At 42.4% G+C, this 72,089-nt stretch overlaps 1 protein-coding gene across 1 annotated transcript; it reads right to left on the bottom strand.

The window, feature by feature from the left end:
- Window positions 1–23,549: 23,549 nt before the first annotated feature.
- Window positions 23,550–62,161, bottom strand: LOC126278793 (uncharacterized). Its single transcript, XM_049979100.1, has 7 exons — window positions 61,901–62,161; window positions 58,238–58,387; window positions 51,422–51,903; window positions 37,220–37,319; window positions 35,852–35,965; window positions 24,326–24,481; window positions 23,550–23,621 (listed from the first exon to the last, which is right to left on the bottom strand). The coding sequence occupies exons 1-7, from the start codon at window positions 62,153–62,155 to the stop codon at window positions 23,562–23,564; spliced, it is 1,317 nt and encodes a 438-aa protein (XP_049835057.1). The 5' UTR covers window positions 62,156–62,161; the 3' UTR covers window positions 23,550–23,561.
- Between the last annotated feature and the right edge of the window lie 9,928 nt (window positions 62,162–72,089).

Raw genomic sequence — 72,089 nt, 5'->3', positions numbered from 1 at the left:
GTTCGGTTCTGGGAGAGTTACAGCTTAATGCTGTCTCCATACATCCGAAATCTAACTTCCGTCACCCTCACTTTTTAAGTACCATAGATGCCTACAATATTAATAATAACAGCAATAATAAATATGAACTATTGTAATATATTAGGTTGGTGCATGAGTTCATAGAGCTTTTGTTTTGATATTGATATTCCGGGTGCTATGGGATTATTTACAAATTGTTATTTTTTGATTGTAGTTCACAGTTTTTATCTGAATTTTTATATTGTCATTTCGTCGGAGATAGTGAGTGGAGCTGTGGACACTAGAAAATGGACTGTTACATCGAGACATCAGAACATTTCTGACATAATCTGACATTAAATCGAGACGTGGCAGCAGCGAAGGTAGCCAGAAATATTTGCGCCATGTATGGATACAATGCCATTTGACAGAGCATGGCCACAAAATGTTTTTCTCGTTTCAAGGAGGATCGTTTTGACGTTAATGACTTTCCACGTTCAGGATGACCTTCGGGGTTTGATGAAGATCATTTAAACGTGTAAATCCACAATAATCCACGTCAGTGTAGTTGATAACTGGTAAATGTGATGAACTGTGATCGTTCCACCATCGCGAGACGTTTGAGTGCAGTGGGGAAGGTTCAAAAGGTCGGGTGTGTGTGTGTATCGCCTCTTCTAACCCAAATTCATAATAATAAGCGGGTGGCCATATGTGCATCTCTGTTTGCTCGTCAACTTGCTCGTGAACAACAAAGGTGGTGTTTTTATACTAACATAGTTCCCTCCCCCCTACCCAAAAAAACAGCAATTCCCCGTAAAAAGATCTGCGCGCAACGATGAAAGATAATGTTGTGCATCTGCTGGAACAGCGGTGGTATGGTGTACTAAGAACTGCTTTCTCGCAATGTAACCTTCACTCTTGACATTTATTGTCAACAGCTGACACGTCTTACAGACATAATCCAAGAACAACGACTAGGAACACTTCTGAAGTGACGCTGTTCCACAATAACGCTAGCCCGCATTATGCTGGATTGACAAAAAGACTATACACTGGTGGTTTTTGGAAGTCTTCCCGCACCCGCTTGATTCACCTGATCTTGCGCCCTAATAGTTTGACCTTTATTGCTGTCTTTCGAAGAACCTTCAAGGAACTTCCTTTCCGGATAAAAATACGCTCCGAACATTGCTAAACGATTTTTCCGCCTCAAAACCACGTGATTTCTAGAGTCACGGTATCGAAAAATTACACCAGCGTTAGCAGAGTGTTGTAAATAGTGGAGGATAATATATTATTGATGATTAAAGTGTCTGTTACATGTATCTGTTGTTTTTATAAACTTATGGAAAAACGCCACGAACTTATGCACCAACCTAATAATAATAATAACAATTTGCAAACATTCTCTCAAAAAAAATCTGTTTATGTATGTCACGCAAATGATTTAAGGATTACAATAGCAGAAAACTCTGTCGACATTCACAGTGTCAAAATTTTCATAATATAAAATTACAAGTATTTAACCAAGCATATTGATTATAAGCACAGGTCTGAAGTCCATGGCTATGCGAATGTGTAATGTAGGGGGATACTGCTTTTAAGTCGTTTCCAATTATGCCAAGGAAATCTGTATGTATGTTGCCTATTTTTCCTCAGTGAGCGGTATATTCCTTTTGACTTCCCTTACGTAGCCTGTTGTAGTTTACCGGTTCTATCTGTGGACTCTCGAAACGTGTTGTACTTTTTGTTGACAGCAGGTACAGTCAGCCAATGAATGGGCGCTTTTACCAGGATGGAATTGTACCGCTCAGGATACAGCCCTTGACAACCCTCTGGCAAGCAATCGAAAATTATCCAGTACTAAACGGCGTTGTAGCTTCTGTAGCTCTTTGCTGTTTTCTAGATTCAGATTATACATCACTTTGTCCTCCCAAAGTCAGATATGACACCTGTAAATTTTTGTATGTCGCAATATAAACATTTCTGTTTAAAAAAATTGGGACGAGAATCATGTTACCCCCTCCCCTCTGCTTGGATCTTCGCTTGGCACTTTTAAGTCTTTCACAGGCAGCGTGAGAGACAAAACCTCTCCAGCGCTGCCAACGGCTAAACATTCGCAATACCAACCGTTGACATTAAAGAGGGCAGCGTAAGGACTCGGCGCCTTCGATCATCTCCATAGGATTTGAAGCTCAGTGTCCAGATATAAACATCATAAAGAGTATCACTCATTTCTCAAACTTAACTCGAAAAAATCGCTTTTAAAGATTAGAAAAGTGCCAAGACCTGTTAAGCACAAAAAAATAATTACTTGTTTACTTACATAGTCCATGCTCGTACGTGAATGTCAGGTAATCGTGAAGTTCCAGGTATTAATATAACTTTCCTTACTTTTATTTGGTTGGTTGGCTGATTCGGGGGAGGAGACCAAACAGCGAGGTCATCATTCCGATCGGGTTAGGAAAAGAAGTCGGCCGTGGCCTTTCAAAGGAAACATCCCGGCATTTGCCTGAAGCGATTTACTGAAGTAACGGAAAACCTAAATCACGATGGCCGCAGGCGGGTTTGAACCGTCGTTCTCCCGAATGCTAGATCAGTGTGTACTTTTATTTCCATTCCAGTATAATAATTGTTGTGGTTGGCAGGAGAGACAACACCGTGTTACTAAAGGAGGCCGAAATGCACGCGTTTTAGGTCACGCAGGCTGGCGTGAGGTCTGGAATATGACAAGGGAATTAGAATTGAGATAAACGGACGTAGCTGGTGGAATACTTAACTTTAATCGATTAATGATGAACGTCGCTCGTGACATTACATGATTCACAATATCAATGGTAACTGATAATGGCGCCTTGCTAGGTCGTAGCAATAACGTAGCTGAAGGCTATGCTAACTATCGTCTCGGCAAATGAGAGCGTAGAAGTCAGTGCACCATCGCTGGCAAAATCGGCTGTGTAACTAGGGGCGAGTGCTAGGAAGTCTCTCTAGACCAGCCGTGTGGCGGCACTCGGTCTGCAATCACTGATAGTGGCGACACGCGGGTCCGACGTATACTAAGGGACCGCGGCCTATTTAAAGGCTACCACCTAGCAAGTGTGGTGTCTGGCGGTGACACCACAATAACATTACTTAACAAATAATGACTCATAATTTTTAATAAAAATAACGTGTTTTATTTACTACTTGTACATAATCACGATGAAACAATTTTTTTTTTCCTTCCCTTGTTTTCCTGGAAACATTATTGCAAAGCAATGTTGTGCATAATACTAACTCTTTCTGAGTTCAACAAATCATTCTTTACAGAAGTACGCTCTCTCAGCTCTTTAAGTTAACAAATGTGAAGTTCCGGTACGCATAATGGAAACCAAACATCTTTGCTAGGGCATGACATCAGCTGATATTGGAGCGTAACATTACGAATCAATGTGTATAGCATGTGGAGTGAATGGGATTGAGAAATAAACGAACAGTGTACCACTAGATTTTTACATTATTAAGAAACTTACTTGAAAAACGTTGCTCTAAACTCGGTTGAGGTAGCACTTAATGTAAACAGAATGGTCTTGTATTCGGGAGGGTTGGGGCTCCAGTCTCCATCCGACCATTCTGATTTAGGTTTTTCATGGTTGTCCTAACTTACTTCACGCAAATGCCGGGATGGCTAAGCCGAGTGTGTGTACCATTCTTGTCAAGCTAAACTTCTAAGTATGTAAATGCTTATGTATGTGAATTAGGTTCTTCTTATTGCTGTTAAATTGTAATACCATGACATGTCCAATATCCATGAAAAAGTAATCAACGGACGAAAAAGTTACTACTACTACTACTACTACTACTGTTGTTGCTGTGGTCTTCAGTCCAGAGACTGGTTTGATGCAGCTCTCCATGCGCTGCCCTATCCTGTGCAATCTTCTTCATCTCCCAGTACCTACTGCAACTTACATCCTTCTGAATCTGCGTAGTGTATTCATCTCTTGGTCTCCCTCTACGATTTTTACCCTCCACGCTGCCGTCAAATCCTAAATTGGTGATCCCTTGATGCCTCAGATCATGTCCTACCAACCGATCCCTTCTTCCGGTCAAGTTGTGCCACAAACTTCTCTTCTCCCCAATCCTATTCAACGCTTCCTCATTAGCTATGTGATCTACCCATCTAACCTTTCTAAACATTCATGGTGGTGTCTGATTGTACTATATCGTGTCTCCCTACCACTTTTGCGCAACGACGCTCTGAGCGTGTTTTTTAGGGAACTAGTTAGTTTGAACCTGGGACCTGTTGCTGGTAAGGAGACGCCAGACCACACATGACACGTAGAATTCAGAAGAGTTCAGTGAGACTAGCGATGATATAACCAAATACTAAATGATCTCAGCGTCAGCTCCACTGCACTCCCTGTAAAAGAATCTTAATTCTAACTAAATATAGTGGAAAGGGTTCAAGGCTTTCCTATTTTTAGTTAGCTGGTAAAATAACGTCGAAAAATCAGTTAAGTTTACCATTGGAAATGTATTCTAATCACAAAACATCGTTCATAAATTGCACTATTGATAAAAGGAAATGTTTTAATACAGGATGGTAAAAACCAACTGCGTTCAAAAAAATGTGAACGAATATTCCCTAAATGGGTTTCCAAGTTCTACAATTGATCGAAGGATGACCTATGCCATATCACATCTATAATGTAGGTTTAATTTAAGTTTCACAAAAGAGAAAACTATAAAAATGGTCTACAGTGACCCTCAATTATCTTTAATTACTTATTTAACTTGTCGTAAATTACAGTGGCTGATGTGGCTTCTCAATAACTATATAAAGGAAAAATCATCGCGTTTCAGATCTTTTCTTCAAGTGGCAAATGTGAACACCATGAGTTTTAATTAACAATCGACACTAGTATTACGCCAAAAGGGGCTGTAACAGATGAGACTTCTGCAGTTCTGAGTGAAGCCTTATGCGCTCAAAAATGCGGCATCCCGTGCGTTCATTACCTTGTCGGTGTTTAAGCAGCGTCAGGGCGGCAGCGGCCGGCGCAGCAGCCATCCAGCCCGCCGTCTCGGAACTAACTCTCCTAACTTCTCCTTACTACAATTTACCGAAGTTAGTTTAAAAAAAAACTGTCTAGCTATGTTTTCATCTGACCAATCAGGGTCTCAATGTTAACCTTAAGCTCCGCCTACAAAAATTCTGTCTATCCAATGAGAAACGTTATACTTTTCGTGGTGGGGCAATGTTTTTAAAGTTTGCAACGTAACAGAGACGCTAAAAAGTCTCACGCTAAAACCTGCAGCTAGTGTGGTCATTTTAGCGGTATCGTGAGATCTATACTGCTCTTCTGGAGGGCTCTATCTTTTAACATGGGCTGGGGAGTGATTCTAATGTAACAGACACGCGAAAAAGTCTCTCGCTAAAACTTGCGGGTGGTAGTGGCCCTTTTTGTGTCATCGTAAGATCTATACTGTTTTCTGGAGGGCTCTAGCTTTTAACATGGGCTGGGTGTTGTCCTTGACATACCTGAGACGCGAAAAAGCCTGACGCTAAACCGTGCGGGTTGTATAGCTGTACAGGTAGGCTCGTGGCGTGGGTGCCCAGCCCCTCCCCACGGTTCTGCTCTCGGCTTCTGTCCTCGTTTCTCCCCTCGGAACTGCGTCTGCCTCACGGTGGGAAGATACGACATGCATTTAGGCATTCTTGTGTTAGTCTGTGGTATTCCATTTGCTCACTCGTTACTCGTATTACTTTGCTTAATTTCATGTCACAATTTATTCGGAGCTATGTGACATACTACTGGATTTGCTTATCATGTCAGGGTTTTCATGTAAGGTGTTGGATTTGCCTGACACATTACACCTTCAGCATTCTTCTGTAGCACCACTTTTCGAAAGCTTCTATTATCTTCTTGTCCAATCTACACTCCTGGAAATGGAAAAAAGAACACATTGACACCGGTGTGTCAGACCCACCATACTTGCTCCGGACACTGCGAGAGGGCTGTACAAGCAATGATCACACGCACGGCACAGCGGACACACCAGGAACCGCGGTGTTGGCCGTCGAATGGCGCTAGCTGCGCAGCATTTGTGCACCGCAACCGTCAGTGTCAGCCAGTTAGCCGTGGCATACGGAGTTCCATCTCAGTCTTTAACACAGGTAGCATGCCGCGACAGCGTGGACGTGAACCGTATGTGCAGTTGACGGACTTTGATCGAGGGCATATAGTGGGCATGCGGGAGGCCGGGTGGACGTACCGCCGAATTGCTCAACACGTGGGGCGTGAGGTCTCCACAGTACATCGATGTTGTCGCCAGTGGTCGGCGAAGGTGCACGTGCCCGTCGACCTGGGACCGGACCGCAGCGACGCACGGATGCACGCTGTGACCGTAGGATCCTACGCAGTGCCGTAGGGGAGCGCACCGCCACTTCCCAGCAAATTAGGGACACTGTTGCTCCTGGGGTATCGGCGAGGACCATTCGCAACCGTCTCCATGAAGCTGGGCTACGGTCCCGCACATCGTTAGGCCGTCTTCCGCTCACGCCCCAACATCGTGCAACCCGCCTCCAGTGGTGTCGCGACAGGCGTGAATGGAGGGACGAATGGTGACGTGTCGTCTTCAGCGATGAGAGTCGCTTCTGCCTTGGTGCCAATGATGGTCGTATGCGTGTTTTGCGCCGTGCAGGTGAGCGCCACAATCAGGACTGCATACGACCAAGGCACACAGGGCCAACACCCGGCATCATGGTGTGGGGAGCGATCTCCTACACTGGCTGTACACCTCTGGTGATCGTCGAGGGGACACTGAATAGTGCACGGTACATCCAAACCGTCATCGAACCCATCGTTCTACCATTCCTAGATCGGCAACGGAACTTGCTGTTCCAACAGGACAATGCAAGTCTGCATGTATCCCGTGCCGCCCAACGTGCTCTAGAAGGTGTAAGTCAACTACCCTGGCCAGCAAGATCTCCGGATCTGTCCCCCATTGAGCATGTTTGGGACTTGATGAAGCGTCGTCTCACGTGGTCTGCACGTCCAGCACGAACGCTGGTCCAACTGAGGCGCCAGGTGGAAATTGCATGGCAAGCCGTTCCACAGGACTACATCCAGCATCTCTACGATCGTCTCCATGGGAGAATAGCAGCCTGCATTGCTGCGAAAGGTGGATATACACTGTACTAGTGCCGACATTGTGCATGCTCTGTTGCCTGTGTCTATGTGCCTGTGGTTTTGTCAGTGTGATCATGTGATGTATCTGACCCCAGGAATGTGTCAATAAAGTTTCCCCTTCCTGGGACAATGAATTCACGGTGTTCTTATTTCAGTTTCCAGGAGTGTATTTATCATCCATGTTTCACTTCCATACAAGGCTACACTCCATACAAATACTTTCAGATACGATTTCCTGACAAATCTATACTCGATGTTAACAAATTTCTCTTCTTCAGAAACGCTTTCCTTGCCATTGCCAGTCTACATTTATATCCTCTCTACTTGTACTATTGTAGTTGGCATGGGCTTTGTGTCTATCTTGGCCACAATAATGCGTTCACTATGCTGTTTGTAGTAGCTTACCAGCACTCCTATTTTTCTAATCATTATTAAACCTACTCTTGCATTACCCCTATTTGATTTTGTGTTTATATCCCTGTATTCACTTGACCAAAAGTCTTGTTCCTCCTACCACCGAACTTCACTAATTCCAACTAAATCTAACTTTAACTTATCAATTTCCTTTTTTAAATTTTCTAACCTACCTGCCCGATTAAGGGATCTAACATTCCACGCTCCGATCCAAAGAACGCCAGTTTTCTTTCTCCTGATAACGACGTCCTCTTGAGTAGTCCCCGCCCGAAGATCCGAATGCGGGAGTATTTTACCTTCGGATTATTTTACCCAAGAGGACGCCATCATCATTCAATCATACAGTAAAGCTGCATGCCCTCGGGAAAAATTACGGCTGTAGTTTCCCCTTGCATTCAGACGGGCGCAGTACCAGCACAGCAAGGCCGTTTTGGTTAATGTTACAAGGCCAAATCAGTCATTCATACAGACTGTTGCCCCTGCAACTATTGAAAAGGCTGCTGCCCCTCTTCAAGAACCACACGTTTTTCTGGCCTCTCAACAGATACCCCTCCGTTGTGGTTGCACCTATGGTTCGGCCATGTGTATCGCTGAGGCACGCAAGCCTCCCCACCAACGGCAAGGTCCATAGTTCATGGGGGCAGCAGAAATATTTGCTTAAACATAAATCCAGATGCAAGCCAATCCTTCAGGTTGCGTTACTGTATTTGACAACAAACGGCATCTGTGCAATGTTTTCCAAACACTGTATGAGTCAGTGGTGGCCACAACAATGTTCTGCGTAGTTGTGAGAGCAGTGTGTCGGAACTAAGTCAATTCGAACCTGGGCAAATTGTCGGTGCCCGTGTGGTGGGTGCTTTCGTACCAAAGTAGCTGCTGTGTATGTTATTTCAGGAGGCACCCTGTCGAAGATGTACAGGATGAATCACCTAAAACGTACGCCGCAAATATTGCGGAAATGGAAATTACTATTGAAGTGTGGTTTTCACAGCGCCTCGTATTGTTAGCCAATCAACAGACTTTAATAACGAAGTGTATTTTGTGCGAACACAGACGTTTTTAAATGGAACAGTGCCTATTATTATTAACAAACTAAAAGTAGGATAAATTAGAATGTCGGCTGTGTGTGTTACAGGATTATAGTGAAATTTTTTTACGAGATATGGTATTTAGAAAAGTTCCCACACTGTTGTTCACTACCTGTGGTAGCACACAACAGAAGACAACGGAAGTGCGTTTGATAGTTATGGGGATTCTGACCAATAATTAAAAGTTCACCATCACAGGTTGCGTTCAAAATGGCCAACAGCAGTGGCAATAAACTCTCCAGTCTAGTATGGAACGACTGCTGCACACGTGCACACGTGTTAGCATTCGAGCAGAGAGGTCTGAGCAGGCTACAGTAATACGTCTTTCCATATCATCGGATATTGTTGGCATTTCCTTGCAGACAGCGTCTTTCGGATTTCCCCATAGGGTCAAATCCAGGGAATGGGCCGGCTAAGGTATAGCTCCTCTGTTCCCGATCCAACGACTTGGAAACAATTCGATAAGAAATGCTGTAGACCTTCGTGCACAATGGGTTGTAGAACCATCATTTTAGTACTGCAGGTGCCTCGTGATGACTGGTTGTTGTGTGATATCCTTAGGTTATTTACGTTTAAGCAGTTCTCAGTTGTAGGGGACTGATGCCCATAGATGTAAAGTCCCATAGTGCTCAGAGCCATTTGAACCACAGTACCGCAGGTTCCTACTAGTCTGCAGAGGAACGTCCTTTAGCATCCGTGGAAGATGGTCTGCAAAGAGGCTGCGATACTTGTAAGTGTTCAGTGTTCCTTCTGTGACAAGTGGGCCTGTGAGCTGGCGATTCACTTTCCCACACAACACTTTACTCTCCATGGACGCTGATGTTCCGCCTGATGAGGTCAATGAGGATTGTCAACGTGCCAATAGTACATGTTTCGGCGATTTACCTAACCGTGAGTCCTAAATGTGGTATCCCTATAAAAGATATATGATGTATCTGGAGTATCCTCTCTTAATGCCCATGTAGAAAAGTCAACAAGATTCTCATAATCGATTTCATGCAGCTCTTGATGGAAGGAGATGCGATAGGGACGGTACCTTTGTCGATGGAGAATGCGTAGACACTTCCCTCAGTCGTTCTATTTCCTCGTGCCATTGAGCGGCAGCTAACGTGCGGATAAAGTGCAACAGCAGCAGAACATTACTTTCTCCCTGTTCTGTTGTTGTGTTACGCTGTCTAGGAGTTACACTACTACTTTCACGTAACTGGTTGAAGAGACTGATAAATAACTGCCTGAATGGTTGACGTCTATTGGGATGCCTTGTCACATAGACCGTACGTGGACGAATTGTGTTCTTCCTACACTCTCTATATACAATGAGGATGTCGACTTTTTCTGAATTGGTTAATACCATCATTCACTCATGACCTACTGCTTGGGCTGTCACACACTAACTGACCAGCAAGTCGCAATGTAGTCAAGGAACGCAGAAGCACACTGTAAGCAAAAATAACACCGTAGTACCTAGCTACTACGCAGGTTGAATAGCACAAACAAGTGTAGGTGTGCAAACGTTTCCAAATACAGTATCTCGTAATCGACTTGCACTAGAATCCTGCAATAAACATCACTGACATTCTAATTTCTCCTAATTTTAGTTTGCTAACGTCGGTAGGTATTTTTTCATTTAAAGAAGTGTATGTTTGCACAAAAAATAATTTCTAGGTATTATACACTCTGTCAATTTGCTAACAGCACGAGCCCAATTTGTATTAGGTTAACAACGCCAGCCTTTGATTACCTGCCCATTGTGTTAAAACCGCACATCAGTAGCACTTTCCATTTCAGCAATATTTGCGGTCCATGTTTTAGAGATTCGCCTTGTGTATCGCGTACAGGGAAAGAAGAATAACGATATCCCCTAAGTCACAACTCGGACGAAAGTGTGTGTTGAGTGATAGTAACAGACAACCATTGAAAGGTATTGTGACGAAAAATAGGACAACAGCTGCGAAAGTCGCTGAAGTACCGAATGTCCCACTCGCGAAACCTATCAGCAGCAAATAATCACGATTGGAGCTCATTCAGCAGGGAATGAAAGAACGTTGTTTGTTCTGATTCACACTGTTGTAAACTTTGGGCCGATTTTACGCCGAAACATGGCGGTAGTTCGGTGACGATTTGGGCAGCAATATCGTTGTATCCGAAGGACCCCATAGGTACTCCTTAAGGTCGCAAGTATTATGCGACCAATAGGGCTGACCAGGTCCATTCGATGGTACATTGTTATTTCCCAAAGGCTGATGTTGTATTCCAAGACGACAGGGCTCCTATTCACACATCTAGCATCGTCTAGGACTGGTCTTGTGCGCGGAAGGAGGATCCTGGCCGCCAAAGTTAACAGATCGCAGTACTGTGTGGTCCATTTCGTAGGGAAGCGCACTTGATTGCTATCCGCCATCCTCTATACATGATCTTGCAACATTTCCGGAGGAATTATCGTATAAGATTTCTTTGAAAATTCTACCGGATCTATATTTATCCGTTCCCAGACATGGTGGCTGTTTCGAATCCCAACTGCTTTCCTACACATTTTTAGGAACGGAAATGTGTTATGTTTTTAGTTTTTCCATATTTCAGCCACTCTTATGTGCTTGATTTGTCAATATTTGACAACATTTTGTAGGAAACTTACCATTTTAGGGCATCCAAAGAAGTCTTTGATGCATGCTGGTAGTCGTGACAATACAGCTTATATCAGTCTGACTGGTTTACTTAAGTCTTTCTAGGCATTCCAAAACAGCAGTGGCGTACACTGCTTGTAATTCGTCTTTGCCATTTATCTGACAGTGCTTTCAAATGAGACTTCGCCTTAGATTTAACGAATCCAGATCCTCCCGTACATTTTACTGGGTCGTTGGGGAGCAGATCAAAGAAGTCCGATTCCTGCTACAGCAGCTGCAGATGATCTTCTTTTGGCTATCATTTATGAAGTTACATTTTAAGCATGAAGAGGTTTGCTCAAATGAATGTGTGTTTGTGAAAATGGAGAAAACTGGTTTACACAGATTAAAACTTCATAGTATGTTATTCCTTTTATTGTGATAAACTCCATCAAATCAGCAACAATTTTTTGGTACACTTCTCCTGTAATGCATGTTTGCACTAACAGTGAAATAAACTAAGTAGAAAAGCTTCATAGCACTCCTCTAGAGACATAAATTCACTTTATTAGAAACATTTTAAGCCGTTTTCACACTCATCATAAATTTTAACATTTAAGAGCTGGAAAACTGACATACATTAAAACTTATTTAATATATCTTGTACCTACCACACCACTGGGCCCAGAACTTTCCATTACGTTTATGTATCTGTTAGCTACAGTGATGTACCTACGATATTTATTGCACGTAAAGTACACAGTAAGATCAAAAGTATACCGGCACACTTATGTAATGCGGAACTGACTTGATAGATGTCATGCCAGTTAAACTTGTCAGTGTATATGTGAGCGCGGGTATATTGTTTTGTGAATAGAGAAGCAGTAACTACAGGGTGAATCGATCATTAGAACTCAGTAACTTCAAAGATTGTCTAGTCATTGGACGTAATGTTCATCAGAGACGTTTCACCCCTTATAAAGCTGCCCATCGACCATTAGCGATGTGACTGTGAAGTGTAAGCGCCAATAAACAGCCACAGCTGAACCAAGACCAGCCAGAACTCATGTAATGACTGACATGGACCGCCGAGAACTGAGGAGGGTGGTTGTAAGTGTAAGTAGGCTGTTTAGGTTTTTTTTATTGGTAACGCCGCCGCCACGTAGCGCTCTGTATGAAAATCACTGGCTGTGCCGTGTACAGTCTGTGGCTGGTTTGCATTGTTGTCTGCCATTGTAGTATTGGGCAGCGGCAGCTGCATGCTAACAGCTCGTAGCGTTACGCTGTTGGAGGTGAGCCGCCAGCAGTGGTGGACGTGGGGAGAGAGATGGCGGAGTTTTGAAATTTGTAAGACTGGATGTCATGAACTGCTATATATATTTTTACTATTAAGGTAAATAAATAGTTTGTTCTGTGTTAAAATCTTTCATTTGCTAACTATGCCTATCAGTACTTAGTGCCTTCAGTAGATTGAATCTTTTATTTAGCTGGCAGTAGTGGCACTCGCTGTATTGCAGTAGCTTGAGTAACGAAGATATTTGTGAGGTAAGTGATTTGTGAAACGTACAGGTTAATCTTAGTCAGGGCCATTCTTTTGTAGGGATTGTTGAAAGTCAGACTGCGTTGCGCTGAAAATATTGTGTGTCAGTTTAAGCACAGTCCTGTATAATTTTTCTAAGGGGACGTTTCATATGTCGACCCTTAGCCAAGGATACCTCACTGGAATCTTCTGATTTTTTTCTTGTAGTTTGTGTAGTTAGTGTAGCCTTTGTTTATTGCTAGCGCGTAGTCATAAAGAGAATTTCCTTTGTAGTTGCAGTCTTTCATTGTTGTACAGTAAAACAATTGTGGCATGCATGTACATTTGCACCAAGTATTTCGCAGCTTCGCTTGCAATTTACTAGATATTATTATCAGTCCTATGTTAATGTGTTCTCTTATTTTTGCTCTTCAAATTGTGCTTTTATGTGTTATCGTGTGAAATATTGTGACAATAATGGCGTGTGAAAAACGTAACACTAGGCTCCAAAGTAAACTGAGAAATAATAGTGACAACGAGCGTCGCTTATCAGCACCACTGTGTAGTGAATTAACAGACATTCGAAGTAGTAATTTGTAGTAATTTGGTAATTGTGCATAGGGAAATGGAGCGGGTAGAGAATGAAACAAGTAGTGAACAGGGAACAATTATCGATCGATCAGTCGGCAACAGCTCGCCTCAGGAATCCGAAATACAGAACACAATATTGCAAATACTGTAGACTTAGGTTATGGGTCCTCACCGTTTTCTCAAATGAGTCAAGACACATTTTCTGCCTGTCAAAATGTAAATGTTGCCGGTGAAAATGCACTGCCAAAAAGCATAGGAAAACAGATTCCAGACACTAATACATTATTATTGCAATTAATGCAACAAATGGAACAAAATCAGAAACAAATGGGGCAAAATCTTCAAACGTTAGACACAATGGAACAAAATCAGAGACAAACACAGCAAAAGCTTCAAAAGTTAGACACAATGGAACAAAATCTTCTGAAGTTAGACACCACGCTTGAACAAACACGTGAACATTTAACTACTGAGTTACATAAGATTGAATCGAAATGTCAAAAAGTCTGTAATGACGTAAAAACACAAATATGTGAGCATTTCCAACCTATTTTTTCGCGGCATGAAAATACATTACAGAATCACGAAGCAGCCATAAAAGAACTGCAAACAATTGTTCATGAAAATCATGTGACCTCGCAAGCTACAATTGACTCAGTTGCATCTACCGATTTGGTTACGCAACTTGCAAAAACTCAAGAAAACTTAAAGGACACAGTAGATACTCTGAAAATTGGTTCAGAAAGACACATGGAGGACATTAGTTCATTATCAGAGAAAGTAGTTGAACTTTCGGATCAGCTAAATAATTTATCTACGAAGGTTGATGATAATCTTATGACACAAAACCGGTAGTCTTTAATGACACAGAAGAGTTCGAACAAATTAGAAAATTCAAACAGGATCAAAATCAAATCAACACACAGTAAAAAAGAGAAATGCGGGAAGTACAAGATCAGTTGGCTCAAGTAATACAAGAATTACGGGAAGAGGGAAGAGGGACATAGCAATACAGAACAACCACAAAATAATAACACAGGGCATTTCGGAAATCATGAAAGAAATTGGCAAGGTATACTGAATTTTGAGATGGAACCGCCGAAGCGATGTAACAATGACCGACATACGACTCGCCGACATGATGATTTTGACTATAAGCTGTTCATTACTACACGTAAATTCAAAACATTTAAGAATTCTGGCAACGACATTCATCCACAAGCGTGGCTTCATCAATTGTCTCATTGTTTTTCTCCCAACTGGTCATTAGAACACAGATTGGAATTTATGTGTGGCTACTTGGAGGATGAACCAGGTGTAAGAATGCGATCGGTCATTCACGATTGCCACAGTGAAGGGGACTTTTATCATGCCTTCCTCTCAGCATATTGGTCTCAAGCTACACATGACCGAGTGAAACATGGCATCATAATGATGAAACATTTCGAACAATCTGAATTTTTCGGTCTTGTGAAATATTTTCAAAACATGTTGCACAAGAATCAGTACCTGTCAAACCCATACAGCCCCTCAGAACTCATCCGCATTTGCTTAATCAAATTACCAGAACATTTACAGCATATTATTTTGGCAGGACGTTGCAAAGACGACATTGAAGCTTTTCAGGGGCTATTACAAGAATTAGAAATTGACACTGACAATCGCGGAACGCGAAAACAGGAACACATCAATTACAGGTCACATCCGTCGCAAATTCCGCGGTGAAAGAAACAATAACTGGACACGACAAGGCAATTCTCACAACACAAATCGTGACCAAAAGAGACACCACCCGTATGACAACCACTGGCAGAGTAATAGTTACAGAGAAAGATCGCATTTCCGTAGTAATGAACATGACAGAGACAATCATAGAAACAGGCAATATGGCAACCAGAACTATTATTATCACGGGAGACAGAATAACTTCAGACGCAAGGGTCCACTGCGCCGTGATAACTCAGGGAGAAATTCTCCACTACTTAACCGACAGGAAAGAAACTACAGGAACTACCGACATGACGACAGACAATATAATCATAACGGCAGACCGGAATTTCATCAGAACTGGCGGGATTCAAACAGAGCTGGGCCCTCTCGGCAAGGTGAATTTGTAGAAGTTAGGTCTCCTAATCCCAATAACGGCGCGCGCCAACAAAGAGACAGACAATGACACGCACCGCAGGCAGACGCGTGCTCAGGCTGGCGCAGAGAAAAATAACATACACGCTAACCTTGAGAAAAATTCCAGTATTCTTTACCGACGTATACCGCATGATAATTGCGTTCAAGTTAACTCTGAGCACTAGGAAGAGTAAAGGATTGTATTACATTTCACATGTAAAACCGTTTATTGAAAGATAATCTGCTTTTTAACTTTGCCTTTGCCATATAACTTTTCACTTTAGATTAATAGTATGCTTTGTCAGACTAAAAAATTGTTAACATGCAACAATGTTTGAAGTTAACTATCCAGTCTAGAACGTAGGGAACATTTTTAAACAGAAATTACGAATGCATTGTTATAGTGAACAGACGACACAGTGTTGTTATTTGTACATTCTTGCTTGCTAGTTGCACGATTACGTAACGACTATAAGGCTTACATACTTAGGACATATACTGTTAATGAGATTTTAATGCAACATTTTGGTTTAGTTGAAAAGACATTCTTTATTTGAAGTACTTTCTGTGAGATTAAAGATGACTTAGCATTTGGTTTCTTTGATAGCTACACGATTATATCACGACGCTACTAATGTGTGACACAATTTACATTGTGCTTTTGCGGTGTACCTTTTTTATATCTGCACAGTATTTCTGAAGTCTTCTGGAAAGGAAAACATGTTTTAGTAGTAACTTTGTTATATAGCTACAATGAGACAGTCTTTTCTGTAGCACAACAATACGTTACAGTACAGTAATTACTTCATCACAGCAATAAGCGTAGTAACTACGATATCTATACGCAAAGCATTTCACTTTTGCTTATCATGAGGTAAGTACATTGATTTCTGCAGAACTTAGCTTTCGGAGGACGATAACTACGACACTTGCACAGAGATTATCTTACAACAAGACGCACAGTTTAGCGCTACAATACACGTATTTGAGTGATTAATTTTGTACTTAAAACATATATTTTTAAAGATATTTCAAGTACAATGATACAAAGGTATTCCGTGATACATTTCATTCCATTGCTGTAATCTGTAACACCTGAGGATATAATTACATTAATCCTCGGGGGGGTACACGCTTACTTTGTGTACCATGTGTGTGGCAAGCACAAGGAGCCCTAGCTAATATGGTATTTGCTTATACACCTTTACACATCGGTACCATATTTCTCTAACACAGAATTACACAGCTATCTGATTATTTAACTAAGACACAAATGTTTTTTCTACATCAGTGACACATTGTTTACGCAATTACACAGTTGGATTACTTCACACTCACGAAATTGTATTTTGTCTGTACTTAGTGAACTGTTCATATTTTTTCAGAACCATTGTGATACTATGAGAGCTTTGAATGATGTATTTGGTATGGGATCATGATTTTTAAAGTACGTTTGAGGCAGATGACACTTTTGACATGAACAGAGAATTTTTTTAGGTTTTGAAATTATTGGAGGAAGCTACGACGATTTTGAGAATTTGACTGAGGTGTTATGATGTTATTATTACGATGACTATGTGTATTATGATGTTGCGGTATGTTTATGATCAATAAGCTGATGCTATATGAGTTATTTGATTATGCTACGTATCTGTTATGATGAAATATTGAATAAGTGTCGATGAATAAGGTAAGGAATAATGAGTAGTGGTTAGGGACTCTGGTTTGTGAAAAAGGTGGTTGGAAACCAAGAATCGTACTTTAAGAGTTATGAAATGTATGTAAATGCATGAATGGATTACAATGCTGGTGAAAATTTTTTGGACACTATTATATTTAAAGGATTTTGTTTCTACAGATTTGTAACGCAAATTATCAACCTGTGAAAATATTTTTATATGATACTGTCACTGTAGCGGAAACCGCTGTCGTAAATACACTCCTGGAAATTGAAATAAGAACACCGTGAATTCATTGTCCCAGGAAGGGGAAACTTTATTGAGACGTTCCTGGGGTCAGATACATCACATGATCACACTGACAGAACCACAGGCACATAGACACAGGCAACAGGGCATGCACAATGTCGGCACTAGTACAGTGTATATCCACCTTTCGCAGCAATGCAGGCTGCTATTCTCCCATGGAGACGATCGTAGAGATGCTGGATGTAGTCCTGTGGAATGGCTTGCCATGTTATTTCCACCTGGCGCCTCAGTTGGACCAGCGTTCGTGCTGGACGTGCAGACTGCTTGAGACGACGCTTCATCAAGTCCCAAACATGCTCAATGGGGGACAGATCCGAAGATCTTGATGGCCAGGGTAGTTGACTTACACCTTCTAGAGCACGTTGGGCGGCACGGGATACATGCGGACGTGCATTGTCCTGTTGGAACAGCAAGTTCCCTAGCCGGTCTAGGAATGGTAGAACGATGGGTTCGATGACGGATTGGATGTACCATGCACTATTCAGTGTCCCCTCGACGATCACCAGAGGTGTACGGCCAGTGTAGGAGATCGCTCCCCACACCATGATGCCGGGTGTTGGCCCTGTGTGCCTCGGTCGTATGCAGTCCTGATTGTGGCGCTCACCTGCACGGCGCCAAACATGCATACGACCATCATTGGCACCAAGGCAGAAGCGACTCTCATAGCTGAAGACGACACGTCTCCATTCGTCCCTCCATTCACGCCTGTCGCGACACCACTGGAGGCGGGTTGCACGATGTTGGGGCGTGAGCGGAAGACGGCCTAACGGTGTGCGGGACCGTAGCCCAGCTTCATGGAGACGGTTGCGAATGGTCCTCGCCGATACCCCAGGAGCAACAGTGTCCCTAATTTGCTGGGAAGTGGCGGTGCGGTCCCCTACGGCACTGTGTAGGATCCTACGGTCTTGCCGTGCATCCGTGCGTCGCTGCGGTCCGGTCCCAGGTCGACGGGCACGTGCACCTTCGCCGACCACTGGCGACAACATCGATGTACTGTGGAGATCTCACGCCCCACGTGTTGAGCAATTCGGCGGTACGTCCACCCGGCCTCCCACATGCCCACTATACGCCCTCGCTCAAAGTCCGTCAACTGCACATACGATTCACGTCCACGCTGTCGCGGCATGTTACCAGTGTTAAAGACTGCGATGGAGCTCCGTATGCCACAGCAAACTGGCTGACACTGACGGTGGCGGTGCACAAATGCTGCGTAGCTAGCACCATTCGACGGCCAACACCGTGGTTCCTGGTGTGTCCGCTGTGCCGTGTGTGTGATCATTGCTTGTACAGCCCTCTTGCAGTGTCCGGAGCAAGTATGGTGGGTCTGACACAACACCGGTGTCAATGTGTTCTTTTTTCCATTTCCACGAGTGTATTTCGGTAAGAAAGGTAAGTGACCGTGACGTAATTCGTTGTGAACGGCCACATGTGCCAGTCGCCTTTAGAAAAAGTCATTAGTGTGTGCCTTTCAGAGGCACAGGTGGAAAAAAAGGAAGGCATTAACCTCGCTATTGACATTCCTTTGTAGAAAGCATCGTAAATACGACACCCTCAAACTTGAAAACATGATTACACTGTAGAGTTCTTAATTTATGATATTTACTGAAATGAAATGATGAGAAACGTTTCATGTCTATTGTCTTGCTAGTTGAAAGACTGTTTACTGCACTATGAAATGCCATATGGCTAGCGAATGACGTTTCACGCCTTGCTTTGCCTATTTTGTTTAATATCTAGTTTCTAGCAGCACTGCAGCATTTGTTACTACAAAATTTAATGGATGTACTAATATAAATATTTTATGCCTACAGATTCAGTAAATAATAACTTTATGATGTACTTAAAAAAAGCGAAGGAGCTCAAAAAGACATTTCCCTTCTCAAGAATTGCATACGGAATTTTCTTTTCAAGTACATGGTAATATTTTTTTTACAATAAATTTTTGTGGTGCCCCACTTCAATTATATAGACTTTAAGATGTGAATATACATTTCCCTTATCTGGGTTGTTGTGTACTACTTTTTTTGCTTGCGGGTTTGTCATGTTTAGGTATAAGTTATTACATTTATTGCTGCTTGCTTTGCTTACTTGCCTTTTTTTGTCATTGCTGTTTGTATTAATTGTTTTGTGCTGCTGCATTGCCTCGTCCCTTAGTTTAGCATCTGAGCTCAGTAGCTTTAAGTTAGCTTAAGATGTGGTAGGTTATAAAAGAGAACGAGTTGTGATGAATTGGAAGAAATGCATTGAGAAGCTATAAGAAATAATTTGGCCAAAAAAAAGTTGTGTACAGTGGATAAAAACGATTTTTGAAAGAGGATGTGAACAAAATACAGAAAGCATGCTTGGATAGGATATTTTTGGTGGAAACAAATGTTGAGATATGACGAAAGATCTACAGAATGAAGTTTTGAGTTATACTGCAGTACCAAATGTTACACTGAAAACAAACCCTGTCCTTTACTTCTGTTATCCGACTATGTGTTTGTGTACCCTTGTGTATTTATGTTCTACTGGTCTTTATGTCTTTATCTGATAAGACTTACATTGCAGAATTTTTCTAATACTAAGCTACATTCACTATGATGAGGAATACTGTTATCCTCAAATATAATTTGCATTAATAATATGTTATTTACTTTGTAAAGATGTTTACACATTATTTATTCTGTTTTGTTCTAATGCTCATGTGTGAAGTTGATGTTTCAAAAGATATTCTGATCTCTTATGTATGTACTTATGTCGTAATTTTTGTAACACTGATGTATTTGCTATTTCGATTCTTTTGTAAAGCCTGTACTACTACAAATGTTATCTGTATTGTTATGTACTTTAATGATATATTTTGTACCTTTGTTATTGTATTCTTATGTTATAAAATTGTAATTGACTCCAGTTCATCAAATTAAGTAACTTGTAAATTACATTTCACTGCACACATTTCTGTTGGTCATAGTATATGCACAATATGTGACAAGTAGGGACTGATAGTGTTTGCAAGTGTGTTGATAATTCAGCAAGGGACTGGTTAACAGCATTGCTGGTTCTAAGGACAATTCCAAAAACTTTGTGAGTGGACAAGTGGTGGGTTATAGACTTGCTATATTATCCGCAAGGCTCTTCAATGGTGATTGTGCGCCTGCACAGTGAAACAGATGGCTGCTGGCTATCTCTACAAGGACTGAAGTGGGTCTACACCTTTGATGACTCCCCAATACCATTATTTCTACAAGGACTGCAGTGGGTGTGCAACTCTGATGGCCCACCAATACCGTAATCTCTACGAGGACTACAATGGGTCTACTCTGTGTTGACCTACCTACCAATATTCTTCAAAACTCCGACCGACTCTGCTGTTGGTTTGCTCTGTAGTGGCCCATTACCTGTCTGCATGTCAAGAGTCAGCACTGACTTTCTGTTGGAAGGACAACACTACTTCTTCAAGACTGCTTAGAAATCCATTACTTCCAAGTGCAATTCCTTTTATTGCTCAGACTTTGAGAAAAACACTGCAATTTTACTGCAATGAACGATCAGGACTGTCTTTATGGACTGTGAGAAAATTTTAGCTTTTGACAAACATTGTATCAATAAGTGTGTGCATTTGATATCTTTGTTATTGTAATTATGAAAAATTTTATGAAATCATTATTGGCCAGTGCCCAAAACAATTTGTAAAATTTTTTGTGGGGTGCATGGGGGCTATGTAAGTAGGCTGTTTAGGTTTTTTTATTGGTAACGCCGCCGCCACGTAGCGCTCTGTATGAAAATCACTGGCTGTGCCGTGTGCAGTCTGTGGCTGGTTTGCATTGTTGTCTGCCATTGTAGTGTTGGGCAGCGGCAGCTGCATGCTAACAGCGCGTAGCGTTGCGCAGTTGGAGGTGAGCCGCCAGCAGTGGTTGACGTGGGGAGAGAGATGGCGGAGTTTTGAAATTTGTAAGACTGGATGTCATGAACTGCTATATATATTTTTACTATTAAGGTAAATAAATAGTTTGTTCTGTGTTAAAATCTTTCATTTGCTAACTATGCCTATCAGTAGTTAGTGCCTTCATTAGTTTGAATCTTTTATTTTGCTGGTAGTAGTGGCGCTCGCTGTATTGCAGTAGCTTGAGTAACGAAGATATTTGTGAGGTAAGTGATTTGTGAAACGTATACGTTAATCTTAGTCAGGGCCATTCTTTTGTAGGGATTGTTGAAAGTCAGATTGCGTTGCGCTAAAGATATTGTGTGTCAGTTTAAGCACAGTCCTGTATAATTTTTCTAAGGGGACGTTTCATAAGAAACAGCATCAAGTCAGCGGAGGAATCACTCATCAGTTCCAAAGTGCTACCAGAAGTCCGGCTGACGCAGTGACTGAGCGTAGGGGGGTTAAAGAGAACGTGGTATTGTGGTTCAGCAGCTCCTCACAAGCCCCGCATCTCTGTAGTCAATGCTAAGCGACGCTTGAGAGCGACGCCGCCGGAGAGTGGATGGCTGGAAACGAGTGAACGACTGATGTAGAGGGATGAAAGACGCTGTTTCCTGTGGCACTACTGTAGAAGAGTCTTGGACTGGCGAACGCCTCGGGAACATTACCTGCTACCATATGTAGTGCCAAAAGTGAAGTACGGAGGGTAAGGGGTGCTCTTCTAACTAGCGTGTAGTCCCCTTACTTCACTCAAGAAAACGTTAAATTAAGAAGGATATGAACACATTTTACAAAATTGTGTACTGCGCACACTAGCGAGATTGTACCAGCAACACAACGTAACCTGTCACAAAGCAGCAACTGCCAGGCAATGATTTGTGGATAAGAATATTCCTGGACTGGACTTTTTATGTCCAGAATCCCGACTTAAACCCAATGGAACAGCTTTGGAATGAGTTAGAATGTCGAATTCAATCAAGACCCCAGCGTCCAACATCACTGCCTTCTTTAGTTTCGGCTTCTTTTAAGGAATGGACTGCCATAAACCTGCAGATAAGCAGACATCACCTTCTTCCACGAGTGACACCATGTCGTAGCTTCAGCGATTTAAGCTGAATTAATAAATAAGAAAACACAGTCTGAATCGCAGGGTCTTTTATTGACGGCTGCCAGTTTCAGTGGTCATTCGTACCATTGTTGACAAACTGCACATTGTGACTCCAGACCTGACGCTGATCCACAGGGCAGATCGAAACGGTAATCGCCAATAAAAGGCATTCTGATCGAGACAGGTGTGGACATCGACACATCGACACATCCACTAATAGATGTCAGAATACTTTCGATCACATTGTGTATAGCGTTCTTTTCTGCAGCATTGCGCGTGGCACACTCACGACCCAGAACATAGTGTACCGTAGAGCCGGACTGGCACTGATGTGCTCCGTTTCCTGGAGCTTTTTCCTTTCTAAGCTGCAGGAAAAACGTGTTTGATTGTTCACATTCACACCGAACTGCTGTACAATCATGGTTCCGTTAAATGTCAACGCTGTTTGTACCACCAATACTGTATTAGACTATATAGCGCACGTGAAAATAGTTTTTTTCATATTAAAGACGATCAAGTTTTCTACAGTACAAGAAAAAATTAAAACATCTGAGTTCTTCAAATCTTAAGTCAAGATGTTTAGACGTCATTCTGTGGAACTTAATGATCAAAACGGGCAGATGCATTGCATAGTTAGTGCAGTTTTTCACTTCGTCGGCTTTTATTGATATATAAGTGTTTATTTATAAATCATAGAAGCACATATACCGTAATGTTAACAATTTTCCAATGTTACCAGCACGAAAAATCTTTATTTTGAACAACTTATATACATATACATATACATTTTTCGTTCCAAAGACCCCATACTGAAGAGACAATCATTTTTTGCGGAACATATGAAAAATGCAGATGCCTATTTACTACTTGAATAGTTATACTTCGCTTTCATGTTTAGTCATCTTAAGTGGTCCTCCAGCAGACCCCGTAATAAGACGGTTGAGTGGTGTACTTGCAACAAAGGCTTAACAGTCAACATATAAATTTCGTCAACTTTATTAAAATGTGCATTATATTCAGAGTGTCATTCACGTCTGTCATTTAGATGCTGTTTCATTTGCTTCTTTGTAGATAGTAGAGCATATTCAGTAAGCCGTACGCTCCATTTAAAACCTGTGAAGAAAGAAGAAAAAATATTTTAGCAATCATTTCATCATACATGCAACAAGAGCTTGAAAGTAATAGACGTTTTCATCATTACAAAGAACTCTAGGACAGAAAAGGTACGTCAGCCGTTCACATCCATGAAACTATGGTAATTTTAAGATACTGCATGTAAGAAGTAGATGGCGACTGATAAGTGCACTTGAAATGCCTGAAGCGTTTTTGGGACGTTAGTCTGTGTAAATCGTTCCAATTTTCGTAAATTTTCTGGAATAAACCAAATCATCAAAAAATCATCTGCATGTTCTCGATCCTCTTTTGTGAGAGGTCATTCACAGGATGTTCCTAAATTCCTTTTACAAACTTACGGATCGCGTAGAGACTGGCCATTCGATATTTAATTGACTAGGAAACCATGCTGATACACGATTCGCTTTCGTATTATAGAACGAAGCACGTAAAACAATTTGTTCTGTGATACAGGGCTTGTTAAGTGGGTACTATCTTTACAGCCGATTACTTATTTAAAGTGGAGTCAATGTTCAGTGCTAATCAAATATCACATCACAGCGTTTCTTCTTCCACGCATGGTCCATATCGCATTCCACAGAAAGAAAGATTACCATCAAACAAAAGAGTAATTTGTATATGATCACCTGTAACGGGCAACTTTATTAGTATCTTTGATAATACTTTACATCGGTGTCACTCACCTGGAGCAACATCTGTTTCGACAGCTTGCACGTCTTGCCCACCGTGATCACGATCGGACGCACAGACGTCGTCATGAAGATGACGAGGCTGCGTGTGAAACGAGCGTCAGTGTTGACCCAGCCGCAGCTGAAGGCAGAGTTCGTCAGCTTCTCGCTCTGAAACGTGTTCATTACGTCTGTTACTCACATCAACGACCGTACAAAAACTATTACACAGTGATACGATGTACACAAACGCAGTTCGGTTAATCACTGCCATGCACAATAGTAACACAGGAATGGCAAAATAAAGGTGGTCTGGGAAAAATTCTCGATATTTTGTGACAATTCAATCTAAGCAGAAAACAGGCTAATATAAACTGCGACAGATGGATCTCAGTGTGCGAGCTCGATCCCTCATCTTATTGAGAGACGAAGTAGTCTGCGCTTCTGATATCCAAAGGAGAACGATCTGCAGGAAGTGGACAGAATGTAGGAAGAGTATTTAAGACCCTGCTGCTGGTAAGTCTGCACGAAATCAGAGATAAACATGCCAGGAGAGTTTTCTCATTACCTATTCGACAGTGTGTAGAGGTTTTAACAGTCCAGTGAACGATAGCAAATACGGTAATTATTTAAATAAACTAGCCCTCAAGAACTCCTAAGCAACGAGACACCCAGGGTGTGGCCATGCGCTGGTGAAAATTACTGACAATATCAAGACAACCAACCAAGAGGACTTCCCGTAATGAACAATAAGCACTTTAACATTAAAGAAATGGAGGGAAGTGGATTATGGAGAGATGACATACGTATTTGAGAGGGAGTGAAAACAGTGTGAGTAGTACGTGGCTTGCGACAGAACGAGAGACAACGCTTCTACAGCAGCGACCGGACGAGAGCTTGAGGAGCGATCAGCTGTGAGACTGACGAAACGATACGACGTTGTACCGTTTCATCTGAATCAAATAAGCGTGACTGGATGAAACGTGAGCTAGTTTGTCATTCGGATAGATGTGGTAATATCGAACTGAATAGCAGACGCTAATGGAAATAGCCTACTGAGCTTTCGATAACAGGCACGACAGGGGCATAGTGTTGTTTACATGTTTCCAGAGGTGAGGCATCGTTCGTAGCCATGGTATATTGTTGATTAACTCTACTTTACCAAGGGGACACGAGATCCAATTAACTAAAACTGAATATCATTTATTTTGTAGTTCTATTTCTATTCATGTTTTCTAAGCTAAGAAATACTTCGAAGTTGATAGTTTTGAAAGTATAGTGAGGCTGCGACCGTAATACAGTGTCTATAATGTGTGCAGAGAGACAAATAATAGTCCGATAAATTGCATTTCTATGAAAACGGGCCAGAGTGAGGCAAGAATCGAGGAGAAATTGGAGTTGAGGAAGACGAGGTACGTTATAGGAGCAGCATGTGCAGACGCGAGACACAACGAGAGTAGTGCATGCACAAACGTGTGACAATAAGAAGTTGTTTGTGTCGGGGTTGTATTATGGCTCCAAAATGGCTCTGAGCACTATGGGACTTAACATCTTAGGTCATCAGTCCCTAGAACTTAGAACTACTTAAACCTAACTAACCTAAGGCCGTCACACACATCCGTGCCCGAGGCAGGATTCGAACCTGCGACCGTAGCAGTCCCGCGGTTCCTGACTGCAGCGCCTAGAACCGCACGGCCACCGCGGCCGGCTATTATGACTATACCGTACAAAGCAGAGCATGTCTTATTGCACAAAGTAGAAGTGAGCTTTACATAGCGTTTCTGAATTTTGAATTTTGAGGTGTCCAGATACCAATTATTTGTTTTATCTATACATGATATCACAAAATTTACTTTCATTTCTTATCATTTCCATCGGCAAAACAAAAAATGTCATTTCACTGATTTGGCTACTAAAGGTCAATTCAGTTTCATGCTAATGGTCGGCTAACAGAGTATTACTGACGTGAACAGCTGAAATCTTTAGATATTTGTAGTGAGATTATAAGTTAGGAACCCTGCCTGTTGTTTTCTTAACTCATTTACGTCATTACCGAGATTTTAATGGACTAAACCTCTGTAGATACACCCTACACAAACAAGTGAGAATTAATTAAGAAATACGTAGTATAATATATAAGAAATAGAGAAGATTTTTAATGCCGGAAGTACGAAAAATTCGATGTAAGTAAGTATTTACATAAATTCTGACAGTACTTCGTTTTTCCAAACACGATTTCATTTGCCTCTTCTTGATGTGAGATACTTTATTTCTATCTACAAATGCTGGGAACCCTAGTCACGGTTCATACACAACCGAAAAGGCTAAAAAATTATATTTGTGAAATCACTCGTAGACGGAGATTGGATGGAAACATTCATATAACTGACGTAACTGTTTTTATCATTCGGTTGTCTCACATAAAATTTAATCACTGAAGGCAGGAAAGTGAGAGAAAACAGTCATATAGCTGTCATAGTTGCAGAGACTAATTTCATTCATTGTTTCATCCAGCTGATAAAACTGCTTCACTACTGACCAGTTCTTCGTTAAAAGTAGCCAGTTGTCTCATCACTAATAACAGTGGTACACAAAGTACCCCCCCCCCACCCCCACCCCACTACACACGATACGGTTGAGCCGTGTTGCAGATCGCGTTGGTGCCAGTGGTAAGTTGGCATCGTGTAATAGGAATAGCGGGGATAGTGGCGTCTCGTTTTCTTCTTGTATTTACTGGCGCCACTACATTTGATAGTATTGTCTATCCGTAAGTAGCAGCAGCAGCGATCATCGGTATCTAGTATGGTGGTACTATCTTTGGAGGGACATCAAGTGTTTTCTGGGTCGCAGTGTGTTGGGGAGTTCAGTTGGGGCGGAGGTCCGGCAGCGCCATGACATGCCGGGACCGCTGGTGGCACACAGGCAAGGCCACATCGACGGGCTGTAGTTGCGAGGACCAAAACCTCGTTGTCCACGAAACCCAGGACGTTTGAGTTGAGTGAACATAAACCTAGTAGTGAAACCTCCACTATTTTGAGATCACGCCGTTTGTTCGCACTTTTCTGCTCGCAGGGTCGTTGACATGAAGAGCAACAAGTGGAGTGTTTGGAGTTGGCGAAATTAATTAGCCATCCTCCACTTTTTATTATTAATCATTGAATTCCTTGTGTTATTATTGGTGAATTTCAACCAGCAGTATTTTGCTGCCTAGTGGCCACTAACGCCCCAGTTACCTGCCCTGGAGGTTAGCGTATTTTCGAGGCCGTGTACCTTTCCTCACCTTGCCGCTGCTGTCCGGTAAGGCGTGTAGTTCAACCGTCTCCTTGATTTGTTTCAGAATACTTTGGTATTAGTGATTCCTTCTGCTTCTGGATGTTCTAAACACCATATTCTCAAGATGCAGTGCTGTCCGCAGGTTCCGCCTTGCCTGGGTTATTCCATCGTTGTATTGGTTATCAGACGTTAGGTAGATTTTGCCAGAATGATAGTCTGGCTCAAAATGGATCTGAGCACTATGGGACTTAACATCTGTGGTCATCAGTCCCCTAGAACATAGAACTACTTAAACCTAACTAACCTAAGGACATCACACACATCCATGCCCGAGGCTGGATTCGAACCTGCGACCGTAGCAGTCCCGCGGTTCCGGACTGAGAGCCTGAACCGCAATGATAGTGTGCGTTTAAACTGTCACTAGTTTGTGATGCCATCTAGTTAAGTGAATACAACTCATGGCTGCCTGTCTCATCGTAAGCTAAGTTGAGCGACTTTTCCAAGGTCGATCCTTGGAGCACTGTCTGAGGCCCACTTCCCTCTTGATTTGGTCAGAGTGTGATGATCTTTTTAAAAATATTGTTTTTATTATGAATTATTGCTGTTGAGGCCTTCAGCAGACAAAGAGTTTGAATTTTGTTAATAAGGCCTTCAGTCGTGAGTGTAACTTCTTAACAAATTTTAATTAGACAAAATATGTTACCACTGAAATGTTGATGGTTGTTCTTTAAATGTCTTTCGAAGATTGATATCCAGGCCTTCAGCCGTCCAGCTGTTTCTTGAGTTATTACTATTGGGGCCTTCAACCGATAAGTAATTTGAATTTCTTGTCAATAAGGCCTTTAGCGTTGAACGCAGATGGTCTTCAGAATTTTTAATTAGATGTTGTCTCTTAATCGTAAAATTTTGATGATTGGCTTTCTTAAAAATATTTTACTATCTTTTGGAGATGTTTAACTGGTTCTTAAGAATTTTCTGTCAGGGCCTTCAGCCGTCAAATTGTTTCTTGAGTTATTACTATTGGGACCTTCAGTCGACAAGGAATTTGAATTTCTGGTCAATAAGGCATTCAGCCGTGATTGCAACATACTTAACAATTATTTTACTATACATTGTGTCTTAACAGTAAAATTTGATAATTGTTGCTTATTGTCAACTGATTTTCAATAGTTTCCAAATAACGTGTACGTATTTTTTTTTTAAAAAAAAGAAAAAGAACTGAGCAACCAACTGTAACTACGGCTCCATCCACACCGAATCATGTCTTTCCCTAAGTACCAGGTCTCAACGGTGGCTTGCAGACAGTAGATGTATATGCTGATATAAACGAGGCCGTAATACTCTCTAGATCAGCAAGGAAGTTTGTATGGGTGTCGCTTTTCTCTTTCAGATTTGATAACTTCCCTCTGTTGCATTTTCTAATTAACTAAACGTGACCAAATATTTTTCTTCCACATCTCCTCATGCAGATATTTCTTTTTAATGCTTTCTTCCATAACTGTAGTGTTACTTCTTTCATGTCCCAAGTAGTTACCTTCACACCATTTCCATTGAGCATTTTTCTCTAGCATACAACATTTCGTTGGTTGCGTATAGCCGTTCAAGAAACACTGTATCAATTTCTGTTTTTACAGGGTCATTTCTTACTGGGTTTTTCTCCTTCCTGACGCTTTACTGGCAAAAACACTTATCTTTTTGCCTGCTTGAAAGTATCTGTTTTCTTATATAATGACGCTACCTACAAAGCAGAACCGTTTTACTTGCTTAATTCAGAAGGTATCTAAAACTTTGTACTCACTGGGGTCATTAGTATTTTTTGAAATTATCATAAATTTATTCTGCTTAGATTCAGGTTTAGTTCTGGTTTTTGAGGACTTGGAAGGTTATCTTGAACGTTCTAGCTATATCGGTAGGGCAGTTTGTTAGAATTACGACGTCGCCTCCGAAATTTACGCACAGTACGTTTTAGCCAGCCTCGTTTATGTCTTTCTCTTCGTCTTCACTACATTTCCTTCCTGAGATAGGGTGAATAATTAAAGTGAACGTGGGCACTCTTCTCTTACACCTTTATTAATTTCCACGAATTTCCACTATTTTCTTATTACTACAGTAAAGCTGAAAAAATGAATGTTTAATGTGTCCTAAATCTGATACGGATACTGAAACGACTTTTGTCACACACCAGCCGAATGCGGCAAAACCCTGTGCTGCATCCGATAGCACCGACTATCGGTTCTCATATAAACATTTGTAAATGTAAATAGAATGACATCGTATTTTGCCGGCTGAAGTGGCCGTGCGGTTCTAGGCGCTGCAGTCTGGAACCGCTAGACCGCTACGGTCGCAGGTTCGAATCCTGCCTCGGGCATGGATGTGTGTGATGTCCTTAGGTTAGTTAGGTTTAGCTAGTTTTAAGTTATAGGGGCTAATGGCCTCAGCAGTTGAGTCCCATAGTGCTCAGAGCCATTTGAACCATTTTTTTGAACATCGTATTTTCTGCTATCATCTTACAACAGAAAAAGATAAGGAAGAGAAAGACTCAAAATGATGGATTTCAGTTCCTCAATGCTTTCTCTGGCTACTGCACATGTTCCATGAAACCTAGTCAGAAGATATTTTTTGTATTGTTCCTGCATCCACGGATAAATCTCTGTTACTGACAACTACAGATTCTCATACAAGCGTATGAATTTTAATACAGAATTAAGTTTCCTTAATCTAATTACAGATATACGAGGGGAAATGAAATAGTAAAGGAATTTCTGAGAAAAGGACTATTTACACCAGTAATCGAAAACTGAAACATACATTATTTTTCCACATAACCTCTTTGCCTTTCAACGCACTTTGTCCAACACTTCAGAAGTTTTTTAATTCCGCCGGAAAGGAAAGTTTTGTAAATCACAATGAAATCGAGACAATCAGCTACTTACAGGCGTTGATAAATATCATCGGGAACAGATGAAAATGTTTACTCCGATCGGGAGTCGAACCCGGGATCTTCTGCCTACATTGTATACGCTCTGTCCGAAAGAGCCGTCGAGGACACAAGAAGTAGCGAGACTGCACGGAACTATAGCTGGCACGCTCCCCGTGAGACTCACGTTTCCAACTTACTCTCCACACACTTCATTTGTAGTGCCCCTGCCCACTATACTCATTACTCGCGGCAGTCAGTCTACCGATTCCCGTAAGAGTTTGAGCAATGTGAGTGAGAGTATCCGCAGTGAAGAAGTTCATTGGCCGGTAAGCGTTACCTGTATGAAGGTGGCATCTGTTTTTTCGGACATGTCGGAAAGAACATATACCATTGGTGATCTTGCAGCTCTTCAAGACTGAAATTGCTCTGAAATCCAGACCATTGGCTGCATATAGTCGTTGATAAATTTCAACGGGGCCAGTTGAAAATGTGTGCGGATGCACTCACATTGTTGAAACTCTTACGGGAATCGGTAGATTGACTGCCACGAGTAATGAGTATGGTGCGCAGGTGCACTAAAAATGTAGTGTGCTGACAATAAGTTGGAAATGTGGGTAAGAGATACATCCCTGCAGTCGCTGTGTCCTCTGTGTCCTCGCTGGCTCAGTCGAATAGAGCGTCTGCCATGTAAGCAGGAAATCACGGGTCCGAGCCCCGGTAGAGGCACACATTTTCAACTGACCCCGAAGATATTTATCAACGCCTGGAAGCAGATAATTGTCTGGATTTGATTGTAATTTCATTCTTCAAGAGCTGCAAGATCACCAATGGTATATGTTCTTTCCGACATGTATTCATGAAGAAAGTTTTTTGTTGAACATGCAACCAATTTTATATCGCATCAATGACTCCTGCATCGGTTGCAAATCATATTCCCCTGAGCGCTTCCTTCAACGGCCCGAACATATGGAAATCGCTAGGAGCCACGTCTGCACTGTGTGAAGGGAGTTCCAGGGACTCGAATCCCAACTCCTTTATTGTTTCGGCCGTCCGACTGGCATACTGTGGCCATGCATTATCTCGCGGCATATGACACCTTTTCGCAGTTTTCCGCGACCTGTGGACTTGATTGTAGGTCTGAATTTAGTTCGCAACGAATAACAATAGTTCTCACTGTTCACAGTTTCGCCTTCTGTGGTGAAATGAACGGTTACTACACCCTCCATATCCCAGTATAGCGTTAGCGTAATATTAAGATCTGATGATTGACGTTTAAATTTCTTAACTTCTGTTGATGATAGGTGTTTCCAAACCGTTCTTGAATCCTTACTTCCAGGTTCATGAATACGCACCCACGCTTCGTCTCCTTCACGATGACAACGAGCCATATATTTACGATAGTTGTCCATCCTTTGCGCCCTAAGCTACGCTAACCATAATACGGTATCCACCTTGCACACACATTCCGAAAATTTTTGCCTGTGGCTTAATATGGAATACGCTGAACCATGACTGATATACAAAGTATTCGTTAATTGTGATTCTTCTGTTTTCCATCACCATACCGTCAACAATTTCCAAATTGTTGTCAGTCGTTGACGTCGGTGGCCTGCCCGATGTTTCCTCTTCACACAGATAACTTCTTTTCTGTTTGAAGCTCTCTGTCTATTTGCAGATCTTGCTTCACGAGAAACAGCTGACACCATGCTGCTCTTGCATTCGACGAATAACTCCCGTTAGGGTAACACCTTCCGCAGACAAAATCTTCCTCCTTGGTGCAGATCGACAATGGAGCTGCCATATTTCACGGTCTGCTACAATACAACGACTAACGAGGAAATAAGTATGACACGTTGTATAGAATTGTTACAGAAGACAGTAGTTCAACCATGGATACTACCAGTATTACTAAGCCCTACGGGGAGAAATTGCAGAAGTCCCTTTACTTGCTGACTTCCATTCGTACTTTCGAGACACTCCACTTGTGAAGAAGCAAGTGTGGCTTCTTCGCATTTGAACTAAGAACTTCGTGCCGTGAGCTGCTGCGAAACAGCCGAGTGCGTTACGCGGCTAGTATGGTACATTCAAATGGCACCTACAAAAAAAGAGTCCTTGACACAGAGCCTACTCTTTCTTCGAAGTGTGAAACTTTGCTATTACCCACAATTCCATAATAGGAACGTGCCCTGGATGCAAAACTTGTCCCTTATGGTTACTTTAGAGAGAGTACTATAAATTGCACATATTCCTTTGTAAAAATCTACCTAGATTTAATACCAGACAAGAACTAGGGTAGAAAGCCCACCCTCCAATGCAGCGTATAGCAACAATTATGACGATCTGCGCCGGTCTGAAGATGTGCAAAATTAACACTCTGTGCACAAGAATTTTTGTTGCAATACAAGGTTTTTAAAATTATTCTGCCATTTCTTGTAGTCTACAGTGGGTATTTATTTTTGATCTCGACGGGAATGTGACGTTACTGCAAAAATAGCTGTGACATTACGAGGAATAACCAAAGGAATGTTAAAACTGAGTTTATAGGATTTTGTAGTCGCCTGGTGGAATCTGAGTGTAATCAGAAGTAGCAGAGACAGTTCTTATTCGGCATAAATTGATTTGTGGACTTCGTAGCTGTGGCGTGATACAAGAGAAGGAGCTGGCAATTGCACGTTTTGATGCACATTTGTAAGAAACTGCTTACGCAGCTTAATGGTGGTGCGGTATCATACAGGTGAGACAGTCTGAACCACAAGGCGGGAAAGGAACTGACTCTGCTCCCTTGCACATACTAAGAAATACCCATAAACATTGACTATTCCTTAATATTTTACTCTGAACTGTATTCTTGCAGAAACTGTATAATACTATTTGCTATCTCTAGACACTTAAAGTAGTAAAGGAGTTTTGCTATTTAGGAAGTAAAATAACTGATGATGGTCGAAGTAGAGAGGATATAAAATGTAGACTGGCAATGGCAAGGAAAGCGTTTCTGAAGAAGAGAAATTTGTTAACATCGAATATAGATTTATGTATTAGGAAGTCGTTTCTGAAAGTATTTGTTTGGAGTGTAGCCATGTATGGAAGTGAAACATGGACGATAACTAGTTTGGACAAGAAGAGAATAGAAGCTTTCGAAATGTGGTGCTACAGAAGAATACTGAAGATAAGGTGGATAGATCACGTAACTAATGAGGAGGTATTGAATAGGATGGGGGAGAAGAGAAGTTTGTGGCACAACTTGACTAGAAGAAGGGATCGGTTGGTAGGACATGTTTTGAGGCATCAAGGGATCACAAATTTAGCATTGGAGGGCAGCGTGGAGGGTAAAAATCGTAGAGGGAGACCGAGAGATGAGTACACTAAACAGATTCAGAAGGATGTAGGTTGCAGTAGGTACTGGGAGATGAAGCAGCTTGCACAGGATAGAGTAGCATGGAGAGCTGCATCAGACCAGTCTCAGGACTGAAGACAACAACAACAACATCTCTAGATTCCGATCATAGTTTGTGGAAGTTTACCCTTGAGCGTACGGCACAAACTAGATAAATAGTAATGACCTCACAGGTATTCTCAGTTGGGAATTCCTCTGCTTCTTGGCTGAAAACAACCGGACTAAACTATGGACAGGATCTCAGTCATAAAGTATAAAAAGAAAGAAAGTAGTTGCAGCGAGAAACAGTGCTCATCGTTTTCCTTCGAATGCAGTATAGTGCAGAGTAATATTCAGAAGATTTTCTAGTAAGGGTGAGTCGTCCATTCTGATTTCGGCTAGTGGATCACTATATTGAAGCTGAATTCTTCTTCATAACAGAAAATCAACTATAATTCTAATTTTTACATTTATGCCGTTTTAGACTCTGATTCTATTTTTCTAGTTAAATTTGTTTCTCGAAAATAACGTGAATTTTCGTTTTTTATTGTGTGCCAACCATGCGGCAGGCAACTAGGGAAGAAATTTTTCATTTCCTAACACGCTCCTATTATCATAATGACGGGAATACTCTGAGGGAAGACAGTATGTTGAACGAGTGGCACTAGTAAGAACAATATACAAAGGGATCTTCGTAGTTATTTAATCTTATAATATAATGAACGTATTTCTGTAGTGACTTTCCTAATTCTCTGTAGTTATCATCCAACAAAATATTCCGTGACTTTCCACCGCAGCTTTTTTAAGAAATAATTCAGCAAAGAAGACAGAAGCAGCCAACAGGTAGGATGTTCGGGGCAGTTAACGTTCCTTGTCAGTAGTTTTAAAGTTATTACAAACATATTGTAAAATGAACATGCTCAGTGAAGGGCATTACGTAGATGAAAGACATTCGAGTAACGTAGATAACTAAATACGAGGAAAGTTTAAGAAGCAATGCAAAACATTTTTTTTTTCTGGAAGATGATTCGTTTTATACATGCTTCTAGTACACCTTTTTATTCCCCATTCTTATGGCTACAAAAAACCTATTTTTGATTACGACAGCTTTACGCCACCTTACTGGGAGGGCCTGTGGGTCCGCGTGGTACCACTGTACTGCTTGACGTCGGAGCGAACGTCTTGCTGCATCAACAACCGTCCCATCAGTCGTCTTTGTGCTACTTCCCACGGAGTGCATCCTTCATTGTGCCTGACCGATGGAAGTCGGAAGTTGCGAGATTCTGGATGTACGGTGGATGAGGGCGAGTATTCCAGTGAAGTTTGGTGAGCTCCTCTTGGGTGCGCAGAGCTGTGTGAGGCCTTGCGTTGTCATAGAGAATGAAGAGTTCGTTTGCATTTCTGTGATGAATATGCTGACGTCGTTTCATTACAAGAGTCGCAACGTGTGGGTCCGGCCGGCACGCGGGATATGGGACAGGTTTGCACGACATTGTTCCGATTATGACAGACACCTCGCCCTACAACCCACAGTGGTTCTTTCCGCAGCAAAGCCTCTGTAGACATTCTGCAAGGGGCTATAAATATGTAAGATGCTCTGACATTCCGGCAAAACAAACTCAATGATAGCTCCCTACTGGGAATGCACCTGCCTTACAGAACCTATAGTGACGCCTACGATAACTTATCCACCAATCAGAACTTCGTGAAAACTATAGGAGCTTAAGCGGAAATTTTCCACGATGTCCCAAAACAAGTTCGGTATTTTTGCAAGAGAAACAGACAGAGAAAAAAAATATGTTTCATTAAGAATTGAACGCCCCTCGTAACTGATAAACAACTTCAAACAACAAGAAAGTAAGTCACCGAACTCCCCCTACGTCCATACACTGTGCTCATCGTAGACGAGCTCAGACTCGTCCACTCAGTGACGGTAAATTGCATGATGTTACACTGTGCGTACTTAGTCACTTACCTGGTCGGTCATGATGTGCCCATAAATGCAATACATCCTAGTTTCATACAGGAGAGCAGGTATCGAGAAAAGTGCATTCAGCGCCTTTCCTATATTTCCATCTCTCTGCACCAGCTACATGAAGAAAAATATTAACAGTATGAGAACACACATTTCAGTAAAGACTGAAATGATTTACTATACTTTACCTTAGGAGAAAAAGTGTTATGCGACTTAAAGTAGATTCATTTCCACAGGAGAATCATGAGACTGCGTTATTTAATTACCTGAACGAAACATTTCTGCAACCAAGCAGCTTTCTGAAACACGATACAATTTGCCATAATGTGGAAGCAAAGGTGATCAGTAACACCACCAAACGTTGCCACGAAATGAGAAGCAATTTACTACTTTTTACGTAGTTTATGACAACAATTACTATATGAAGGTGTGCACATTGTTCCAAACTGTCATTAACTAGTAATTTCCGTTGTTCAATTTGTGTGCTGCAGTGTTTTATGTGATATTAGATACTTCAGGATTTTTCTTGGTTTCTGCAACCTAACTGTCTATTTACTGCCCCCACTTATTCTTTTCATCCTTTCTCTTTCTGTAATTTGTCGATATAGTCAGTATTCACATTTTAACGTTATGAAAAGCAACACTTTCATTTCTATTTTCGAGCAAATACGAATGTTAAACCATTTTCATCTATGCTCCTAGACATAGAACTGCAGATGCCGATATTCCTCAGCTGCAAATATCTTGTATCATTCCACTATCGATATGTGGATGGATATTCTCTCTGTTGTATTTGATTTATCAGAAGAAAAGACCAGTAGCAAATGCCACTGTATCCTCACATTTTGCTGCAGGTGTTGCGGTTCAGGCGAGTGCCGCATTTCAAGCAGACAACAACGAAGCCCCGTTTCAATAATTTCGAATCCATAATCAGCAAGCGTTACACTGTATATTTACATTAGCTACAGTCATAACTAGGTAACTGGATTATTGATGATTATGTCACACACTGGTACTGCAGTGTTTGCAAACCGCTAACTTGCGCAAGTTCTTCCAGACTAGACCCATACATCAATCTCTGCTTTGTTTTTGTCTTCACTTTCACCGCTGGTTTTATTTTTCGGTTTAGAGTTCCTTTGGTTGGATGTATCATGTAATGTTTGATTTCGGAGATATTTAGTGTAATGTCAATCCATTATGGCGTAAATAAATCGGTTGCAGGGGTGGGCAGAGCTAACCTTCCCCTCCTTCTCCCTTCAATTGCAGTCCAGTAACCACTTCAGTACGTCCTTTAAAAGGTGCTATGACAAGACAGAGGAAAAAGCTTCATATTGTTTTATGACTAACGTAACAAAAGAGTATACTTACCACAGCGGCGACAAATAAGCTGGAACATAGATTTGCCATGTTGAAGAATAAAAGACTGAAGATTGACACATTCATTCCTGACTGCAAGAGTGAGACAGATCTGTAACAAATATACCAACAGGTTCAGATGACAACCTTCTTAAATTAAAGTCATTCTCGCTTATTATACATTATGCGATATTTTTTATGTTATATCCTTAGTATATACAAATTATGAGGAAAACAATTCGATGTTCTGTTAATAATAACATATATTTCTCCACATCTCGCATACAGTTCTAATGCTTTCAGTGTACAAACTTTCCGCCTTGACACAATGCATCTTCCAACTAAACTAACTCATAATGGTATTACACTAAAGTACACTCCTGGAAACTGAAATAAGAACACCGTGAATTCATTGTCCCAGGAAGGGGAAACTTTATTGACACATTCCTGGGGTCAGATACATCATATGATCACACTGACAGAACCACAGGCACATAGACACAGGCAACAGAGCATGCACAATGTCGGCACTAGTACAGTGTATATCCACCTTTCGCAGCAATGCAGGCTGCTATTCTCCCATGGAGACGATCGTAGAGATACTGGATTTAGTCCTGTGGAACGGCTTGCCATGCCATTTCCACCTGGCGCCTCAGTTGGACCAGCGTTCGTGCTGGACGTGCAGACCGCGTGAGACGACGCTTCATCCAGTCCCAAACATGCTCAATGGGGGACAGATCCGGAGATATTGTTGGCCAGGGTAGTTGACTTACACCTTCTAGAGCACGTTGGGTGGCACGGGATACATGCGGACGTGCATTGTCCTGTTGGAACAGCAAGTTCCCTTGCCGGTCTAGGAATGGTAGAAGGATGGGTTCGATGACGGTTTGGATGTACCGTGTACTATTCAGTGTCCCCTCGACGATCACCAGAGGTGTACGGCCAGTCTAGGAGATCGCTCCCCACACCATGATGCCCGATGTTGGCCCTGTGTGCCTCAGTCGTATGCAGTCCTGATTGTGGCGCTCACCTGCACGGCGCCAAACACGCATACGACCATCATTGGCACCAAGACAGAAGCGACTCTCACCGCTGAAGACGACACGTCTCCATTCGTCCCTCCATTCACGCCTGTCACGACACCACTAGAGGCGGGCTGCACGATGTTGGGGCGTGAGCGGAAGACGGCCTAACGGTGTGCGGGACCGTAGCCCAGATTCATGGAGACGGTTGCGAATGGTCCTCGCCGATACCCCAGGAGCAACAGTGTCCCTAATTTGCTGGGAAGTGGCGGTGCGGTCCCCTACGGCACTGCGTAGGATCCTACGGTCCTGGCGTGCATCCGTCCGGTCCCAGGTCGACGGGCACGTGCACCTTCCGCCGACCACTGGCGACAACATCGATGTACTGTGGAGACCTCACGCCCCACGTGTTGAGCAATTCGGCGGTACGTCCACCCGGCCTCCCGCATGCCCACTATACACCCTCGCTCAAAGTCCGTCAACTGCACATCCGGTTCACGTCCACGCTGTCGCGGCATGCTACCAGTGTTAAAGACTGCGATGGAGCTCCGTATGCCACGGCAAACTGGCTGACACTGACGGTGACGGTGCACAAATGCTGCGCAGCTAGCGCCATTCGAGGGCCAACACTGCGGTTCCTGGTGTGTCCGCTGTGCCGTGCGTGTGATCATTGCTTGTACAGCCCTCTCGCAGTGTCTGGAGCAAGAATGGTGGGTCTGACACACCGGTGTCAATGTGTTCTTTTTTCCATTTCCAGGAGTGTATTTTACAATATTCCGGAGTATTAAGTTCCTACTCTCTAGCTTTCCACACAAATGTTTGTAGTACATTTTACACAAATAACCATTCCCTACATAATTTTAATTGGTGTCAGATTACTGTTTTCCTTTAATCAAATTTTCTATTTTAAATTGCGACGTTTCATCTGGCAAGGAAAGATACTAAACCATTAACACTTTTGTGAATTAAGTGGAGTACATACCATATGTTAAGAACAAGACACAACACAAATAATTAGGATTATAGAATTGTACATGATATTTGATAACTGAAGAGGACACAGACGAAGATGAAATGGGATATATGCTACTGCGAGAAGAATTTGACAAAGCACTGACAGGCCTAAGTCGAAACAAGCCCAGGAGCAGACGATGTTGAGAAAACTCTCCTATCTGGTGTGCAAGATATACAGGCTAAATACCCTCAGACTTCAAAAATAATGTAATAATTCCTTTTCCAAATAATTTGCTAATAGGTGTGAAAATTGTTCAAAATGTTCAAATGTGTGTGAAATCTTATGGGACTTAACCGCTAAGGTCATTAGTCCCTAAGGTTACACACTACTTAACCTAAATTATCCTAAGGACGAACACACACACCCATGCCCGATGGAGAAATCGAACCCCCGCCGGGACCAGCCATACAGTCCATGATTGCAGCGCCTCAGACCGCTCGGCTAATCCCGTGCGGCGGTGTGAAAATTACCAAACTATCAGTTTACTAACTCATTGTCGAAAAATACTAAGAATGCCGGGAAAGATCAGTTTGGATTCCAGATAATTGTAAGAACACACAAGGCAATACTGACACTGACACTCATCTTAGAAGATACGTTAATGATAGACAAACCTACGTTTATAGCGTCAGTAGACTCGGAGAAAGCTTTTGACAATGTTAACTGGAATACTGTATTTCGAATTCTGAATGTAGCAGGGGTAAAACACAGGGAGTGAATGTCTATTTACAACTTGCATAGAAACTAGGCGGTGATTATAAGAGTCGAAAGAAATGAAACGGAAGCAGTGGTCGAGGAGGGAGTGAGACCGGGTTGTGGTGCTTTACACAGAGCAAGTAGCAAAGGAAACAAAAGATAAATTTGGTGTAGGAATTAAAGTTCAGGGAGATGAACTGAAAATTTCGAGATTTTCTAGTTATATTTTAATTGAGTCAGAGATAGTAAAAGACTTGGGAGAGCACTTAATTGGAGTTGACAGCGCCTTGAAAGGAGCATGAACAAAAGCATGATAAGAATAATGGAATGTAGTTAAATTAAATCAGATGATGCTGAGGGGATTAGGCTACGAAACGAGACTCTGAAAGTAGTAGATGAGTTTTGCTATTGAAAATAACTGATGATGGCTGAAGCACACACGATATAAAATGTAAACTGGCAATTCCAAGAAAAGCGTTTCTGAAAAATACAAATTAGTTAACATAGAATGTAGATTTAAGAGCTAGGAACACTTTTCTGAAGGTATTCGTCTGCCCTAGACAGACGCAGCAACAGGGAAGTAACCGATTTTGCGAATTTTATGACTTCCTAACCAAGAATGAATTCTATAAATCATCTGTTTGCTTTAATAGTTTAGTTTCTTCAGTATCACGGTGATAATTTAACATGTCATAGCCACAATTCTCGCGTTTCCGTATGAGACGGCAACTAAACCGATTTTGTGACATATTACAAGTTTCTAACCAGGTTCGAGTTATTTAGTTTCACCTGAGTGCTTCGGTAGTTACGTTTTGAATCTCTGCGTCTTGGTCCAGTTTACTGTACACAATTCCTGCGTTTTTCTAAGTGTCTACAGTACGGATCCATAGCATGTGCCGATAGTCCGTTTGTCTGGGTAGTTTAGTTTTCCACGGTCTTTAGTATGAATAGAGACTGTGGATGTAATGTGCAGATGCGAGACAAGTTGGCGACACTTTGATCTCAGCTCCAGGTTTTGATGGCTTCTGTTACACAACTTAAGGCTGCAGTGGATGGGCACCACTGTTGTCGGCTGGCCGTGGGTGTCCAATGGATATCTTGCACATCTGAGTCCTCTGATCGGTCCTCACCAGTGGCCAGCCCAGTTACTGCTCGCACTCAGGTTGGCCCCTCATCTGTCTTCTAGTGGAAGGTGACCTGCGGCGCAGAAAGAGGCGAAAGACTTCCCAGGGGGCCCACCTTACGGCCTCCCCAGTTAGTCTGAGAAACAGGTTCCTGGTGCTGTCTGTGGCTGACACTGTCGCTGACATGGATGCCGTCGCCTGTCCTGTTTCAGTGGAAACCTGTTAGCCTGCAAGATCCTGACAATCACAGAGGGTAGGATTATTGATATTTGGGATCTCCAATGCTAGGTGCGTTATGGGGCACATTATGGACATGGATGCCAACTAGAGAAAGAAAGGGAATGTGCAGTTAGTATGCATACTGGGTGGACACATTACAGATGTGGAACGGGTCCTCCCAGATGGCATGACGAGCACAGAGTGCATTCAACTGCAGGTGGTGGCTGTTGTTGGTACCAATGAAGTGCATCACTTCATAAAAAGAGAGATTCTCTCTGGTTTCAAGTGGCTAACAGAAGTGATAAAGACTGCCAGTCTTGCTTGCGAGATGAAAGCATAGCTGACCATTTGCAGCTTCATGGGTAGAACCGATTGCGGGTTTCTGGTACAGAGCCAAGTGGATGGTCTGACTCAGAGGCTCAGCTGTTCTGCGACAGTGTTGTCTGCAGATTCCAGGACTTGCGCCATAGGGTGGTTGGGTTTCGGGTTCCGCAGAATAGGTCAGGAGTCCACTACCCGCACGAAGGAGCTACACCGGTAGCAGGGGCTGTGTGACGTAGACTGGGTTGTTTATTAGGTTAGAGAGAGTCGGGAAAGCACAAAAAGGGCTTCAGTGACAAAGGGTGAAGACTAAACACAGGAAGAACGTAGATACTGCAACCATCGGTAAACTGTCATAGCTGTGTTGGGAGAGTACCAGAGCTCCAACCACTCACAGACATCACTGATGCTCAAATCGTTATAGGCACTGAAAGCTCCAGCATTTAATTCACGAGCCCATGCGAACAGTAAACGGTTGTGAAAACACACTTGACCTCATAGTAACAAATAATCCTGGGTTAATAACGAGCATAAAACCGGATACAGAGATTAGTGAACACACGGTTATCGTAGCGAGACTGAATGTTGTAACCCCCAAATACCCATAAAAAACGAAATATATAAGTATTAAAAAAAGCACATAAAAAATTCGCTTGACGCCTTGTTGAGAGACAATATCCACTCCTTCCAAATTAACAATAAAAGTGTAGACCAAACGTGGCTAGACTTCTAAGAAATAGTACCGGCTGCAATTGAGAGATTTATAACAACTTAATTATAATTTAAGCTAAGGATGGAGCTGATCCTCCTTCGTACACAAAACGGGTCAGTACACTGTTGCAGAAAGAGCGAAGCAAACAAGCCAAATTTAAACACACAAAATCCCCAAGATTGGCGATCTTTTACAGAAGCTCAAAATTTAGCACCCGCTTCAATGGGAGATGCTTTTAATGGTTTCCACAAAGAAGCTATGTCTCGAAACCTGACAAAAATACAAAGAGATTCTGGTCCTATGTGAAGTACCCTAGTGTCAAGACACAATCAATGTCTTCTCTGGGCGGTAGCAATGGATATACTACACTCCAGGCCATTAAAATTGCTACACCAAGAAGAAATGCAGATCATAAACGGGTATCGTTTGGCAAATATATTATACTAGAACTGACATGTGATTACATTTTCACACAGTTTGGGTGCATAGATCCTGAGAAATCAGTACCCAGAACAACCACCTCTGGCCGTAATAACGGCCTTGATACGCATGGCCATTGCGTCAAACAGAGCTTGGATGACGTGTACAGGTACAGCTGCCCATGCAGCTTCAACACGATACCACAGTTCATCAAGAGCAGTGACTGACGTATTGTGACGAGCCAATTGCTCGGCCACCATTGACCAGACTTTTCAATTGGTGAGAGATCTGGAGAATGTGCTGGCCAGGGCAGCAGTCTAACATTTTCTGTATCCAGAAAGACCCGTACAGGACCTGCAACATGCGGTCGAGCATTATCCTGCTCAGATGTAGGGTTTCGCAGGGATCGAATGAAGGGTAGAGCCACGGGTCGTAACACATCTGAAATGTAACGTCCACTGTTCAAAGTGCCGTTATTGCGAACAAGAGGTGACCAAAATGTGTAACCGATGGCACCCCATCCTATCACGGCGCGTGATACGCCAGTATGGCGATGACGAATACATGCCTCCAATGTGCGTTCACCACCATGTCACCCAACAGGGATGCGACCATCATGATGCTGTAAACAGAACCCGGATTCATCCGAAAAAATGACGTTTTGCCGTTTGTGCACCCAGGTTCGTCGTCAAGTACACCATCGCAGGAGCTCCTGTCTGTGCTGCAGCGTCAAGGGTAACCGCAGCCATGGTCTCCGAGCTGATAGTCCATGCTGCTGCAAACGTCGTCGAACTGTTCGTTCAGATGGTTGTTTTCTTGCAAACGTCCCCATATTTTGACTCAGGGATCGAGACGTGGCTGCACGATCCATTACAGCCATGTGGTTAAGATGCCTGTCATCTCGACTGCTAGTGATACGAAGCCGTTGGGATCCAGCACGGCGTTCCGTATTACTCTCCTGAACCCATCGATTCCATATTCTGCTAACAGTCATTGGATCTCGACCAAAGTTAGCAGAAATGTCGCGACACGATAAACCGCAATTGCGATAGGCTACAATCTGACCTTTATCCAAGTCGGAAACGTGATGGTATGCATTTCTCCTCTTTACACGAGGCGTCACAACAACGTTTCACCAGGCAACGCCGGTAAACGGCTGTTTATGTATGAGACATCGGTTCGAAACTTTCCTCATGTCAGCACGTTGTAGGTGTCGCCACCGGCGCCAACCTTGTGTGATTGCTCTGAAAAGCACATCATTTGTATATCACAGCATCCTCTTCCTACCGGTTAAATATCGCGTCTGCAGCACGTCATCTTCGTGGTGTAGCAATTTTAATGGCCAGTAGTGTAGAAACGACAGTGCTGCCAAAGCAGAGTTACTAAACACAGCCTTCCGAAACGCTATTAAAAAAGTAGCATTAGTATCAAGAACAGCTGCCAATATGAGTAATGTAGAAGTAAACATCCTCGGAGAAGTGAAGCAACTTAACAGTTGTAGAATTTTGCAGTCGCGCGGTACCGGACTGAGCTCCTAGAACCGCTAGATCACCGTGGCCAGCCTCGGAGTTATTCACGGCACAAACGGCAAGACTGCCCCTCCCGACATGTTCAGTGTACTGCTTGTGCGAGGAAAGGACATGTGCAATCCGTATTTGTACAACGTAACATACATAAGAATTCGGCGTATTCAGAAAGTCTCGTCAAGATGCGCATGTCATTAATGCAGTATATTCCAAGTCTGCAACAAGCATTAGCCAAACTAGCAAGCTTGTAGTTTCTTCAGTGATACACCAGCCGAATAAACTTTTTGTTCATTTAATTATTTGTAGGAAACGTGTGAAATTTCATTTGGACACAGGTGCCCCTGTTACATTGCCCAATCGTCACACACATGAACTGTTGGACTCCCCATGCCTGTCTAAAACTAGAACGTAACTGACAAATTAAAATGGACAAGACATTCCCATTCTCAGAACATGTACTTTGCCTGCCATGTATCGCTCACATATGAGGACAGTGAGTATTACAGTGCTACAATCATGTGATTGTGAGAACATATTTGGTCTTGATTGTTTTGATGTGTTTGGGTTTAACATGCAGGACAATGTGTTGTCAGTGAGCACATTCCACGCAAAATACAGTGTACCCAGCTTGCTAAAGGAATTCCTGGAGTTCTTTTCTGAAACTTTAGGCAAGGCTAACAATTGTGTAGCACATATTACTCTAAAAGTCAATGCTCTTCCGAAATTATCCCTGCCCAGCACTGTTCCCATTTCATTACAGGACATGGTCGTTGCTGAACTTAAAGGACTGCAAGATAGCGGAGCTCTTGCGCCCGTATCAGCTAGTCAATGGGCAAGTCCACTGGTTTTGTTCCGCAAACCTTCAGGTCGTATTTGCCTCTGTGTTGACTTTAATTCTACACTCAACCCACAAACTGTAATTGATACTTATCCCTTGCCACACCCACAGGATGTCATGGACAAATTAGTCACTGGACGCTATTTTTCAAAATTTGATTTGCGCGATGTATACCTTCGAATAACGGTAGTTGAAGAATCTCAGCCGGTCGGTGTGGCCGAGCGATTCTACGCGCTACGGTGTGGAACCGCACAACCACTACATTCGCAGGTTGGAATCCTCCCTCGGGCATGGATGTGTGTGATGTCCTTAGGTTAGTTAGGTTTAAGTAGTTCTAAGTTCTAGGGAACTGATGACCTCAGAAGTTAAGTCCCATAGTGCTCAGAGGCATTTCTGAAGAATCGCAAAGAGCGTGTGTAGTAAATATTCATTTGGGCTCGTTTAAACATTTGCATTTGCTTTTTGGCAGTGCTCCCGCATCTGCCATTTTTAACAGTATTTGGAACAGGTGACTGCACAAGTGCCAAACTATTCAAACTATCTGGACGCTATTGTCATAGCAAGTCTTACACTTAAAGAACATACTGCAAATTTACGTGCTTTGTTTCTTGTGTTATCTGATATAGTACTGAAGCGTAGACTGGACATGTGTGATTTTTTTAAAACCTGAGTTACAGTATCTTGGTCATGTCATAAACCGTCAAGTTGGACAACCTCTTCAGTCACATTTGTTAGCCATACGAGACTTGCCAGTTCCCCGCAATATCACGGAACTGAATCAGTTTTAGGGAAAATGAACTATTATATTCGGCTCATACCGAATGCTACGCAAGTAGCGGTCCCATTGCGTCGCTTGCGTTGCAACAACGTCTTATTTGTTTGGACAGATGAGTGCCACATAGCTTTTCAAAAAGATTAAAGATGCATTGCTCACTGGCCGATGCTTAGTTCACTCTGATCCTGGCAAACCAGTGGTATTGCAGGTTGACGCTTCCTCTTACGGAATCCATGCAGGCCTTTCACACAGAATTGGTGATAAAGGCAGGCCTATCACCTTCGCATCAAGAGACAGGTCAGTGTAACTATTCACAAACTGAGGAAGTGGCTTTGGCTATTGTGTATGCTGTCACCAAAGTCCACCACTATTTGTATGGCAGAAAATTGTACTTAGTGACAGCTGCCAAAAAATTGCAAACATGTTCGTTGATGCTGTCTCAATGCCAGTACGAGATAGTGCGTCGTCTGACGGCTCATTATGGTAATTGAGATGCACTTTCATGGTTTCCGATTGGTTCTGAGCACTATGGGACTTAACTTCTAAGGTAATAAGTCCCCTAGAACTTAGAATTACTTACATCTAACTAACCTAAGGACATAATACACATCCATGCCCGAGCCAGGATTCGAAGTAGCGACTGTAGCGGTAGCGCAGTTCCAGACTGCAGCGCCTAGAACCGCTCAGCCACCCCGGCCGGCTATCTTCCGATTGGTCCGGATACGCTTTGACACTTCTGCTGCATCTTTATGTCACATCGATGCTCAGGTTTCTGAATAGCTTCAGTCATTTCTGCTGAACTATAAGCAGATTGCACAGGCCACGGAAGCTGATTCAGATTTCAACATTTTGCTCAAGTACATTCGCACATCTTGGTCTTGTTCTAGAATAAATAACTCTTTATTGCGCCGATATTTTGCACATCGGCATAGTCTCACTGTACAGTAAGGTGTGATTCTTATTTAATATGACTATGGACGTGTGTTGTTCCCTAAAGCTTTGTAGAAAGAAGTGTTGCAATTACTTCACCAAGGACACTGGGGGATTGTTCATACAAAACAGTTACGGCGTCGACACTATACTTGGCAGGGTATGGACGTCAAAATAGAAGAGATGAAGTCAAAGTGTCACTCATGTGTGAAAAATCAGTCTGCTCCACCACAAAAATTCTCTGCTTGGCCTAAGTTGCAATCCAGCACTCGCTGATTGATCGCCTAGAAGTTTTACCTGAAGTAATATTTTCAGACAACGGCCCTCAGTGCACGTCAAATGAATTTCAAACATTTTGTGAATGGAGTGGCATACAGTATCTAACTAGTGCACCGTTCCATTCTCAGTCAAACGGCGAAGCAGAACGTTTTGTAAGGACATTCAAGCAGCAGATGGCCAAACTTCGCTCCACACACACTAGGGATCAAGTATTGCAACTGTTTCTCCCCTCATATCGTTCGCACCCACGAGATGGACCGTGGCTTCACGGTCGCCGCCATCGAACACTCCTGCACATGCTCCAACATCCTCAGCATCAGGCACCCAAGGAAGGCGCAAGGAACGCCACATGATATTGTCTGTTACAGGGTTTTTAGCAGCAGCAGACGGTAGGCGTGAGGCGAGATCGTTTGTCGAATTAGCGCTTGCGTGTATCTTATTTCAGGTCCAGACGGCTTGCAGCGCCGCCATCAAAATCAACTACGCACCTCTCATGAGAATGATGATCTTGCAGTGTCTCTTCCGCCAGATTCACGGGTCCAGAGGACAGCGAGGCCGCAGCAGCTGCCAGAGGGTGTCCTCACAACACCTCGGGATGGCCCCATGAAGACGGAGCCATAGCCTCCTCTGCCTCCTCTCGTCCTACCGATGGAGATGGACCCGCCCACACCACAGCAGTCACCACCTTCTTCATCTGTTTCATGGCATCAGGAGGCGGAAGCGTACCGTTCTGGTAGTTTTCCGAGTTACGTTTCTGCCAGAGCGCAAGCCGGATGGTGGGATAAGGCCAGAAGCTTGATGTCCCTGCAGCCGTGTCTTCTGGCGGAAGCCTGCCCCCCAACAACATCTGTTAACCCATGGTCTAGGGGTAATGGCTTAGAGCCTTTTATTAGCAATCAAAGCACCATCAGCCCCGTTTCGAAACCCTGCCACCACATAAATTTAGAAAACGGTTTGCCGAGTGAGTCCTAGGCGAGCGTTGTCATGGAGAATGTATACCCCGTTGCTCAACATTCCTCTTCCCCGGTTCTGAATTGCCCGTTTGAAGTTTTTCAGAGTCTCGGAGTGCTCGTCAGCGTTAACTGTTGTCCCAGCGACTCAGTTCCGACGACGAGGTGAAAGAAGAGGTTCATAACTTTCTGAGCGGCATGTCGGCGATCTGGTATGACATGGGCAAACAAAAAGGACCACAGCGTCTACAAAAATGAGTCGACAGAAATGTTGGTTATGTCTAATAAGAGCTAAATGTTCAAGCTGTAATCTTATGTAAACCATTGTAGAAATAAACAGGTCTATGTACTTATAAAAAATAGGAGACCTTACTTTTGGGATTACCCTCGTATTTCAGATCAACGACCACAAGATAAGCTCAACAATAGGAACTGTGGACATGAGACACTACTCTACTGACGGACCTTTACAACTAAATATTAAAATGTACGAGTATTTAGATCTCAAGTTCCGTCATCCATCTTACATTAAAGCTGCCGATGGTAAGAGACGGGGAATTCCTAGACCATCAGGTGGTTCTTATTGCCCCCTGGTGTTCTTTCACCATCAAACAATAAAACACAATCTACGCACTCCCCCAGTCGTTACGACCCGTCCTTACCACTTGAAATGCACGCAAATATCTGACAGAACTAAACTGCCTGTGGAACCAGGCCTTGCAAGGTAAGGATATCCCAGATGAAGTCACGATTAGGCATCACGATAACAGCCGTCGTAGATGCCCTAAAATATTTCCATGAGGGAGGAGTAGCTTCTACTCTAGAACACATGAACAACTGTTAACTGTACTAAATCATTTTATTACTGAATCGCCATACACATTGGGTTCAATGATGTAGTTCATGAAATTCGAAAACCTCCTTAATTAGCAAGATCCTGACAATAAATTCACAAACCAAAAGAAATTAATCATGATAAACATGAACACATAAAAGCCTTTCAAAAGCATTCCTACATGAGAAAAGAACCCCTAGCTTAACTTACAATACAATAATCACAAAACAATTGTTAACATCAAGTATAGATTTAAGTGTCAGGTAGGCTTTTATGAACGTATTTGTATGGAATGTAGCCACGTATGAAAGTGAAACATGAACGACCAATAGTTTACACTAAAAGACAATAGAAGCTTGCGAAATGTGGTGCTACAGAAGAATGCTGAAGAGATTAGATAGGTAGATCATGTAACTAACGAGGAGGTACTGAAAAGAATTGGGATAAGAGAAATTTGTGGCACAGCTTGACTATAAGAAGGGATCGGTTGGTAGGACACGTTGTGAGGCATCAAAGGATCACCAAATTTGTACTGGAGGGAAGCGTGGAGGGTAAATATCGTAGAGGGAGACCAAGAGATGGATACGCTAACCTAACCAGATTCAGAAGAATGTAGGTTCCAGTAGTTACTGAGAGATGAAGAAGCTTCCACAGGCTAGAGTAGCACGGAGAGCTGCATCAAACCAGTCTCTGGAGTGAAGACCACAACAAATTATATATATATATATATATATATATATATATATATATATATATATATATATATTACCGCTGGACATATTTCGTAAACCACATCAAATACTGACGAATCGAACGTGAGAAGAGGGACTAGTGTAATTGGTTAATACAAACCATAAAAAAATGCACGGAAGTAAGTTTTTTAACACAAACCTACGTTTTTTTTAAAGCGGAACCCCGTTAGTTTTGTTAGCACATCTGAACATATAAACAAATACATAATCAGTGCCGGTCGCGGTGGTCTCGCGGTTCTAGGCGCTCAGTCACGAACCGTGCGACTGCTACGGTCGCAGGTTCGAATCCTGCCTCGGGCATGGATGTTTGTGATGTCCTTAGGTTAGTTAGGTTTAAGTAGTTCTAAGTTCTAGGGGACTGATGACCACAGCAGTTGAGTGCCATAGTGCTCAGAGCCATATGAACCATTTGAACATAATCAGTGCCGTTTGTTGCATTGTAAAATGTTAATTACATCCGGAGATATTGTAACCTAAATTTGACGCTCGAGTACCAGTCCGCTGTTCGATCGTATGTATCGGAGAGTACCGAATTACGTAGAGAACCAAAGGGAACGGTGATAGACCTTAGGTACAGAAGAGACTGGAACAACACATTACGTCCACATGCTAACACCTTATTATTGGTCTTTTTCACAGACGCACATGTACATTACCATGAGGGGTGAGGTACACGTTCGACGGGCGTTTCATAGGACGTGGAGGACGCATAAATTGGCCAGCCCGTTCTCCTGATCTTATACCTCTGGATTTCTTTCTGTGGGGTACGTTAAAGGAGAATGTGTACCGTGATGAGTCTACAACCTCAGAGGATATGAAACAACGTATTGTGGCAGCCAGCTGTGACATTACACCAGATGTACTCCGGCGTGTACGACATTCGTGACGCCAGAGATTGCAACTGTGTGCAGGAAATGATGGCCATTACAATGAACATCGATTGGCCTGACATATCGGGAGACACTCTATTCTACTGCGTAATTGAAAACGGAAACCACGTGTGTACGTGTACCTCACCCCTCATAGTAATGTACATGTGCGTCAGTGAAAAAGACTAATAAAAAGGTGTTAGCATGTGGACGTAATTTGCTGTTCCAGTCTCTTCTGTACCTAAGGTCTATCAACGTTCCCTTTGGATCCCTACGTAATTCGGTGCTCTTCGATACACACGATCGAACAGCGGAGGAGTGGTACTCAAGCGTCAACTTTAGGTTACAATATCTCCGGATGTAATTAACATTTTAAAATGCAAAAAACGGCACTGATTACGTATTTGTTTATATTTTCAGATGTGCTAACAAACCTAACAGGGTTCCATTTAAAAAAACGGAGGTTTGTGTTAAAAAACATACTTCCGTGCATTTTTTTATGGTTTGTATTAACCAATTACACTAGCCCCTCTCCTCACGTTCGGTCTGTGTAATCGATTCGTCAGTATTTGATGTGGTTTACGAAATATATCCAGCGGTAACGTTAGGTGACTCATCATATATATATATATATATATATATATATATATATATATATATATATATATATATATATATATCCGTCCCTACGTATTTTCTTCTGTGTTTTGTTTGTTTTTTGGCGAGAAGTTCTCTACAATCGGTTTTACTGTATCTATAATTGTCGTGGAGGCGGACGTCCTCTCTGTGTCAAATAGTTTGGAATGTTACTAAACAGTCTCAGAGATATATTATGCATACTAAAAACGAATTTAATTATTTTGATACAATAATATCGAGAATAAGACGAAGTTAAGTGGATTCTGTTGTGTACAATCTACGCAATACTGACCTTAAAATGGCCTGGTGGTGAAGCACGTTCTTCACTAGTTGTTGATGAATCCACTCGTGTTCAACATTCTCTGTCATTGTCTGCTGACCAAGGGGCTGGTCAATGTTACATATCGCCGATCGTCCGCCATCACTTTGATTTCTAGAAACATATTCCTGTCTCCTGGTGCTCGTTAAACGCATATTAAAGTGTCGCATGGCAGAAATGTTATCGTTCAGAACCTCCAACTCGGCTGCAACCATTAGCATCATATGAATGAAGAAGATGTCCGTGCAGACGCTGGACTCGGCTGCGACCAGAGCACAGAAGGAATGGGTAACATACAGGAGCTCGTACGTTGGCGACGCATAGGCGTCGACTGGGAGCCATACGGGAACCGGGAGCTGCCGAGGAACCTCCTGGTGGTCCTGGTCGGCCCTCATTACGCTGCGGGACAGCAGCGGGCAGAGGACCCAGCCGATCACCGCCGGCACCGCCACCATCTGCACAAACAGAGCAACCACTTCTACGCCTTTCTGTGCCGGATTGCACGAGAAACACGTGTACATAAGGGTTGTCAGAAATTACGAAACCTTTGAACCATTTACTAGTTCGCAAACGTACGCGCCTGCCATTATTACAACTTGCGTCCATCTCAATACAAAAACGGGCAAATCCTGGAGATGTGCAGCTGCAGTTTTAAGCAATTCTTGATGATCGAAATGGGCTTCCCACTACATAGCGGAATATACACTGTGATGCCAGATGAGAGTCAGACACGGTATCTTCACTTATGTGGGCAACAATATATCATTGGATATGGCAGCTTTGAGCACTCCGTGATATGTGGTCAGGTTAATTAATTATGCAGTGTTGTCGACGAAAGACGCATAATGCTTTTCGAGAGCTGGTGCGGCTTACAGCTTGCATCTGTTAGAAGGTTTCATTTACGACAATGTATTGAAGCATTACACATTACTTGGCATTTTTCTCTAATATCTTCTTAATTAATGACTGAGTTAATTTTGTTTAGTGAGAGAAGATATTTTTATTTACAAGAAAATCATGCTCTCCGGTGAAAGATAATATTAACACATTTGACAGAGAGTCTGTTTAAAACGACTATACTTCCAGGAAATGTAAGTAGTGAATGTAAAGTAACTGAAAAATATGAAACTGTTTGCTTCACTCTGACTCTTTCTGTTATGTCGCTTCTTGTTCTGAGAATCTCAAGCAGAGAAAATGTAGGCTCTGTAGTTGCAATACTTTTTGTCGATGAAGGTTATTTAAATATATTTACTCTGTCGGCTCCATCACTGATTCAAGCCACCACTTAGTCTCCTAAACATTTATTACGTATGTTGTGAGTTACATACGTTGCAGGTAAAAATTAAAAATAAATAAAATAGGTGAAGCTGGCGGTCGGACGCCGTTCGTGTTCTTTCGTTAAATGATTTTCTATTCAGGAACAGAACCCCATGAGGTATTTTAGGCCATCATTTTAGTACAGCAAAATTATGATTCTGGCTGGTTTCTGTTTCCAAACAACGGCGCCTGTAAACCTAGTCACTGGACTAATATAACTGAAAATTACTGAACGAATATGAGGATGAGATCTACAAGGTAATCTGAGAAGTAAATTTCATAGAAAATTAAATACGCTGTACTGCAGCGTGCAATTTACGCAAACGATGCTATCCTCAATGTGAGTTGCCTCCATTACGCGACTGGTGTTTAGTAATGAATAGCATCATTTACAGAACTCTTATTTAAAGTCACTCCGTTGAGAAATGCAATCTATCGTCATCTCATTGCTGACTCAGGAGATAACGCCACTGGGTGTCTGTCAGTTTCTGTAACAAATAGACAACTAATTTATAGATAAATCTAATAGATCACTAAATCCAAAAGTATTCGCGGTAGTGTGATACCGTCGTAGCGGAAATACGTTTTTATTAACAAAAAAAAGTTAACAGAACATATATATTTTTATCGTTGGCTACTTTGGTAAATGTAACCATCGAGTCATCTATTGAATGGGCATTTATTGATAATTGTGCTACCAGTGACATATAGATATTAATTATAACAACACTAAAATCAACGCCTTTCGAAGGAGTTGTTCTCCTAAACTGGCAGACAGCACAGAGTTCTTTTGTGACTTCGAAACTAAAGCTTAATCTAAGTGGGCGTCCAACACAGGAATGAGTTGCTATTAGAAATAGGCGTGAGGGTTTCCGAAACGAACCCGACACACTTTACTATCCTTTATTGTATGGGGCCCCAATCTTTAGTTTATGAGTCAATGAGTCACTACTGTAAACTGCACACTTGATGAGAGCTTGCGGCGTTTGTGTTACTACAGGGAACATAATCACAAGTGCACGTCACTGGGAACGAAATTTATAAACAGTCACTTAACTGACAATTTACGGTCTTCAGAACTACGCCTCGTCTCAGCTAAATGAATGTGATATGATCATAAAGATGCAATACTATCAGCATTTGTCAGAATTTGCCTAAAGTGAAATGTGTGCTTCATCTAAGGACAGAGCATCTGTGAGTCAGCACTATTTTTTTTAATTTGAACCTTACTGCTAATGTCTTCCAATAATGACATGTCATTCCTGGCACCTGTTCACCAAATAGTAATACTCTTAGAACTATAAATGAACCTCAGTTTTTAAAAAAATTACTTCCATTTGTTAATGTGAATATTTTTTCGAATTATTGATCTTACACGTTTTTATTTTGGGACATGGAATGGAAGACCATTACACAACAACGACTGTTTATTTTGTGACCGCACTGGCAATAAAAACAGCTCGTTTTCGTCGGATTGTAGTTCACATACGACCAACGTGTCTGACTGAGCTGACTGAGACTATCATTTTGGGCCATTATTCTGAAACACAGCGACACCGTCCTTGCAGTTACCTGCCCCACCACCAATATGTTCACACGGGCAATACCGGCTTCTAGAAGGGTAGTCCGCGGTTTACTCTTCAACTTGGTTCCTTGCAACATTACACACGTCTCACAAAACAATCTTACTTTGTTGCGGTTGTGGGCAACTATCATCACCAGAATTTACTCGGCGAGGGAGACAGATATCATGACATACTAATTCTATATAATCGTTAATGCGTGCTATGTTTTTGTTTGGATCCCAAGTTTGTCCCCAGTTGAGTGAGGGTGTGTGCAACACAAGTCGGATGGCAATAAATCGAGTAACCGTTGGCATAATTCGATAGGTGTATATATACAGAGATAGAATTTCACCCTCTCTCTTCTCTCTCCCATCAAGAAACCAAAAGCAACACGTCGCTTCCCCAGTGGTGGAGAGTGTTGACCTGCAGTTTGGTGTAGCTCAGATACACAGTGCCTCCTGGTCGGTGTTTGAATCTAGTGACCGATTTTACGACCACATCAACGAAGGTACACTAGATACGGCCATAAGCTGTTTCAAGCATTTTGTTGGACTAAGACCTGAGGTCATATTCTGTGCGGCGGTTTCAAATATTAGGGATCTACATATTTACGAGTAAGTGCTAAATAACATAAGGAGACACCAAAAAGTTTCCGTTGGAGGCCCCTGCAGTCCAGAGTCTTTATGCCAATCAGGCAAAGTCTCTGTGAGCATTGAAGCACTCATCCCATTGATGCACCAGGTTGAAGATACCCGCCTGGTAAAACACCGTATAATGCTGTGTGAAGATAGCCCCAATTTTCTGATATGCATCGTCGTCCGAAAGGAATCGTCGACCCTTCAAGCGCTTCCCCTTGTCCGTAATGGACGAGACTGCCCTCCCCGATCGACAGTTGTTCTGTGTTGACTTGCGACCAGCACGGAACATAGCGCAACATATCGCAACGGTGGTTTTCGACAAACATGTTTCCCCATACATATTATTCATTCTCCAATAGATGTCTACCGGTGTTTATCCTTCGGCGGACACGAAAAGAACAACAGCACGTTGATCTTTTATGGACGCATTTGTTTATAACGTCGCCATAGTTCACGTTTCCGCATTAGTCGCACACACGTCGGAAAGACACAAATGCCATAATGATACCCATATTGATCCCCAGCCCTGATTCTGGTGCTTATATACCAACACTGGAGGCGCGCTACGTTGAAAATTTTCAGAGATTCGAACTCCAAACCTTTGTCTTTCGCGGAAAGTGCCCTACCACCTGAGCTACACAAGGAAATTTCATATTAGCGCACACTCCACTGCAGAGTGAAAATTTCATTCTGAAGATTAAAAACTAGTTAAATAATGTTTACGTAATGTTTCGATTAAGCCATATTTCGTTATGTGCTTTATCATATACGTTGAAACTGGTCTTTTTTCGATGGAGAATTTTGAAAATGAAAATTTGTCTTAGTTGCTAATAGCTTCTATTTCAAAATGTTTTTAATTTATAACGAGTTCTTGATAAACTTCTTTCTTATACTTCCGTTAATGGTTATAATGTACACATGAACTGTTAAATACAGTGTTGACAAGGCTTTCTCGACTGTAGAGCTGAACCTTATATTTGTTCGTAGGTACGTCGCCATGTTTTACCTTTTACAGTTTATCACTTTTGGATAAACGTTACTTTTCCAGAGCGGTATCCAAAATTTCAGTAAAAGATTGCAGCACACAAAGTGAATACTTATCATTGCAAAATGATAATATATAAATGTATTAAAGCAGTCTGGCTTGAGGTGTAAGTCTGAAAAGTGTTAAAAGGTTCTATACATCACACTTCACTACTTGTCACAGTCTCCAATACGGCGCTGTCCCAGACTTGACGTTCTAGGTAAGCAAGTAAACGGAACAATATCTCAGTACTTCAGTAAGTTCCACGAGGAAGGCAACGGATCACAATGTCGGGACTTGGTATGACATAGTTTGTGTTATAATGCGTACTCCATGCGTAACACAGTGTGTGACGCGCAGTCGACCTGTTAAGAAACATTTTTCTCAGGAGCTAGTAGACGTATCAAGTTCAAATTAATGTCAAAAATTAATGTCTCTCTTCCTTGGCGGTGTAAAAATGTTAAGTTTCTAAGTCATTCCAATCAAAAGATTTATTTATGTCATAATTTCTATACTCAACAAATCACTCGCCAAAACGTATAGGGTATTTTCCCTTGACATAGGATTATGAGATTTGACAAGAAGCAACGTTTCACAACACAAGTAAGGGATAAAGTTCTAAAATTGGTAATTCACAATTACATAATACGAAAAAGTATTTTCTTTGACGTTTTTATTCGTCTTCCTATTTGTGTGTCCATCGGTTAGGATTCTTTTCCTCTGGAACAGCTTCATGTATCAAAATTAAATTAATGTCACGTATTCAAGTCCACGGTCCCTTGTTGGTGTAAAAGTATTAATCTTCTAAGTCAAATAAATTAAAAGGTACGGTGATTATGTAACATATTTTGACACTCGAAAAATCAGTCATCGAATCCCCTTGACATAGAATCATGAAATTTGGCAAAAAGCAAGGTTTTACAGTACAGGTAATGGGAAAACTGCGAAATTGTTAATTTGTGACTAAATCACACGAAAAAAAATTTTTTGTCGTTTGTTATCCAACTTGAAACTTAAAACATTCTGGAAAGTCTTGAAATCCCTGGGACCAATATATTGCCGCTATAAATGTCGATAACAGACAAAAATTGTGAATATCCTCGAATCCCGGACTCGATAAGTCGTCTATACACATAATTTGTACGGAACCCTCAGTGCGTGAGTTCAAATAGTTCAAATGGCTCTGAGCACTATGGGCCTTAAAACTTCCGAGGTCATCAGTCCCCTAGAACTTAGAACTACTTAAACCTAACTAACCTAAGGACATCACAGACATCGATGCCTGAGGCAGGATTTGAACCTGCGACCGTAGCGGTCGCGCGGTTCCAGACTGTACTACGTAGAACCGCTAGACCACCCCGGCCGGATGTGCGTGAGTCCTCTCACCTCACCAGCTATTTTAAATGATATATCTATCTTATTTCTACGGAAATGAAAACTAGATATACAGTCAGTGAGGCAGACTTATTTTCACTGCTCTAAACCTCATTACTGCTGAAATACGTTGACTATAAAGGAGGGAAACGGCCCCAACGTTTCTGCCGAAATGCATAGTGTAAGGTTTGTCAACAGCAGATTTCAGAACAATACAGGAAATCCTCATCACGGCATAACACCATTACGTCAGAAACTGTTGCCCTGTTTCCATTATTTAAAGTCTAAGTATTAAGGCTGTAAGCAGTGAAACCAAGTCTGTCATCACTAATTCACCATTTCAGCAGAAATAAACATACATGTGCCATTGTGGTGAAAGTGGTGTTTGTTTACTTGTAAGTACTATGAACTCCTGTCCACTGAGTGAGCCACTCACATACGGCATATCCGGCCAATTGCTTTTTACAACCTTTGCTTCATGTCGGTAATATTGGAGGTGGCAAAGTTAGGTGGAACATGCTGTGTAGTTGGAGTGGGAGTTCGATACATTTTTCTTGGACGTTCTGCAGTAAACGTCAGTGAAATGTCATTTCCAGCACTTAGCTGATGATACGACAGGTTCCTATTCCACCCTGTCTAATGACTGCTGTAAAGGCGATCTCAAGTATATGTCATAACATAGCATCTTAAAAATGGACAAATTTGGAATACAGTTCGGAAAGATCTATTTTTCTACGGGTGGCAACGTGGATTTATCATGTTACTAACACAGCCACTACGCGATCTATGGTAGTAGATACAATGTTCTCATTACGTGTCAAAAACGACAGTTAACTACCGCCGAGGCTGCAGCTGCGTGTCCTGTTCGAACCTGGTAGTGCAGGTAGACGCTGTTTGACAGCCTCTGGTACCGGCGCCGCGTCCGCTGATTCTCCTCTCCACTGCCGAACCGCCTCCTGATGTCCTCCATCTGTCGCACCGTCTGCCGCAGCGTTGCTCCCTGGGCCACGAACAGCGCCGCCTGTGAGCAGGCATCATGTGCTGACGTAACGCCATCACCTCTGAGCACAAGAAATAGAATCAGAGTTCAGTCACTTGTGAAGATCGCCGTGACTGAGGCCGGTAGATTTCGTGCCGAAGCTGGAGGAAAAAGTGACACAGGCACCAGGCTGTCTCTGGTCACCGTATGTTGTTAACTGTTGAGCGCCGGAACTTCGCTTCAGGCTTTAACCTTCACGAAGGTTGGGTTAAAGAGCATGACACGATGGGTAGGAGGAGGAGATTAGTGTTTAACGTCCCGTCGATAACGAGGTCATTAGAGACGGAGACAGGGAAGGAAGAGGAAGAAAATCGGCCATGCCCTTTCGTAGGAACCATCCCAGAACTTGCCCGAAGTGATTTAGGGAAATCACGAAAAATCTAAGTATGGATGGCCGGACGCGGGTTTGAATAGCCGTCCTCCTACATGCGAGTCCAGTGTGCTAACCAATGTGCCACCTACCTCGGTACGGTAGGCAGGACGGGCAAGACAGATTGAGAAACGCCTACAGAGTCTGGCTCTGATTTGTAAATGGCTGGCTAGTAGAGACTTTGTCAACCTGCCAGCAAATAAAGTAAAATTGCTGGTAATCTATCCGACTAGTAAGTGGAAGGCGGTCGTTCAAAAATGGTTCAAATGTCTCTGAGCACTATGGGACTTAACGTCTGAGGTCATCAGTCCCCTAGAACTTAGAACTAGTTAAACCTAACTAACCTAAGGACATCACACACATCCATGCCCGAGGCTGGATTCGAACCTGCGACCGTCGCGGTCGCACGGTTCCAGACTGAAGGGCTTAGAGCCGCTCCGCAACTCCGGCCGGCGGGGGCGGTCGTCATAGAAACGCTAGGAATGGGTTCAGAGCTTTGGGGAACTGGAGGGATAGGGGTGGGGAGTGGGGTTGAGAGGAACTTTAACAACGTGAATCAGGTGGGCTGGGTTGTTGGGGGCTAGGTGAATGGAGGTGGTATCCGGGGGCAGAACTAGTACCAGCGGTGGCCATCGATACTGACGTCTTCATACGACGGGAGAATCACCATCAAAAGTGCCAGACGTTCATACTTCATCAGAAACACTTCAAAGCCATTTAAGATTTAATCCATAGCACTGGCGTGTCCACAGTAACTGTATACTACTACCTCTGCTCCTACAACCGCCTGGTGTGACTGGGTTCAAGACGTTCTAGCAAACACAACGTAGCATGTCATTCGTAACCGACAAAAATCATCAAACGTAAATGTTTGGGTGTACCAAAGGAATTTTGCGGTACCTTTACTCTTCACAGACAACATAATGTCGTAATTTCCACCAGACTTTTGGAGGGTGACGAGGAAGATCTGGAAGCTTGATGCAACGATAAGCTGCTGATCCTCAACGTAAACAAATGTGAAGTGCTGCACATACATTGTCACCCATTTTTGAATAATTTCACGATTACGGAAGAATCACTGGAAGCAGCAGTATGCGTACGAATCAGTTTAAAGTACAACGATCACATAAGACTAATCGCGGGTAAGGCAGATGCCTGACTGTGATTCATTGGTAGAATTCTCAGAAAATACAGTCCACTAACGAAGGAGGTAGCTTACAAGGCCCCATTCAACCAATTCTTGAATTTCGCTGATCGTACCAAACGGAACTAATACACGAAATAGTAGCTGACTTGACAGCACAGACTTGTTTCATTCGACTGAAAAAACCTATTTGGCTATAAAAACCAGTGTGTTGTTGCATCACTGTCTGTGGTGCACAAAATTCCCTCTGCCACACACTATAAGTAGTCTTGTGGACTATAGGTGTAGTTGTACATAGCTAAATAGTGGTCAGGGCAATATCAATTGAGAAACACGTACAGATGTTCACGGTCTAGTGCAAAGTGTGACACCTGTATCACGAGTGAATGTTATTGGAATGCTTGTAAATAGGCGAAAAGGTCCTAAAACGTTTGACTACACAATCGTCACTGGTATCAGTCAAGGTCTCCAAGTATATTAAACTATCCGACCGTAGCGGTTTTAGATGGAGGGACCACATAAATGTAAAGTTGGAGCAGTCAGATGCCAGAAAAGATTTGCTAGAAGAATTCTAAGTAAATATAGCTCACGCAAAATAGAGGCAACATGCCCAACGTCGTGCGATCAATTCGTGAATGTTCTTTCGTGGTCTGGGAAAGTCACCAGATTGGATTAACGTCAGAAACAGAAAAGCATTCATAGGAAAACTGCACAACTTGTCTTGGGTTTATTTGGACACCGCAAGAACGAAGTGCAGTTGGAATACGTTTGTGTAAAAGCCGTTGTGCGACGCAGAGAGCGTTCAAAAACGTGTCAAGAAAAATATGACTCTTTAGAATATACACCACGAGTACTGACCGCCATGCTAAAATAAGAGAAATTCTGGCTCAAACAGAAAGATGCAAAAAGTCTATCTTCTAGCGTACCATCCCCGAATAGGACAGGAAGAGTATTGGAGGAAGGCAAGTTCTACTGAAATGCACCCTATGCCACTTATCATACGATGACGTACGGACTCCAGACGTAGATGAAGACGTAAATTGTTGCTGGACACCTCGACGGAAGTACTAAAGCACTAGCTTCCCAACCATCGATTTGCCTCTGCGATCTTACCATCATGACAGATAAGTCTAATTTTGATACTCATCAGTCAACGCTACACTCAAACAAGGAACTCGTTGAGTCTGTAACATTCTTTTCGTATGGTATTTAAGCTATGTATATTATATTCTCCTAAAGGGTGTTTCACAATGAACGTTTTAGTTGCAAAAATATATCAGGGAATAGTCTTACGTTTATCTGTCAGTTAACTTTATTGTTGTGTGTGTTTCCTTATTTCGATCACATTAGGCCTAAGATAAGCTCACAAAATAGCTGCTAAATTAAACACTCGTTCTACTTAGGAAATGTGTCCTTTATTTGTTTTTATGTTGGTACTACATTGTTTCGTATAGATATACGTCTACTTTCAGTTATGTTCCAAAGTGCTGTATTCTTGAGGCTTTGTTTCTGAAAATGTTTCATCATGTCTCAGCTGCAAAAGATAAACAGGTATCTTTCGACTGACTCGTTCGATTTTATTCCAATGGTCAGCCAGACAGTTTTCTTCACTATGCTATATTACGTTATTCATACTTCAAAACGTGAGACAAAAACAGTAAGTTAGAATTGTCGCATATATATATATATCTCTCTCCCACTCTCCTCTGTCCCTCTCTCTCTATCTTTCTCTCTCTCTCTCTCTGTATGTAGGTGTATGTATATGATTGTGTGTGTGTATGTGTGTGTGTGTGTGTGTGTGTGTGTGTGTGTCTGATGTAGGAAGTAAATGAAATTTTACTTAATTCATAGATGAGCTGTTTTAGAAACTCCAACATATTTATAAAATAGGCTTAACTTCGAGACCACCGGTAACATTTTAACTAAATGGAAAAAGTCATCTTGTCGCTCTCAAAAATGAAGAGTGGCTTGTAAGGGTTACCTTGAAGAGAAATCCGATGCAGATAGAAGTGGCGAGGCTGCAGAGCGTGATCCGCTCAAGCTCTTCCGGAGGGTCCACGTACAGCTTGAGAGCCACACAGGCGGGCAGAAACGCGAGGGTGGCAATAATGAAGCCGGCGAGCAGTCCGTTGAGGCGGCGTGCTACCCGGCCTTGTGGCTGCCACAGACCCATCAGACGGCGCAGAGTGGCTCCAGGGACCACCAGCGGGTCGCTGTCGGCCGAGGGGTGCTCCATACTGGTTCCTGCTGTGGGGGGCCCAGACCTGCAGTAAGCAATTTTACAAACAGTTTGTAAAGTCTCTTCTTCTTTATCAACAGGATTGTTAGGCTTCAAAGAGACATGTTGAGCACAGTCAGGGCATGATCCATTTACGGACTGTCCACGACTCTTTACTTATGTAGTTATTCTATCAGGTTCTGGAGACCATGCTACAGGGTCGCGAAGCGTGTCGGTACATTTATTGATAGACAATTCCCAAAGAACAACTGTTACTGCTAAGAAACAACTTCTAATTGATAGATAAGAACTCATAGTTGCTACGGAACAAACGACCAATGATAGTGAAAGGAAATGTTGAACGCGTGATGTGTTAACTGCAGCGAAGCCTGTGCATGAAGGTTCTATGTGTGTTGGACACAGTACCATGCTTGTCGAAGGTTGATGTGAAACCGATTACTGCGACATTCCGTGTGGCGTGATAACATGTGTACAAGGCATTATTTGAGTGCTTACGATCCTGGACAACCAGTTCGGTGGCTCGAAGCCGGTCGAGGTCACACTATTGTGACCATAGTAATGGGTGTGTCCAAACGTGTCATCTCGCGAAGATATAAATGCTAAGCGAAACCACAGCGGTGGTCGTAGACCGACCACCATACAGCAAGAGGATCGATACACATCTCACTCCTAGGCAGATCGCTGCAGACCCTGCAACCTGTACCAGTACAAGCGTCTCTGTGAAGCAGTCTAGTTTAAAGAGCACTGACTTTTATCTCAGCTTTTTCATCCTTGCTGAAAGTATACAGGAACCGAAAAATTGGTGAACTGTGCTCACATTTCTGTACAATGCTTAAGTAACTCTTATTCAAAGTGCACAGTAATTTTTCGTCTGGTGTTCACATTTTGAATGTTTCTTCTCACTGAATCAATATTATCAACAACAAATCCCTCGATTGAGTGTATGTAAGGGTCGACGAAGATAGACACCTGAAAAACGACGTACTCGAAGTTTGTAAACTTATACCGGAGATCACTCTGACCGCTCGTGTGTGGACTGAGAATATTCTTGGTGTGTGCCAAGAGATGTCGCAGAACATAATACCGTAAGAGCTAATAGGGTGATCATAAGCAAGGTGAACAAGCCTTCCTGTTTCATTATCAGCAACATTGGGGATCGGCATTATTGAGAAAGTAGCAGCATTAGCTTTCTGCACTTGATGTTGAAAGTGAAACTTCTATGAAAGCCTTCCTGTTAGCCTCAATCCTAAGAATTTATGAAGACTGATTTTACTCACTGCTTCAGCAATTTCACAAAGTAAAATTTCTATTTAACAAGAGTTCAGTTTCAGAAAATGTTTCCATTGCTTTTGATTACAATTAGGCTTTAATTCCTTCTCTGACACCCGCTTATTGATGCTTCTAATTGCACTATTAATTACATCATTTACAGTACCTTCCACATCTTTCACAATAAAATCTATGTCGTCCACAAAGTTAACCATTTTTGTGTCATCTGTTCATCTGTCATAATAAGAGACAGGTCATATATATATATATATATATATATATATATATATATATATATATATATATATATATATATATATGCACTACTGTTCATTAAAATTGCTACACCAAGAAGAAATGCAGATGATAAACGAGTATTCACTGGAAAAATGTATTATACTACAACTGACATGTGATTACATTTTCACGCAGTTTAGGTGCATAAATCCTGAGAAATCTGTACCCAGAACAGCCACCGTTGGCCGTAATAACGGCCTTGTTACGCCTGGGCATTGAGTCAAACAGAGCTCGGATGAAGTATACAGGTACAGCTGCCCATGCAGCTTCAACAAGATACCACAGTTCATTAAGAGTGGTGACTGGCGTACTGTGAGGAGCCAGTTGCTCGGCCACCATTGACCAGACGTTTCAATTGGTGAGAGATTTGGAGAATGTGCTGGACAGGGCAGCAGTCTAACATTTTCTGTATCCAGAGAGGCCCGTACAGGACCTGCAACATGCGGACGTGCATTATCCTGCTGAAATGTAGGGTTTCGCAGCGATCGAATGAAGGGTAGAGCCACGGGTCGTAACACATCTGAAATGTAACTTCCACTGTTCACAGTGCCGTCAGTGTAAACAAGAGGTAACCGAGATGTGTAACCAAAGGCACCCCATACAGTCACGTCGTGTAATGCGCCAGTATGGCGATGACGAATACACGCTTCGAATGTGCGTTCACCGAGATGTCGCCAAACATGGATGCAACCATCATGATGCTGTAAACAGAACCTGGATTCATCCGTTTTGCCATTCGTGCACCCAGGTTCGTCGTTGAGTACACCATCGCAGGCGCTCCTGTCTGTGATGCAGCATCAAGGGTAGCTGCAGCCATGGCCTCCGAGCTGATCGTCCGTGCTGCTGCAAACGTCGTCGAACTGTTCGTGCAGATGGTTGTTGTCTTGCAAACGTCCCCATCTGTTGACTCAGGGATCGAGACGTGGCAGCACGATCCGTTACAGCTATGCGCATAAGATGTCTGTCATCTCGACTGCTAGTGATACGAGGCCGTAGGGATCCAGCAGGGCGTTCCGTATTACCCTCCTGAACCCACCGATTCCATATTCTGCTACCAGTCATTTGATCTCGGCCAACGCGAGCAGCAATGTTGCGATACGATAAACAGCAATCGCGATAGGCTACAATCCAGTGTTTATCAAAGTTGGAAACGTGATGATCATTTCTCCTCCTTACACGAGGCATCACAACAACGTTTCACTAGGCCACGCCGGTCAACTGCTGTGTGTGTATGAGAAATCGGTTGGAAACTTTCCTCATGTCAGCACGTTGTAGGTTTCGCCACCGGCGCCAACCTTGTGTGAATGCTCTGAAAAGCTAATCGTTTGCATATCACAGCATCTACTTCCTGTCCGTTACATTTCTTGTCTGTAGCACGTCATCTTCGTGGTGTAGCTATTTCAATGGTTAACGGCCTGTGATATATATATATATATATATATATATATATATATATATATATATATATATATATATATATATATATATATATATATATATGGAAAAACTGGTAGATGCGGACCTCGGGGAGGATCAGTTTCGATTCCGTAGAAATGTTGGAACACGTGAGGCAATACTGACCTTACGACTTTACGACTTATCTTAGAAGAAAGATTAAGAAAAGGCAAACCTACGTTTCGAGCATTTGTAGACTTAGAGAAAGCTTTTGACAATATTGACTAGAATACTCTCTTTCCAATTCTAAAGTTGGCAGGGGTAAAATACAGGGAGCGAAAGGCTATTTACCATTTGTACAGAAACCAGATGGCAGTTATTAGAGTCGAGGGGCATGAAAGGGAAGCAGTGGTTGGGAAAGGAGTGAGACAGGGTTGTAGCCTCTCCCCGATGTTATTCAATTTGTATATTGAGCAAGCATCAAAGGAAACGAATGAAAAATTTGGAGTAGGTATTAAAATTGATGGAGAAGAGGTAAAAACTTTGAGGTTCGCTGTTGACATTGTAATTCTGTCAGAGACAGCAAAGGACTTGGAAGAGCAGTTGAACGGAATGAAAAGTGTCTTGAAAAGAGGATATAAGATGAACATCAACAAAAGCAAAACGAGGATAATGGAATGTAGTCAAATTAAATCGGGTGATGCTGAGAGAATTAGATTAGGAAATGAGACACTTAAAGTAGTAAAGGAGTTTTGCTATTTAGGAAGTAAAATAACTGATGATGGTCGAAGTAGAGAGGATATAAAATGTAGATTGGCAATGGCAAGGAAAGCGTTTCTGAAGAAGAGAAATTTGTTAACATCGAATATAGATTTATGTATCAGGAAGTCGTTTCTGAAAGTATTTGCTTGGAGTGTAGACATGTATGGAAGTGAAACATGGACGATAACTAGTTTGGACAAGAAGAGAATAGAATCTTTCGAAATGTGGTGCTACAGAAGAATGCTGAAGATTAGATGGGTAGATCACGTAACTAATGAGGAGGTATTGAATAGGATTGGGGAGAAGAGATGTTTGTGGCACAACTTGACTAGAAGGAGGTATCGGTTGGTAGGACATGTGATGAGACATCAAGGGATCACAAATTTAGCATTGGAGGGCAGCGTGGAGGGTAAAAATCGTAGAGGGAGACCACGAGATGAATACACTAAGCAGATTCAGAAGGATGTAGGTTGCAGTAGGTACTGGGAGATGAAGCAGCTTGCACAGGATAGAGTCGTTGTCTTCAGTCCTGAGACTGGTTTGATGCAGCTCTCCATGCTACTCTATCCTGTGCGAGCTGCTTCATCTCCCAGTACCTACTGCAACCTACATCCTTCTGAATCTGCTTAGTGTACTCATCTCTCGGTCTCCCTCTACGATTTTTACCCTCCACGCTGCCCTCCAATGCTAAATTTGTGATCCCTTGATGTCTCATCACATGTCCTACCAACCGATACCTCAACGAAGGTCACAAAGGTGTCATTAACGTCCGTTTACAGAAGGTGCTGGAAGTGATGACCATTGCTATCAATGCACTGCTCAAATTCTTATCATGGATTGAGTGGTATTCCTTACCATACCGGCACTTCTCGAAGCACATGGTCTTTCAATTCTTTCTCGCATATCATCAGGTGTTGTTTGAACGTCTTTATAAACAATGTCTTTTACAAATCCACACAAGAAAAAATCCAGAGGCGTGAAGTCTGGCGAACGAGCCGGCCACGATACATGTCCTCCAGATCCAATCCAACAATCTGGGTATTGCCTCTGCAACTCATTTCTAGCCATCAGCGAAAAATGTGCAGTACACCCACCGTGTTGATACCACATTCTATTCCTGGTTCCTAAAGGTATTTCTTCCAATAACAGACCTAATGTTTCTTACAAGAATGTGGTGTACTTCCTACCATTATGATTTTCTTCGATGAAATACGGGGCCTATAAATCTGTCCTCCAGAATCCCGCACCATACATTCACTGACAACGTTTTTTGGCGTCCAACTTTCCGCAGCCAAGATGGATCTTCAGTTTCCCAGTAGCGCATGTTATGCTAATTAACATTTCCATGGTTCGTGAATATAGCTTCATAAGTAAATAACATCAAATTAATAAATGTGCCACCCCTCTGTATCTGAAGTTGAGCCCATCGGCAGAATTCAATGCGACACATATAATTCGTACCAGTTATTTCTTGGCGGGGACTGATATGGTAAGAATGATATTTATGGCGATGCAGAACACGAACAACACTACTCTGCCTCATGCCAGGTTTCCTTGCGATTTGACGCGAACTAACATAAGGACCTCACTGCATACAAAGGAAAATAAAAAAAATCATTTCTAGGTGTACCAATAAAATATGTGTGAAACGTGTTCACGACAAAAATTAGCTTAAGGTCGTGCTTGTTGAATATATACTATAAGGACACGTAAGCCTATGGTAACATGGAAGCGTGTCTCTGCTCGAAACAGAGACTCCATTGGTTCTGAGATTCTGTAGGCGTCCAGCATGAGGCGTTACGAGTGTATAGTCTACACGAAACACATGCCGTCCAGGGATACAGAGCTTGACGTTCCTGAGTCGGTGGCTGGACGCTCTGCAAGACGTTACTTTCTCTCTTCTTTAGTTTTCGTGTCAAATATATCACTACTGCCCATAAACCACGGCAAACAGAACTAAAAAAATAACAATTATAGAATGCGATTTCTGTAAAATGTGCGACCTGTTCCACAGTGCATGTAACACGTGAAATAATTTGTCGTAATAAATAATAAATAACCCATAAACATGCAGTGCAACAAGATCTTGTTGGCCAATCAAACAGTGTTGTTTCATAATTGTAGCAGACATACTGACCTAGCACCTTGCTAATATACGCTGTCTGTACTGAACAATAGATTATCGTTTCCATTTGCTGTAGCGGGCCCATATCAAGTAGTCATAAATGGTGAAAGGAGAGACAGTAGTACAGAAGTATAATAACAATCATTAACAAAAAAGGTACTCCTCAGTGCGACAACACTTGCGGAATTATAAATGGTAAAATGGTAATGGTATGCTTTCTAAAACAGATTATAGGGTAAATTCTATGCTACAGAGATAACAGAATTACCGTAAGACAGAAAGGGATGAATGACGACGTAAAGCCTACTTAAAATAAAAGGTACTGTCCAGTAAATTTATGAGTGTGACTAATCTAAAAAATTTAAGTCATTTTACCCCGATCACAAACGCCTTCACGGTTTACACATACCTTTCCGCCAATCAAAGAACTTATATTGTTTCAAAGTTATTTGCTAGTGCTCATTGGAAAATGATACATTCGTCCAAGCATGGAATAATTCGCTAGTGTGATTGTCGGGTTTTGACAAGCGTTCTTGGTAAATCAACTTCTGTTGCTTCCAAAAAGTTTTAAAATCGTCTTAGATACCTTTGTTTACATGAGATATTAAGTGTCTGTATGGTTCTAAGGAACCCTACGTCATATTCGAATAGAATCGCTCGCTGTAGGACTGTATTTGCTTATTTGCAATACAGCTAACACCGCAAAATGGACATTTTTGAGTTACAGGGAGCAAACATTTTTCGAAGTTCTCAGTGCAGAGAACTACGAGTACATGACCTACAGAAGTTTCCCTGTACTCGCATAAACATGTACTCTGGCAAACATTGAAACATCCCTAGATGGTGTCATGCTTTTCCAGGATTCCAGTACAGTAAAACCAGTGACGATCATTCTCATAAATGCATAATAATTGTGAAGTGAATAAGGAATTAGGCTCGAAATTATGAAAATTTTCGTAAATTGTCCTTACAGCTGTGTTACTCTCAGTCTAAGATTAACCATAACTACGAACAATGTCGATTTTTTTTTTAAATTTGTGGTAACCTCTTACGGGACTAACTACTGAAGACATCGTTCCCTAAGGTTACACACTACTTAATCTAACTTAAACTAACTTAAGCTAAAGACGACAACACGCACCCAAGCCCGAGGGAGGACTCGAACCTCCGACGAGGAGAGCCGCGCGGATCGTCACAAGACGCCCTGGACTGCGTGGTTACCCCGCGCGGGCAACAATTTAGAAACAGTGTTTGATGTAGACCCAACACACGATTTGTGGAACACGTTCTTATTGAGCAAAGAGACTAATAAGTGTCATGCATCTCTTAACTCGTTGGTAACCGATCTCAGTCCGCAGACACAATAAAATTACGAGGAAGATATTCTAACCGATATTTTCATTTCTCTCAATTGAGTAGTACAGCTCTATGGGTGTATAATCGACTTATACTATGAAGATCACAACAAAATGTGGTTTAAATGCCCTTTAAAATTCATAAAGTAAAAATATCTATAAGTAAAGAATCAGAATGGAACTACAACTTTAAGAAAGATAATATTAAGTTCAAAAGAAGTCTACAATAATTTGAAGGTTAATTGAAGTTATTTTTACAAAACTGACATCCCAATGTTTAACAGAGCTCGGTTAAGATTTTTGAATGGAAATCCAGTACTTTCTCTTAGCATAGAAATACGAGAAATTAGAGATAAAGATGGTGAAACGATGCGCAAGTTAAAATGGTTTAATTTATATTCCTTGTTTAAGGACGCGTTTTCTATAATCAAATTGTATTTGATATTACTGTTTAGAGTCCACTTAATCTCTTACGAAAATTTAAAAAAAAAATGTGATAAAGAAACGTCCTCGTAGATCAAAACGGAATGTCGGACCGAAACTCGAACTCGTGACCACTGCCTTTCGAGAATAAGTACTCAACTGACTTTTTTTTATGAATTAATTAATTTATTTTACATATATTTGTTCATATCACATAGGACGCCCTCCAGGCGAAAAAAAAAAGAATTATGTGGAATTACCATCAGTAACATATAGAATAGAAAGGGAATTATAGGAATTAAAGAAAACGCCCTCCTGGCAGAACAGACAAAGCAGCATCCGCGTCCCGCCAACTTGTGGGTAGACGCACACCGAATCCCAAGGCAGTCAGGCATGTTCCAGGCACGTCTTCACGAAGAATATTGCATTTTTCGGTACATGGGACTGAGTCCTGGTATTACACACTCTCATTGAAGTCATCTTCTCATACCTGGGACACCCCAGCTGCAGGGGGGATCGAAGAAGGCACTACCCAAAAAGTTGGCATAGTACTGACGGTATCACGGATGGTGCATGAGAAAAGTAAAGCGATCTTGCAGGAATGTCCAAAAATCAAGAACACTCTTATCACCTTCATGGAACAAATAAGAGATCGAGAGACCTTTTATCCAGATCACAGCGTTGGTCTTCGTACTTGGGAAGTATGTCTCATCTGGGAACAGAAGAGATTTCGGTGTAATGGCATGGGGAGCCGTACGTAGAAGAAAGGCAAGCATCTTCTGAATCAGCTGCCACACCTCTGCAGAAGATCCACACATCAGTCGATGTTCGTCCGTATCAAGCGTTTGACAGCGAGGACACAGCGGCGAATTTGTCATTTTTATGGCATGTAGACGAAGTTGTGTCATGTATTTTCCATTAACGACCAAATACCAGGTCGCACGTGCGCTCGTGTCTAGGTATATATGGTGTACAGAACGCCATACCACGGGCCATGCGATCGTAGGATATCGCCTTTCCACAACATTCCGAGTGTGATTTCTCATCATGATTCGGTAAACATCACGTGCCATAGGGGGTCTGGTACTAGGCAAGTCGGCATGGACATAACTGTATTCGATGAAAAAGGTCCGGATATGTGAGAGAGGGGAAGAAATATGGGCTACTGCAACGGGTGCCACTCGAGAGGGAGGGGCCACTTCATCAATCAGGCTTCCCGATAATCCGTTTCGGCGGCGGATCCACGATTTAACCATCGTACTTACATAAAGGGCAGCTGCTCTCGCTCGGACGTTGACAAGGCCGAGGCCGCCATCTCGAGGAGGAAGTGTCAGCGTGTCGTAGCGGACTTTGAAGATAAGACCCGCGCTAACAAAGTAGCCGAACGCCGCCTGAAGTCTGTGTGCCATTGCCTTTGGCATCGGTAAAATCTGTGCTAAATGGGGTAGTCGCGAGACTAGATGAGTGTTAACAAAATCCACCCTTTGTAACATGTCCAATGCTCTCAGGAGGTTGCCACGAACGTTCGTGCGGATAGCTTGAAGCAGGCGTTTGTAGTTAAATGAGATCGTGCGCTGTATATCACGCGTGAAGGTGATCCCCAAACATTTGAGCTTGTCCACTAATGGCAATGGTGCCACACTCTCAGCTGAAAGGCCTCTACCGACGGACATAGCACTAGATTTCGTCAGGTTCACACGGCTGCCCGCAGCAGCCCCGTACTGGTTGATCCACGCCAGTGCCTCTCGCACTTCATCCTCCGATAGAACCAAGAACACCAAGTCATCTGCATAGGCGCGGCAGATGAAAGAAGTCCCCCTCATTGTTATGCCTGTCAACCGGCTCCTCAAACCGTGTAATAGTGGCTCAAGGGCAATGGCGAAAAGCAGCATCGACAGCGGACATCCTTGACGGACCGACCGCATGACGTTAATAGGGCCCGCCACACGGCCATTCACCAGCACCCGCGACGTGGCACCTCGGAGAAGCCGCAAGACGAGGTGTATAAACCTGTGGGGAAAGGCCATCCGTCGGAGTACGTTTTCGAGAAAGTCATGACTCACTCTATCAAAGGCGTGGTCGAAGTCCACTGTCACTAAGGCACCACGACTGCGACAGGTCATGGTCAGGGCTATAACGTCACGGTAATCGCTGAGCGCCGTCTGAATGTTACTATCACCTCCAAAGCACGTTTGATCCAGAGAGATAACTTGAGGGACGACGCGCCTAATGCGAGCGCCAAGAATCCGGGTAAAAATCTTGAAGTCACAATTTAACATGGTCAGCGGCCGATAATGTTCCACTC

This window comes from Schistocerca gregaria, chromosome 1 (genome assembly GCF_023897955.1).
Source record: "Schistocerca gregaria isolate iqSchGreg1 chromosome 1, iqSchGreg1.2, whole genome shotgun sequence".
NCBI classification, from domain to species: Eukaryota; Metazoa; Arthropoda; class Insecta; order Orthoptera; family Acrididae; genus Schistocerca; species Schistocerca gregaria.
Note: the sequence above shows the minus strand (reverse complement) of the source record. Positions and strands in the feature narration are given on the sequence as shown.

Excerpts from the sequence above, each read along its gene's own strand:
- LOC126278793 (XM_049979100.1), bottom strand. The coding sequence starts at position 62,155 with ATGGAGCACCCCTCGGCCGACAGCGACCCGCTGGTGGTCCCTGGAGCC. Across the intron at positions 58,388-61,900 it reads GCATCGGATTTCTCTTCAAG|GCGGCGCTGTTCGTGGCCCA; the intron begins GTAACCCTTACA and ends GCCTGCTCACAG. Across the intron at positions 37,320-51,421 it reads CACCACCAGGCCATTTTAAG|ATCTGTCTCACTCTTGCAGT; the intron begins GTCAGTATTGCG and ends TATTTGTTACAG.